Source organism: Triticum aestivum, chromosome 5D, assembly GCF_018294505.1.
Source record: "Triticum aestivum cultivar Chinese Spring chromosome 5D, IWGSC CS RefSeq v2.1, whole genome shotgun sequence".
In the NCBI taxonomy this organism is placed as follows: domain Eukaryota; kingdom Viridiplantae; phylum Streptophyta; class Magnoliopsida; order Poales; family Poaceae; genus Triticum; species Triticum aestivum.
The window spans coordinates 532168886-532240974 of NC_057808.1; the positions used below are offsets into that span (position 1 = coordinate 532168886).

The window sequence follows — 72089 nt, forward strand, 5'->3', positions numbered from 1 at the left end:
GGAAATTAGTTTAAGAATATGAAAAGAAATATTTGTGGATTTTACAAAACAATCATGGAATATGAAAGAAAACTTAATGAATTTGAAATAAAGTCAGCGCATCTGAAAATAAATTCACTAATTCTACAGTCATTCAGGGCTAAAAAATCACTAATTTGAAAACTTGATTTTAAAAACGTTCACAAAATTGATTTTTTTCTGAATTAAAGAAATCTCATGATTTTTTAAAACTCGTGATTTTTAAGAAGTTCACAATTTGAAAACAATGTAAAAAGCAAAAATAAAAAAGAAAAAAAAGAAAAAAGATAAGGAATAGGAGAAAGAAAATCCGTCCAAACAAACACTTGAAACCAAAGAAAACATGTCAAACAAACAAAAGAAAAAACGGCCGAAAGCTACTAGAAGCTTCCCAAAAGCAGAAAGAAAAGAAACAAAACCGGGCACCTGCTTCCCCTTGATATTCTCGCTTGTGTAATGCTTTATATGGGCAGGCCCATATACAGTCTAGCGAATTGGAGGGTTTGCTCTATGTACCAGTAAGAGCACGTACAATGGTTGATAAGACAATCTTATCTTAAGATTTGCATATAATTTAGAGATGACAATAAAAATATGTCTACGATAGTTTATCTCTTAGCTTTATTTATAATAGTTAGTTATTCCCAAAAACACGGTGAGGCATACAGTGCTAAGAGATCACCTCTTAAATAAGAGAAATTAAGTCTTTTTCTTACGAATTCTCTCCTTCACTTCAGCATTTATCCTATGTGACAATCCGAAGATATTACCATTGTACATGCCCTAAGCCTTTAACTTGCGCTGTAAGCGCCAAATAGGAATTGGGAGCTCCTATGTGACGCATTTTGGGTCACGATTCACACAGGGAGCTTCTAGCTGGGCTGGCTCAATACTGCGCAACTGTAAGTATTGAGAAACAAAAGGCTGTAGCGATTGGGAGCTCGCGATTAATTGTGGTGATTTTTTATTGTACTGCATTCTTTTCTAAAAAATCAAATATTTTTTGAAACACGGACAATTTTTGAAAATGTGAAACATTTTTTGAAAAATGGAACATTTTTAAATATTCTGATTTTTTTTAAAAAGCGTGATCAATTTTTGATAACAAGAACATGTTTCTAAATAATAAATTTTTGGATTATTTTTTGAAAATAGTGAAAAACTTTTAAACCTGTTCATTTTATAAAAGTGTTTACAAAAATTGAGAATTTAGAACATTTTTTTGTCATTTTTGATCAAAATTTGAATATTTGATCTTTTTTGAAAAACTAAACAAGTTTAACTATTTAAAGTATTTTTGAATGCAATTATATTTTTTGAAATTCCAAACTTTTTTACAAAAATGAAAGATTTAAAATTCTGAATAAAATTTGAAGATTTGAACAATTTTTTCAAACTGTGGATTCATGAGAAAAAAGAAACAATAAGAAACAAATTAAAAAAGAAACAAATATGCCCTAGAGGCAATAATAAAATGGTTATTATTATATTTCCTTGTTCATGATAATTGTCTATTGTTCATGCTATAATTGTATTAACCGGAAACCGTAATACATGTGTGAATACATAGAGCACAGCATGTCCCTAGTGAGCCTCTAATTGACTAACTCGTTGATAAATAGATGGTTGTGATTTCCTGACCATGGACATTGGATGTCACTGATAACGGGATCACATCATTAGAAGAATGATGTGATGGACAAGACCCAATCCTAAGCATAGCACAAGATCATGTAGTTCGTTTGCTAGAGCTTTTCTAGAGGGAGGGGGGGATGGGAGGGCAGCCGCACCTCAGCCCCTGGCGCAGCCCTCCCCCTACACCTCCTCCTCCTCCGTTGAGCTTGGTGAAGCTCTGCCGGAGAACCACGAGCTCCACCACCACCACGCCGTCGTGCTGTCGGAGTTCTCCCTCAACTTCTCCTCCCCCTTGCTGGATGAAGAAGGTGGAGACGTCCCCGGGCTGTACGTGTGTTGAACGCGGAGGCGTCGTCCGTTCGGCGCTAGACCGGATCTTCCGTGATTTAAATCGCCGCGAGTATGACTCCATCAACCGTGTTCCTTGCAACGCTTCCGCTTAGCGATCTTTAAGGGTATGAAGATGCACTCCCTCTCTCTCGTTGCTAGCATCTCCTAAATTGATCTTGGTGACACGTAGGAAAATTTTAAATTATTACTACGTTTCCCAAGAAAAACAAGTAAAAGAAATAAACCTCGTTCAGGTTTTTTTTAGAAGGTTCCCAAATGCGTACAAATGAGATGGCCGGCGCAATTGCTCAATAGATCGAGAATGCCTGTGCTATGTGTCGACAATTTGTCACAGCGTGCGACAAATAGAAAAACACAAGTTGGCCTCCTAAATATTATATTACTGAAAGTGGTTGATGTGGCAGGAGTTTATAAGAAAAATCGAATAAAAAACTTTAGCAAGTTTGCCCACCTGAGTTGTGATTTTTTGGAACGAATCCATGTTAAAAGCTTCATTCATTTTACAATGAAGGGGTAAAGCACGAGGGAAAAAAATGTGTACACGAGATAATACGTAATAAATACGTGACACTTTCTTTTGACGAAAAGGCAGCCAGTGCTGCTTTCCATTGATCAATAGAGGGGAAACAACTTACAGTGGCGAAAAAGAAGATAAACGAAAGAAAAAGGCTACAACGACGAACAGCAGGAGCAGGACATGTGAACACCGCAGGAGTTGAGCCAGGCAGGCTGCGTGGGACGGTTGAGGAGCGAGCCGGCTCCGATGCGGCCGACCGAGTCCACGATTCATTCATGGAGGGACAACGTCGCGGAAGGATCGAGCGACAGAGGCAAGGCGGCTTTGTTCAGAATCCCCGACCACACTTGCTTCGCAAAAGTACAACGAACCAATCTGATTGAGTAGCATCTTCAGTGACAGTAGTAGTTTTTTTTAGAGCCAGTGATAGTAGATAAGTTGAAAAGTTGGGTTGTGAGGCCAACCTCTCTTTGCCAAGTTATGTCAGACACTTGCCCTGCACTGCGATCCATGAGTAGATTTTGCGGTGCATCGGACGACCAAGTCAGGTGCCTGAAGTTTAAAGCGTTGTGACTTGAGAGCCTTGGAAGTTCTAACTGAGCCGCGTAAGCGGAGGCGCTACAGTACTTGACACTTTAAGAGACAACGAATGTCTCACAAGAGTACAAAATAATTGTTTTTACATTATGTAGTAGTACTGCACGTTCCTGCACTGTAATTATGCCTGTCACTTTGGAGTAACATGTTTGTTTGATGGGAATTTGTAATTTCCAAACGTTCTGTTTTTGTCATTAAATCCGAACGATCTCCCTGGCGCTCGATCCCAGTCGCGATAGCAACCACCTCGCCTACCCTCAGTTTCTTCAAAGAGCTGAAACAAACAATTTATTTAACCTGTCTACTCTACTACGTTTGCACAAAAACAAGTTAGTTCAGTTTTTGATTTTTTTTCGCACTTAATTAGATTGTTATCCATCGAAGCTAGTGATCGGCGAACCAGCAACCTAGCTCGTCCATTCACCCATTTGGTTTACAAAATGTATTTGGCAACGTTTCATTTTTTTTGGAAAGCCGTTGAACGTCTTGCTTGATACCCGCGGTAACTCATGTGTAAATTGCATGATAATATACGCACAACAGACATGATAACTGTTTGGTCTGAAAGAAAAAAGTTATTGAAAAAACATCCTTTGATAACTCATGTGTAATTGACATGATAATATATGCACAATGAAGCTGATAACTTACACATGATAACTGTTTGGTCTGAAAGAAATAAGTTATTGAAAAAACATCCTTTGATAACTCATGTGTAATTGACATGATAATATATGCACAATGAAGCTGATAACTTACACATGATAACTGTTTGGTCTGAAAGAAATAAGTTATTGAAAAAACATCCTTTGATAACTCATGTGTAATTGACATGATAATATATGCACAATGAAGCTGATAACTTACACATGATAACTGTTTGGTCTGAAAGAAATAAGTTATTGAAAAAACATCCTTTGATAACTCATGTGTAATTGACATGATAATATGTGCACAATGAAGCTGATAACTTACTTAGCCTAGGCGTGATAATTTTTTAACCCGAGAAAAGAAGTTGAAAAACATACCCTTGATACTTTCTGTGCAAATAACACGGTCTTATACACACAACAAAGTTGACAACTCGCTACAAACCCCACGATAACTTTTGACCCCGGGATAAAAGTTTACTGAAAAACATACCATGATAACTTCTGTGTTAATAGCATGGTAATATACATACAACAGAGATGATAACTTACTCAATCCAGCCGTGGTAACTTTTTGACCAGGGAAAAAAAGTTGTTGAAAAATATCCCCGAGTAACTCATGTGTAAACAACATGATAATACACGCACAGGAGAGCTGATAACTCATATACAAACATCACGGTAATTTTTTGACCAAGTAGATGAAAATGGTTGAAAAACATGCCTCGATAACTTTTATGCAACATGGTAATATACACACAACGAAGCTGATAACTCACTATAAACAACACAATCACTTTTGACCTCGGGATAAAAGTTTGTTGAAAAAACTTACCCCGGTAACTTCTGTGTAAATAACATGGTAACTTATGTATGACAGATGTGATAACTTACGTAGACCAGATGTGGTAACTTTTGGTCTGAAAAAAAGTCATTAGAACATATCAACATGGGAGCTAGTTTCGAAGATCTCATCAAGCCGTTTTTTTTGTGAAGACGGTTTTTCAATCGGAGCTACGGTTTGAGCTACAAAACATTTTTAAGTTTGAAAAAAGAAAGAATCTAGGATGACATCAGCTTTTTGTCCTTTAGTGTTTATATGCATGTAATTAGAGAGAGGAGTGCACATGAAAGGAAAATTAGTCATTCTAATGCATGCATGTATATAATTAGAGTGAATTAAGGATCGTTCTTGCCTATTGCTAAAATCCGAACGTTTGGTAGTTATAAAAGTCCTTGTTTGATTGGTTTTTATCCTAGGTCTGTAGATAACCACTGGAGACTTGGTCGACACTTGAAGCCTAGTGTTGCTTTTTCTATTTCGCGCCACCGGATGCTTAGCTGGCAGAGATTACATTAGTTCGTCCATGGTTGAGCCAACGCGTTGGTTTCGCTGTTTTCTTCCTCCGACGTCTCACTCTCAACTGCTCTGACGACATTGACAACCACGATATGAGTAAGCTAATTAGCCAGTGCTATCGTAGGCCTTGATGACTGCAGCTAAACCGGCCACCAATAATGTAGAGACCATATGTGATGAATAATTACTTTATGCCTCCGATTATCATGGTTGGGTGGATAATTTGTACTCCCCTGTTCCCAAATATAAGTCTTTTTAGATATATTTCAATAAAGGACTACATATGGAACAAAATGAATGAATCGACACTCTAAAATATGTCTATATACATCCGTATGTAGTTTTTATTGAAATCTCTAAAAATACCTATATTTATAGACGGAAGGGGTGGTCGTTTATTGATCTTTGTTTTATTAATATATCCATTGACCAATTTAGATAAACGAAAATTTGTGGAGTGATGTGCATTATATGAAGTAGATACCTAATTGCGTAGTATTTTTGGTGACATGAAACAAGACCAAAAAAAAGCTTAAACGGATTTGCCTCCTTAAGGATGAAAATATTGCTTGACTTGTTGTCACATGTACCACGTGTGGTGAGAGGAATATGGCGTTCAACTGTATGTCATTGTGCTTCACACATGTTTTTTTACTTAATACTTGAGGGTGTTTATGATGGTTTCCATCATAGAGTATTATCCATTAGATTTGGCATGTGTCGATTCCAGTGGATTTATGGACATACTGTCTATAAAACTTGATCCCAACCATGTAATAATATGCGTGATTGTTTGATTGATCAATTACACATGCATTTTTAGAAACATGGTAAAAATTACACATGCACATGCTTATATTTATATGTCACTCTTTCATGAGAGATGCTACTAGTGGACGTAAGAACCACAGTTCACTATCTCCATAAAAAACTCTCAAAAACCTTTTTATATGAACTTTTATGTTTTAGTTATTATTTATTCCAAAACACACAAAATACTTCATACCACATTATCTTTTGATTACTTGTTGCAACTAGCAAAGCTATTGAGATTGACTATCTGATTAGAGGTGTTGAAACACAAGTAAACTTTTAATTGTATTGTAGTGCTACTCGAGTGAGCTTTAGGGTGTTATCTCTACGAATTGACACATTGGTTTCTCAACCGAGGGAAGAAATTTCTACCATTAGAAAATCTTCCACTTGGGTGGCCAACATCTAGCTACCAATCTATAAGTATTGGAGCAAGCAATGATGTTGCACCGTTGAACTATCGGGTTAATGAGAAACAACATGACAAAGGTATTCTATCTTGCAGATGACATATATCTGTCATGGTCCACATTTGAAAACAATATCAAACCATCAAGGTAACATGAGACAACACTTAGGCAAAGTCAAGAAGTAGCGAGGAAGGAAGAATGTTAAGCGGACATTTGGAGTGTTGCAAGATTGCTTTGCAACTGTTCGTCAACCTACAAGTTTTTGGGATGAAAAGATGTTGTGGGACATCATGACAACATGTGTAATCATGCAAAACATGATAGTTTATGATAAATGAGGTTAAGGCAGAAGGCTTTGAGTATGAGAATGTGGGAACGACTATGATGGATGAGCACAATCCTGGTTGTGTGCAATTATTTCTTGAAGTGCATAGAGAGATTGAAAGCACACACATCATGAGCAGCTTCAAGTTGGTCCCACTGAGCATCCATGACATATCCATGCGCAATAGTTTGTCCATGTTTATCATGATTTCTTCGGATCATTTTGTGCATTTGGAAGCATATGTTGTTCTTGAATTTAAATTAAATTTAAGAAAATAATGAGTTTCAAATATTGTTGAACTATGTGTGGCAGATAAAGACTCCAATTTTATATGATATAAAAATATATCTAGCATAGGTCGTATATGCACAGTGGAAGGAATTGCGAGCAAAAGAAAATATGGGGAATAGATATTAGGGAAAATCTTCCCATTTATCTACCGATTGTAAGTGTTGCGTAGGACTAGCACCCAACCGTGTGAAAGTGCATCTAAGAACATACCCCTAGTGGCTTTGATGATTTTTAATAAACCCATTGAGAGGACTAGTGTTTCAATGAGTTAATTTCAGGTGTAACATGCTAACTAAATGTATATCATGCTTGGCTATAAATAGAACGATATTGGTGAACTTTTCAAGTTGATTTCTATCTCAAGATTATAGCATGTATTTTGTAGGCTTTTGGTGAACTCAAGATTCACACTGAGTTTAGCACAACCATACTATGAAGAGGGGCAGAAGAAAATTATGTTGGTTTGAACTCTAAGAACAGGCCATAGACCAAAGTTTTCAAAATCCACTACCCGGTCATTCCTTTATATGCATTTTTAAAGTCCCAGTACATCTAAATATTTTATCTTCCAGTACTACCGAGTCAAATACAGTTAATCATGTCTGGAGAACAAACCCAAATTCAATAGTTTGGAACCACCGTCTAATTTGTTCTGGAACTGTCGAGCCAATCCCAGTTGACATGTTCTCTGTTTGCACTGGCACCTGCAAGCATAACATTAAATTATCAACACTTCAAGCTAAAACTTATAAATATGGTTAGAACATATCAAGTAGTAGCATTAGAGGAAAATGTACATGACAACACACCAAAACAAATTCTAGTAACAGTGGAATCAAGTTCAATAGTCTAATGGGACGAATTTGATTGTGAATTGAAATAAATAGTGAAAAGTTCCAACTATTTTAGAAGTACATTAATTACTATTGGAAACACAAAATTGTTTAGTTGGAAGCAAATATTATCACACACACGGGTCATATTACATTGACAAAATATTATTTGCATATGAAGCAAAAATTATTAACATTAGAAGCAAATTTGCGTTCAATAGGTTTTTCACAAAAAATAAGAGACATTGTGAATGGGTGAAGCACTTACCGACTTAAAGGAAACAACTATGAAAGTTGACGGGAACATGGTATATGAGCAGATGAAGCACGACAATTCCTGTCAACTAGTAAAATTAGAAAATGTGTATGTGGCACAAGCTTCTATCAGAACCAAACAAATTCTAGTTGTACTCGAAGGGAATGGAATAGTCGATGGAAGCAATTTTACTGTGGTTTAGAATAAATAAAGTGTCAAAGTTCAGTTATTCTAGAACCAAATTTTAGTTTGTCTGATTTTATTGCGGTTTAGAATAAATTAAGTGTCAAAGTTCAGTTATTATAGAACCAAATTTTAGTTTGTCTGGTTTTAAGCAAACATTATTGGGCATGTGGGACATATTACATCACTAGAAATCTCATTTGCATTAGAAGAATTAACACTTTGATAACATTGAAGCAATTTTTTACTTGATATATTTTCACAAAGTAAGAGAATATAAAACATAGGAGTGTAGAATAAATGGAGCTACAATTATGCGCTCACGAGATTTTGCGATGCAATTATTGTAGGAAGCAAACTGGAATCACAAGAACTTGTTAGATGTAAAGAAGATACTCCCGCCATCCAGAAACGTAGGGCCTAATGTGCATTTCAACATTTATTTTGACCATCACCAAGACCAGTAATATATCACCGAGTTCGTATTTGAAATGTGTTTCTAACAGTATATTTTTTAAGTATACATATCATATATTATTGATCTTATCAAAGATTATCTAAATGCCGGAATACTTATTAGGTCTTATACATCTGGACAGAAGGAGTAGTACCATACAAGCCTACATTCTAAGTTCTAATTAACTCTCGGACCTAACGATGCTACGCTGGTCCGACAAGACTAGGCATGCGGTCCGCGAGATGAAAATTAAGCCTAGCACGCTTACTAAAGTAGCAAAGTTTAGTGTGTTTTCGGCTTCGCGGACGTTCACGGACTCGTGGACACCGTCCGCATCCCTAGACAAGAAGCTAGGGATCGTAGTTGGTTCCCACTTCCCCGTAGATTATAGGCAGTCTGCAGGGTTCAAAAAAGTAGCATCCCTATAGGGCGTAGAGCATCTTTTTTGTTGTTTTGAACTGAACAAAGCATCTACGTAAGTAAAGAAACTCGACCCGATGAAAGCCTTTTGTAATTGTCTCATGGTAATGATATTCTGGTGTAGCTTGCTTCCGTTGGCTAGCACAACTATTGGTACTTGGCACCCACCAACCTGCACTACTTTATTCTTAGTGATAGGCACTTGTTGACGGTAGACTTGGCGCAACCTCCAATCCGCGTGATAAGACCCTATCGATCGTCCACACCAGGAGCTCGTCTACCTCACACCCACTTCCTCTGCAGCCATCAGCCCATTGAAGAGTTGAGAGAGGTGAGCAGCCATGGCGCATGTCGGGGGCGTCATCGCTTCTGCCATCCTCGCTGTTGTGAGCAAGCAGATCATGTCCGCCATCAAAGGCCAGATCAAGCTGCAGTGGAACTTCGTAAGCGACCTACAGAAGATGAGATCGTCGCTGCAGACGGTGGAGGCCCTGCTCGAAGACGCTGAGAGGCGGTCCATCACGGATCAGGCGGTGCGTCTGTGGCTGGGGCGGCTCAAGGACACTATGTATGAGATCTCTGACATGATCGATGATTTCGAAGTCAACACTGAACCTGCTTCACAAAAGGTATGTGCCGACTGAATCAAATGAAATTTGTCCAGTGAGCAGTTGAACTCTAACTATTCTAGGTAAATTCTGTCGAAAAATATAGACCTTAGGGTAAAAATGGAATGAACTCTTAAGTTGATCTAGGAATATATGAAATATATTATGCTCATAATTCCTGTAAGTGTATTCATCACAATATTTTCTATTAGCAACCCAGATGCGCAAAATTCTACAAAGTATAATATATCTATTTTGCGATATATACAAGGCAAAATATATCCCAAACAATAGGGATAAAATTATTGGCATATGCAGCACTGACAGGGAAAAAGGCATTTGCGGTGTTCTTGTTAGCTTTGAGGTTGAAGTATTCGTTCACATGAGCAGTCATACATATGTGCTCCCCAAAAATCATATTAGACTTCCTCTGGTGTAGGATACTACGATCTCGACCCGAAGGTGGCGATTTCACGGACCTATTCTCCCAAACGACGATGCATTCAACTAGGATGGGATAGCCTTGATAGGAGGGGAGTTTCTGGATCATTATGGCCTATGCTCAATATGGTTGGTTCTTACCTGAGTTAAGCTAGGGATTTATACTGCGTGTATCGTAATACATCTAGTGTTCAATACTTGGTCTAGGACAAGTAGTGTTGTACTGTTCAATGTTATTTGCTACTATTAAAATAATTGTTGTTTTAGTGCAAACAACATGTGAGTTGGAGGTATAGTCAGCAACGTGGCCCAAACAAAGATTAGTGGGAGTGTCGCTAACCGACCAATCATGACAAATATTAATAGCGAGGGTGTGTGTGATGACCTATAGCGAAGACCGTTGTACACCAACAAGATTTGGCACTTCAATGTTTTTGGAATGGGTTTAGTCATCTCGACGAAGCGCAGCCTAGTCATATGTTAGGAAGGTGTCGAGAGGGGCTTGGTCACAAACCCGAGTCATTCTCGACTCCTCAACACCCTCTACAAACTTTCCATTCTCAATGTCGGCCCAAGTCGTACGAGGCTCCTCAAACTCGACCTTAAATCTCCCCAATCTTTCTATACTAGCTCAAGTGCCCGCCCCTCCTCCCCATTTTATTCAAGGGGAGATCTAGTGCCTGCCCCTCCTTCCCATTTCATTCAAGTGAGAGTGACTGTTTACCCATGGATGTGGTACATGAGAAGCGTACATTGGTCAAATTTGGTCCACTAGTCCACCTTTGGTGGACTAATCAAAGGTGGAGGGTCCATAGTCCATGGTGAGTTATTCCCTCTCATCCGTCCGCTATGATAGACCTTTGCTAGTTAGGGTTCCTTTGCTTCTTCCCTTCACCCTTGAATTTGTCTTTTATTTATTTCATCTCTTTGATTTATTGACCATGACAACATGCTTGGATTTACAAAAAAAAGGTTAGATCTAGAAACTAGTTATTCCTACAACTATAATGTTGCCATCTCACTTCATACCATCTAATCATTTACAAAAAGACAAATTCTCCTTTTGCAGATCAACACAACTTTTAGAATGAACTATCTCGAGAAAAGAATGCAATAAAAAACCTTTTTTGCACATGTTCATGTTGGTGCATGTGTTTATGTCAATTTTTATACAAAAGGAACATTTTTGTGTCCTCAATAAGAAAATAAACTCTGGTCTCTTAAAAAAGAAAGATTTCGAATGAAGTAATTTACATTGTTGGCCATCATGTACATGACAACATATATTTATATTATAAAGAGTGAAAATAGTTTCATTTTTTCAGGTGTTTGATTTCCAAATATCAATATATATTATCTTGTTCCTAGGTCTGTCAAATTGTGTTTCACTACTTTGAGTGTCAAAATGTACTAAAATCAAATTTATTGCCTTTGCAGTGTTGCCCTCCAATCAATGTTTCCAAGTTGAAAATGGCCAATAAGATGAAGAATATGAGAGAGCAGTTGAAGGGGATCGCAGAAGACCGTATTCCTTTCATTTTCATGCAAGAAAATGCCCCTAGTGTGCCGGAAATCCATGATAACCGGGAAACAATAGCGGCTGTGACGAAAACACAAGTCGCAGGAGGGATAATGATAAACAGGAAATCATGGCTCGTTTATCTGGGAGCATCACAAAAGAAATCACCATCCTTCCCATATATGGTATTGGAGGCATTAGGAAGACAACCATGGCACAATTGGTTTTCAAGGATTCACACTTCAAAGAGTACTCTCGGGTGTGGGTCTATGTATCCCAGAAATTTGATTTGAACAAATGGAAATTCTATAATATCACAACTATCCAATTGCAATAGTCAGCATACTGACCCACAGATGGTAGAAAATAATGTTCAAAGGCTATTTTCTGGTAAAAAGATTCTAATCATCTTAGATGACCTGTGGGAGATGGAAGCAGAAAAGTTAGAAAGGTTGAAGACTATGCTAGAACTGGGTGAAGGGAGCAATGTGGTGGCGGTAGTAACCACACGAGAAGAATATATTGCACAGAAAATTCAGACATTGGAGCCATACAAGTTAACTCCCTTGGGAGATGACATTTGCTGGACCATCATAAAAGATAAAACTTCCTTTGATGCTAGAACTAACAACGCGCAATTAGAGCTGATCGGGAAGGACATTGCAAAGAAGTGTGGAGGTATGGCTTTAGCAGCCCAATCTATTGGGTATATGTTGTACTCTATGAAGTCAGTTGATCAATGGGTGTCGGTGAACAACAGTGAGTTCTGGCACGTGCTTGCCTCAGAAGAATCTTCATCTCATCAGGTGCATGCATCATTGCTGCTAAGCTATCGTAGTATGGGTTCATACTTGAAGCTATGCTTTGGCTATTGTGCAGTCTTTCCAAAAGGTCACAAGATATCTAAAGAAGAACTAGTTCACCAATGGATTGCTCTTGGACTTGTTAAGCCATCAAAGACATTTTCTGATATACAGACCAGTGAAAGTTATATTAACCACCTTTTAGGCATGTCCTTCCTTGGACATCCAAAGTCACAAGTGGTGAGTTTCTACTGCATATACCTTTGTGGTAATGTTCTATTGTTTCCTTCAACTTGTGGCAATGTAGTTCATATGATACATATTCTCGTGAGAATGCTGACTAGACCACCATTATAATGTGTTTTATAACATTGGAGCTCTCCTAGTTACTCTAAACACCTCTCTCCTCATTAACTACATGCTACATAATCAAACTTCTCTTGAAATGCGCTATGTTACTAGCTAAGTTACTCCCACTAGGACCAGCCATAGAAAAAATAGATCGCAACTACTACCTCTGTCTGGGTTTATCAGTCTTCATCATATTTTGGGTCAATGTTTGACCACATATTTGACAAGAAAAATATTAATGCATGTCAAAAAATTATTCGATTCATATTTAAATATAATTTTCAATGATATTATTTTTACTATATATAACTTAATTTTTACTAGTTAAAATCATGATCAAAATACGAGGGGACTAAAAACCATGATGGCGGTAGTAGCTTGCTAAGAGAATCTCTAGCTAAACCTCTATCTTATGACCTCTCAAATGCTCTTTGAAACCTTAACTCCTTAAAAATAATGAGTTAAGAAAATGGTCGGACCTAAGCGAGCCCCTATATTTAACTTCCTAAAAAAATTGGACTAGTCTTTTTATATTTTGTCACATTCATTTTGAACAATTGCACGATATTTTATCAATCATTTGAATAATTCAAATTGACCATACATGACAATTCAACTACAAACATACATATAGTTCATCCAATCGAACAATTCAAACTAAAACATGCATATACTTAATCCAAAAGCCACCAAATCAATCAAGTTTATCCAAAAAACCACCACATAGCATGTCTAATATCGTGGACCAAGCCTACCAAATTCATACTATACGAACTCAAGCACTCCCATGCTCACCATCACCATCACCACAGCCACGATCATCACCCCCACCACTATGGCTGACCTCCGTTTGGGCCGAGATCTCTCGGCGAGGAGTTCCCAATACTTGCCATGGCATCCATCGAGCTCGGGTCCATGAACATGATACTACGCTCTTCGACATTCTTCTCTTTTGCAAGCCTCTCCCCCCTGAATGTAATCCTACGCTCCTCCGCTGCCACCTTTGCTCCCCACTTCTCGTCGTCTGTGAACTTGAGCTCGTTCCATCTCGCAACCTGCTCTTCATTGCATTTAGCCGCCAAGGCTTTCTTATCTCACTCATAACACAAAGCTCCTCTTAGTAGGCGCTGACACGTCAATGCTTCTTCCTCTCTTTCATCATCTTTTTCCCATCCGTCCTTTTGTGAGGGTTTTCATCCTCCTCGTCATTGGGTTCAACGGGCATGCTAATTCATGCCCTTTTCGGTGTGGTTTCAAAGTTATTCTGGACCCATTTCTCAATGCCAACTAGTTCCTTGTAGCAATGGTGCAATATGAATGACTCACTGCTGCCCTTCTTGTTGCGTTGCTTTATAGCTCTTAGATGCGAGGCTCATAGTCCGGGATTTGCACTCTACCCGATGGTGCATGGTCGACTTGATCAACACAACCGGATAATCGGTTGCATTGGTCTTGTATCACAGTCCACCGGTGGGTGAGAGAGCCTTGAGTGCGGTAGGAATGATAGTCACATTGTTGTAATAGTAGTCTTCAATCATACTGAAACTTATCCTTTGTTTGATCCATACCAACCGAGGCATCAAGCAATACATTCATCCAAGCAAGCCACAAAGAAATGCCCTCTTGGGAGTCGTACTTTGTTGTTCTTGTCTTCTGGATGCTTGCTTGTGTCTCCTTAGGATCATCGACCTCCTCCACTTCGGGATCATCCTCCTCACTCTCTTTTTACTGATCATTGCTTGCACCATCAATGGACAACTCTAAATCGTCGAGGTCGAGTGTGTGTGCGTGCGCGCGTGCGTGTGTGCTTCATCCAATTGAGACATGAAACTTGCAACATCATACTCGTCCACATTACAATTACCAACAAAAAACACGTCACAAGATCATCGCCGCATTGTATTGCCAATATCCATAGCGAAAGAGGAAATTTCAAATATTTTACCTCTCGGGCATTTTTTCGGACACTCAACAGCCATGGACCTCATCTGCGGTTGCGGTGGACGTAGGTGCCCAAGGAGGAGGTGATGTGGTTGCTGAAGATGGAGGAGAAGGCCTATGTGGCACCGGACATGGAGAAGGTGTCGATGTGGACACCTTCTTCCTCTTCTTCGTCACCGCCTTGGTGAGGGCCTTGGCGGCCGTCGTCGGCTTCCTCGCCCACTTGCCATCAACTGGATCAAGCGGAGGGCAACCTATTGTCTTCGCGGGCAGCGAGGCGGTCCGCACACGCTCTTCGTCTCGAGCCGTTTCTTTGGCACGGATGGCGGTGCATCTGTCGACTCTGGCGGTGTAGCGCCGTCGGGAGTGGTCGATAGAGTTGTGGAGGCACCCGACGTTTCTTTCCCGTCGGAATCGGGGCCTTTGGTGGCTGTAGCGATGACATTGTGTTGCAGAGGCGCCACCAACGGAAGTTGGGAGGAGGAAAGCTTTGGTTAAGAATGGTAGGCGGCCGGTCAAAATTTAGAGAGTTGGGCAAGTTGTAGGGCTTAAATCTGCAAAAATTAAGGAAGTTAACCATTTGAGAGGTCTTTAGGTGCCTCTTAACTTGTCAAAACATAATATTTTGAGGAGTTAGCCCTTTTTGAGGATTAGATAGAGATGCTCTAAGGGGGGCGCAGCTGTTCTGATCCCGAGCTCACATGAGCTCGGGTGAACAGTAAAATAAAATAAAAATCTGATTTTTTTTGTGGTGAAACTTTGGCAAATGTTTTCATAGCTTGCAAAATTTCATCACCAGATGACATTCGAGGAAAATGTGGCAAAAAATAGATGCTCCAAAATGTTATTTTTAAACGCATTTTGGAGCATCGATTTTGTTCCTTTTGCCACATTTTACATGAATGTCATCTGGTGATGAACTTTGGCACCATATGATAACATTTGTCAAAGTTTCACACAAAAAGAATTGGATTTTTTTGATTTTGCTGTTCACCAGAGCTCATGTGAGCTCGGGATTAGAACATCACTTTCGCTCTAAGGGGCCCAATATACCCAGACAGAGGGAGTAAATAAATCTCTATCTTCCACATCTATGAGCTGGTCCAGACGACCCCAAGATTATTCGATTTGTTGAGAAAATAAGTTTTGGAGAGGCCACTTCTCAATGCTCCACCATGAACAGTGCTCCACCGTGGAGAGGCCACTTCTCAGTGCTCCACCGTGGACAAGTTCATTAACAACGACCCCAAGCTTGTTAAATTAAGTGCTATAATGAAGGTCATTTAGGATAAATTATATGTTTAGGCCCTTCTCAGTGCTCCACCGTGGACAGGTGCTAAGCATGCCACATAAGCAAAAAAATGACATGGCACAACAATTAAAGAGGAGGGAGAGCAATTTGGTGACCCCAGGAAGAACCAATGCCAGGCATGTGAACCTAGGCAAACCATTTAAATGAAAGAAGTTGACTAATGCATGAAAAAGTTTAGGTGCTAAATCTTAAATATAGTGAACTTAGCAACAAGAAGTTAAGCACCTATGCATTGGGGAGTTGAGTTGCTAAACTATTCAATGCACTTAGCACCTCATGTAAGTACCTTTGCATTAAAAGAGGTCTTAGAAGCTTACTTGTCAGCTAGGACCTGGGGGCTCCCTAGTTTACAAGTTTACTTGTTAGATCGGGGCCCCGAGATTATTCAGTTTGTTGAGAAATCTAAAAAGCACCGCGAACTGCCTTAGGTGTGGATGTACTCCTTCCATTCTCGGCGGCTATCTGTGGACATGCTATTTTCATTACCATCTACTCCCTCCGTCCCATAATGTAAGCCCTTTTTTTTGACACTACACTAGTGTAAAAAAAGTCTTACATTATATGGGACGGAGGGAGTATTTAGTTGTTAATGAACTCTATTTAGTGCGTAAAAACCTGAAGGTGTTTCGAATTATGAAGTGTAATACGATCTAAATTATTGATGCAGACTATGGACGTCCTAACTGAATTCTTCATCATGCATGACCTGGTGTATGATCTTGCAAGATCAGTCGTGGCTGATGAAATTGACATAGAGAGTCCTACCTGCCGATATGCTTGGCTGACAGATGGGAGAAAGCTATTTAATTCATCAGAGACTCCACTCTCGAAGATAAGGGCACTGCATTTTCATGATCCTGGCGACTTTCAGCTTCATGGTGATTTTTCACCAGCTAAATGCCTCCGTGTCTTAGATTTAAGAAGATGGTGTACACGAGAGTTGCCCGATTCTATTGGTCAACTGAGACAGTTGAGGTATCTCGATGCTTCATGGTATTTCAGGTCGCTGGAGTCTATAAGGATTCCCAAAGCTCTGGGTGCCCTTACCAAACTCCAATACTTGAATTTATCAGATCGCGGAACACCCATAGGGTTGCCAGAGGTCATCAGCAAACTCACGGAACTCCGGTACTTAAATATATCGTCCTGCAGGGGTTATTATTCATTGGACAACCCGTCAGCGAATCAAAGTTTCATAGACTGTATCGGTACTCTTCCCAATCTGGAGCACTTGGACTTGTCTCGCAATGACTATGGTTTTAGTGTACCTGAAAGTTTTAGCAGCCTCAAAAAACTAAACCTTGAAAAATGCACGCGCATTTCTAGCCTTCCAGAAAATGTGGGGAAACTGGATATTCAGAACCTTTTTGGCTTGTTGAAACTGGGAAGACAAGGGTTTTATGTGCGTGCCGATGACAGTGAATCCAGCAGCAGTCTTGTCTGGCTTAAGCATACAAATCCTGATGAGTTGAGTATCGTCGGTCTTGAAAATGTGAAGTCCGTAGAAGAGGCACGCATTATAAGGTTGATGGAGAAACACAATATTGAAAAACTGACATTGAACTGGAGGGAAGGTGTTAGTTCTGTGGGACACATGGTGTTGCTAACAGAGCTAGTGCCACCACCCAGTGTAAAGGATTTGATGATAGTAGGTTACAAGGGTGTCATCTTTCCACACTGGTTAATGCCTATGAGCAGATATCTTCCTAATCTTGTGAGTTTGGTGTTGTGGAATCTGCCATGCAGAAGCCTACCAAGATTCGCCCAACTACCCAACCTACGGAGTATTGTTCTCGGCAACATGTATAACCTGAAAGAATTTGACACATCATGCCCTATGGGTGAGGACGGTGCGAATGAGTTCACGTTGCCTAAACTGGAGTATTTGAAACTGGACAACTGCCCCAAGTTGATGATTAAGCGATGTCCGCCTAGAGCTGTGTTCATGTTTATATCAAGAGGTAAAAATGTGCTATCGTCATGCGGAAATTGTGCCGCAAGCACAGTTGCTTCCTCCTCTTCCCCTCCTGTGAGTAAACTGAAAGTTGAATACTCGGAGTTGCCTTTGCGGCAGTGGAGATTGCTTCACCACCTTCCTGGCCTTAGTGACGTAAGTATCACCCATTGCGATGATCTGACTATCTCACCACAGATCAGCCAAGCCTTCGTCTCCCTTGAATCACTCTCCCTAGAATCCATTAGCCTGAAATGTTTGCCAGAATGGGTCGGTGAACTCCCATCTCTTCGGCAGTTGAGCTTAATATACATGAACTGCCTACAGGAATTGGACAAGAACCTGAAGCAACTTACACAGTTGCAATCGCTGAGTCTGGATATGTGCAATGCATTGACATCACTACCGCAATGGTTAGGAGAACTCACCTTGCTCAAGACGCTTAAGATCAGAACTTGTGAGAGCATCACCTCTTTACCGGAGAGCATACTCACCAACCTCCAAGAACTACGTATTCAGTGCTGCCCTCAACTAGATGAATGGTGTAAGTTGAAGGAGAATCAGATGAAACTAGCTCACATCAAGGAAATGGTATACCCTACATTGCTCTTATGTTTTATTTGTCTTTCCTTGTACTCCCTCCGTTCCATATTACTTGTCCCTAATTTAGTACAAAGTTGTACTAAATCAGCGACAAGTAATATGGAACGGAGGGAGTACAAAATTTATCCTCTTTCACACGTATACTGCCTCCGTTCTTGACAAGTAACTTTATACATATCCTCTGATGTTTATGAGGCAGTATACATGTCTTGTTTCTTGTTTGATCCTACCTTTTTATTCAAAGAATAATAAACAACAGAGTTAACTCGGAGGTCAATAAGATTTGCTCCCACAGAAAATGTGGTTTTTGACAAGAAAAACAATATCTACTTGGTTGCAGTTTTTCTACTGAAGCTATGGACAAGTACGAGGTGGTCCAGATGGCATGGTCATGGTTCAGGGTGCTGGCCCATGTGCTCTTCGTACGCCCATGGGTGGACCTAGGATCAAACGCTTTGATGATCTTTATTTACATATTCCGTAGTGTGGGTGGCTAAATAACCCTGTAATAATTTCATTCCCTCGAAAAATAACCTGTAATAATTTCATGTATGTGTGCAAATGCTCAGAATAAAAGAACTTTCTGTTTTTTAGAAAAAAAATATGTATAAAGTTATATTAAATCAGCAACAACTAATATGAAATGGAGGGAGGGGAGATTTGATGATAACCCCTCACGAACTAGGTCTCCAGAGAAGGGAAAATGGAGAGGGAATTGGGGATCGGAGGTAGACAGACAGAAGGTTAGGTTCAGGGAAGAAGATAGTTCATAAGACTTTTTCATCCCTTCTCTCCTCACTTGCCACGCCTTAAGAGGACGAGGCCACACACACACGCTCACCGCTCACTGAGTCATTACATGGGTCTGGCCCTAGTCGGGACGCAGCCCGGTACACCGGTGGGCCGTGGCATTCCCCCTGCCTTAGATTCGGCATGTCCCCATGCCGGTGCACGAGGAAAACGACGACGCAAGCTTCTATTAGAACGAAACAAGTTCTACTTGTACTGGAAGGGAATTCAATAGTCGATGGAAATAATTTTACTATGTTTTAGAATAAATTAAGTGTCAAAGTTCAATTATTCTAGAACCAAATCTTAGTTTGTCTGGTTTTACTGCGGTTTAGAATAAATAAAGTGCCAAAGTTCAGTTTTCTAGAACCAATTTTTAGTTTGTCTGGTTTTACTGCGAGTTAGAATAAATATAGTGGGAAAAATACAAAAGAGAACCTAGGTACCAGGGCACCCTATATGCAAAAAATAGTAATTCAAAAAAAGATTCGTCAGAGAATGACTTCTGTTGCATCGTGGGTCGAAGATTCGGCAAAAACCTGATGAATACAAGTACTATGCACGCTATATTGTCGGTCATAAACTTGTCTTTTTTGCCCTGAAGTCAATAGAAATCATTTCTTGTCCAAACTTTTAATACGAGTACAATACCTGATCATGTTTGATTTCAAAAAGATTTAGAATTTTTTGAACTTTTTATGAATTACTATTTTTTTTGCGCATATAGGGTGCACGGGTACCCGAAAGCACCAAGTTCTCATCCAAATGTGCCAACGTTCAGTTATTCTAGACCCAAATTTTAGTTTGTCTGGTTGTAAGCAAAACATTATCGTGCATGTGAGACACATTACACCACCACAAATCTCATTTGCATTAGAAGAATTAACACTTTGATAACATTGAAGCAAATTTTTACTTAATATATTTCCAGAAAGAATAAGAGAACATAAAACATAAGGGTTTAGAGTAAACAAAACTGCAATTTTGTGCTCATGTGATTTTGTGGTGCAATTATTGTAGGAAGCAAACTTGAATCGCGCAAGAGAACTGGTTTGTTGGAAAGAAGATACTCCCTCCATCCAGAAACATATGGCCTAATGCGCGTTTCAAGATTTATTTTGACCATCACTAAGACCAATATTATATGGTGTGTGTTTCACAAAGTATAGCGCCAAGTTCGTACTTGAAATGTGTTTCTAACAAAATATTTTCGTAGTATACATACCATATATTATTGTTCTTATCAAAGATTACCGTAAATCTCAAAATACGTATACTAGGTCTTATATATCCGGATAGAGGGAGAAGTACCATACAGACCTATGTTCTAAGCCCTAATCAAGCTTCCTAATTATCTCTCTAATCTAACGATGCTACGCTGGTCCGACAGGATGCTAGGAATAGTAGTTGGTTCCATTAGGCTAGTCATAGTGGGGAGTAACTTAGACTAATGTCATGCATATGACACCAGTCTTTGTTACTACCTTCGTAGTGCAAAATATCATATAAGTAGTATCATAGAAGATAGCATTTATTACATTATAGACTCATTTTGCTTTGGGTTGCGTTATGTTACAGTAACATATTATGTTACTCCAAACACCTCTCTCCTCTTTAACTATATGCCACATAAGCAAACTTGTCTTAGAATACGCTATGTTAGAGCATCTCCAGCCGTCCCCCCCCCCCCCCCCCCCCCCCCGCCCCCAAGGGCTAGAAAAAGCGCCGCTTGGGGGCGAACCGACGATATTTTCACCGTGGGGACGACCGGATTCCCAGCCGCCGCCCCCAGGTCGCCCCCAAACACCCTTTTTGTAAATATTTTTAAAAAGACATTCGGCCAAAATTCGGCAAACACGACATAGATTCGGCAAACACGACATAGAATAGGCGTTTCATAGTTTCTTTACATATAGAAAACATAATGGGCGTCGGCGGCGAGAAAGGGGGCTGCGGGCGGGTGCTTCCACCGGCGAGGGAGGGGGCGGCTTTTATAGTGGCCGGGGAGAGGGGGCAACGTGTGTACGCATGACGGGAGGGGGCGCGTCGCTGCACTGCGCTGCCCATGAGGAATCAATGGAAGGCTGACCGGCGGCAGCCTTGGCATTAATTCCCCGCGGGAAACCGAGTCGATGAGGACGACGAGGCGCGAGGGTCGTTGACTCAGCGGGCCCGCCGTTCTTTCACGCCAAAAAAGATTGCCCCGGCGCCCCCGGGCGCCACCTAGCGCGTGGGGTTCGGCCTGAGTCCGCCGGCGCCAGTTTCGAGCCTAACCGGCGAAAAATGGGCTCCTGGGGGCGCGACTGGGTCGTTTTTTCAGCGCTGACGCTAAAAAATGGTCTTAGGGGGGCTGTTGGGGGCGCGGCTGGAGATGCTCTTACTTGCTAAGTTACTCCCACTGTGACCAGCCTTAGATTATAGGCCGTTTGCAACATTCAAAGAAGTACTATCTGTTAGAGTTGTGTCAAATATTGTGTACAAGGTAGGTTACAGTTGGACTAGGAGTTGTATTGTGTTTATATAGGATGTGGAGTCATGTCCTAGTAGGACACTTGTATCCTAGGCCTCTCTTATATAGCGAGAATAGACACACGATTGTAACCTATGCCAACATAATAGCACAGAAACACAGGAGAAGCCGGCGGCATGTGCCGTCGTCCAGGGCGACCTGGTGCGGTATTGTGACGGTGTTACGGGGAGAAGCGCCCGTAGTCAAGCCCCGGGGATGTAGCCATATCGGTGAACCTTGTTAACAAATCTCGGTATCGTGCTTGTTGGATTACTTGGTCCTCGGTAGATCGACGGAGCGTCTGGAATTTATTTTGACCAGTGGTATCAGAGCTAGGTTGTCCGAAGGTCATTGGTGGTTGTTTCAGAGGAAGTACCAAGTTTGAGATGCAGCCATGGCTACGGCGTGGTTCTCGATGAGATCGGGAAAAGCAATCGGTGAAACAGCGGGGCGTAAAGCAAGCAAAGCTGGCGGCAATTTGTTTTGAGCCTTGACGAGACGCAAGCGGAATCAGAGGCGTCAGGCGAGTCGTGCGGCGGTCGATCGATGGATTGATCGGGCGAGCGTACTCGAGGCATGCGCTGAAATCGCTGGCGGGGTAGGGCCGAGCAAGCCCCAAGTGTGGGCTACAGCCCGTGCGAGGCCAAGGCAAGGCTGAGGCCTGACGAGGGCCCAGGTGGATCATGGTTGGCTGAAACCCGCAGGTGCAGCGCGTTGCATGCAGAGGCCGAAAAGCTAGTGAGATTTGTTTAAGAAAAAAAAGGATCGACACAAGGGCTAGCCAGGCCGTGATATGCTATCAAGAAAGAAAAAAATAAGTCCTAAAGCTACATACGTGTGATGAATCAGGAGTTTGAGCTAGCTTAGCTTTGTTGATCTGTGGCATGTTCACATGGGAAGGCTATGGAGGACTTTGATTTGGTTTCTTTGTCGGTACACGTGTGTGTATGGATGGCGAAGGTCACGGTGACAGCTTGAGTCTGGAATGTGTCTGCAGCCGGACAAATTCGGCTGGGTCGGACTGGTTAGTCTGACGGATCGACGCAAGTCGGTTGGTAGAGAAGACGGTGTGGAATCGGCGACAGCGACGTAGGAGCGTCATGCTGATGGTGACCGACTTCTGGGCGTGGAAACACGTGGCGCAGGCCCTGAGGGCTTGTGTGGCTTTGACAAGACTATGACGCAGGTTTGATTCAAGATGGTGCACATGAGAGCTTGAGTTGACGAGGCGTGAGGGTGGACTGATCATCTACCATGGAGTCATGTTGAAGGTGGAGCTGGATTGAGGGGCTACGGTGTAAGGATCCAGAGAATCGAAGCCTATTCAGCGGAAAAAGCGAGGGACACATAATTCGGACTGGAGTCCAGTGGTCTGATGGAAGCGTGAAGCTCGTCATCGGTCGGCGATGACTGATGGTACTCTGCAGTGGGGGTTGAGTGGTGCGGGTTTGCGACCCTTGAGACTCGACCGGGACAGCAGAGGCTCGACGCGGTAATAGCGGCGAGGCGTGCGGTATGCACGGGGCATGGAGACGGGCCAGGGCTCTGGTGGTCATACATGTGGTGAGACAACTGCGAATTTGACTCGAGATGACTACAAGCAACGGTAAATTCCTTCAAGTTTCAGACAGGCGGTCAAGAAAGGAGTGTTGATGTTGAGTTCAGGTAACTCTTATGTGTGACACCCAACATGTGAGTTGTTCACTTTCACGCAGGTTAGTGATCAGTGTGTGATGGCGTTGGACGGATACTCTGAAAATTGGGAGCACAAACTAGAGTAAGGGGAACTTAATTTCGCTCGAGCATTGATGGTGGTCAAGAAAAGAAGGGACTACAAGTTGCAGGTGGAGTCACATGAAGTCTTTGGAGTAGCAGCAGTACTCATGGGATAAGCTCAAGTCCAATGTACATGGAAGTTTATCGCAATGACGAATTCAAGGTGGTGGAGAATATTCGCCAAGGTGGAGTTTGTTAGAGTTGTGTCGAATATTGTGTAACAAGGTAGGTTACAGTTGGACTATGAGTTGTATTGTGTTTACATAGGATGTGGAGTCGTGTCCTAATAGGACACTTGTAACCTAGGCCTCTCTTATATAGCGAGGGTAGACACACGATGTGACCTATGCCAACATAATAGTACAGGAACGCAGGGGAAGCCAGCGGCATGTGCCGGCGTCCAGGACGACCTGATGCGGTATTGTGACGGTGTCACGGGGAGAAGCGCTTGTAGTCAAGCCCCAGGGATGTAGCCATATCGGTGAACCTCGTTAACAAATCTCGGTGTCGTGCTCGTTGGATTGCTTGGTCCTCGGTAGATCGACGGAACCCCTCGAATTTATTCTGACACTATCCCTATAGGGTGTAGAGCATCATTTCTGTTGTTTTGAACTGATGAACAGAGCATCCTTATAAGTAAATAAATACCACCAGACGAAGATGCTTTAAGGGCCTTTTGTAATTGTCTCATGGTAATGATATACTACTGGTTTAGGTTGCTTCCGTTGGCTAGCACAGCTGTTGGTACTTGGTACCCACCAACTTGTAGTAATTTATTCTTAGTGATAGGTTGTGGTTGACGCCTTTAGACTTGGCGAAACCAGGACTCCTACAGGCGTGATAAGACCTTATCGATCGTCCACACCAGGAGCTCGTCTACCTCGCACCAACTTTCTCTTTTTTGGTTTCCGATTTTTCTATTTTTTCTGTTTTCCAGTGTGCTTTTCCTATTCTTCTTATTATTTCTTATTTCTATTTACTTTTTACTTTTAAAATTTATTTTTTTCTTCCATTTTACAAACACGTTTTCAAATTCATTAGCATTTTATCAAATCGTGACCATTTCTTGAAATTGTGAAAATTTTATATACTTGCGAATACATTTTTATGTAATCGTTAATTTTTGAAATTCCTAAATATTTTTTAAAACCATACAATTTAAAATTCGTGAGCATTTTTTTTGTAATCATGAAGGTTTTTTGAATTCGCTAACATTTTTATGAAATCATGAACTTTTCTTAAATTCCCGAACATCTTTTACAAATTCACAAATACTTTTCTTCTCCGTCGCCGCCGGACTCACCGCCCTCATCTCACCCACTCTCCTTCTCCGTCGCCGCTAGATCGTTTTTTTTTTTGCAAAACCGCCACCTTTGGGGAATAATAGATTTTAGTAAATTGTCCCCTGGCGCTCCTCTCATTCCAAATAGCCCAAGTGACAAGCATAGGAGGGTGGCTCTGGCCTTCCGACGCGTGATGTCGGGTAAGACATACTAGTCCGTGAACTCTTGACAGTGCGCTCAGTCGCCCATTAGTCCATCTCCAGATCCCCTAAAATGAGCCAGTCCTTAACCATCCTCCAAACATGGTGGGTAAATCGGCATTTTTTGTACTAAACAGAGTATTTTTTTAACTAAACAAAACGTCTTCATAAGTAAAGAAACTCCTCCCGATGAAGATGCTTTAAGGGCCTTTTTCATGGTAATGATATTCTGGCGTAGGTTGCTTCTGTTGGTAGCACAACTGTTGGTACCCACCAACTTGTACGAGTACTTTATTCTTACTGTCAATGATAGGCACTTGTTGACGGTAGACTTGGCACAACCACCCCAATCTCCAACAGGCGTGATAAGACCTGATCGATCTTCCACACCAGGAGCTCGTCTACCTCTTCACCCACTTCCTCTGCAGCCATCAGCCCATCCAAGATTCGAGAGAGGTGAGCAGCCATGGCGCATCATGTCGGGGGCGTCATCGCCTCTGCCATCCTCGGTGTTGTGAGCAAGCAGATCATGTCCGCCATCAAAGGCCAGATCAAGCTGCAGTGGAACTTCGTAAGCGACCTACAGAAGATGAGATCGTCGCTGCAGACGGTGGAGGCCCTGCTCGAAGATGCTGAGAGGCGGTCCATCACGGATCAGGCGGTGCGTCTGTGGCTGGGGCGGCTCAAGGACACCATGTATGAGATCTCTGACATGATCGATGATTTCGAAGTCAACACCGAACCTGCTGCACAAAAGGTATGTGCACCCAGCTGACTGAACCAAGACGAAATTTGTCCAATGCTTGCGCTCTAATTGTTCTGGGTAGCGTTTGTTAGATTAGCCAAGAAAATGTAATTAAGTTTAGGAATTTATTTTTGAGAGTCAATGAATGTACGTATGAAGGACGTCATGCTCACAGTTCCTGTAAATGTATTCAACACAATTAATTTCTATTAACGAAATACTTATGTTGTGTTGTGGTGCTTGATTTCTAAAGAAGAATATGTATTATCTTATTTCCAGGACTGTCAAATTATATTTCATTACTTTGAACATCAAAATGTACTAAAATAAAATTTGTTGCCTTTGTAGTGTTGCCCTCAAATCAGCGTTTCCAGGTTGAAATGGCCAATAAGATGAAGAATATGAGAGAGCAGCTGAAGGGGATCACAGAAGACCGCATTCCTTTCACTTTCATGCAAGAAAATGTCCCTCGCCTGCAGGATAACCGGGAAACAACAGCGGCTGTGACAGAAGCACAAGTCATAGGGAGGGATAAGGAAAAACAGGAGGTGATGGTTCGTTTATCTGGGAGCATCACAGAAAAGATGACCATTCTTCCGATATATGGTATTGGAGGCATTGGGAAGACAACCATGGCACGATTGGTTTTCAATGATCCATAGTTCAAAGAGTACTCTCGGGTCTGGGTATATGTGTCCCAGACGTTTGATTTGAAAGAAAATTGGGAATTCTATAATATCACAACTATCCGTTAGTGATAGTCAGCCTACTGAACTTGAGATGATAGGAAATAGCCTTAAAAGGCTCCTTTTTGGTAAGAAGGTCCTAATCATCTTTGATGACCTGTGGGAAAGGGAACAAACTGAGTTGGAAAAATTGAAGAATATGCTAAAGCCGGGTGAAGGGAGCAAAGTGGTGGCGGTAGTAACCACACGAGAAGAAAATATTGCACAGAAAATTCAGGCGGTGGAGCCGTACAAGCTAGCTCCCTTGACAGATGACATTTGTTGGGCTATCATAAAAGATAAGACTTCCTTTGATGCTAGAACTGACAGAGCACAGTTAGAGATGATCGGGAAGGACATTGCAAAGAAGTGTGGAGGCATGGCTTTAGCAGCCCAATCTATTGGGTATATGCTGGACTATATGAAGTCATCTGATGAATGGGTGTCGCTGAACAACAGTGAGTTCTGGGACGTGCTTGCCTCAAAAGAATTTTCACCTCATCAGGTGCATGCATCCTTGCTGCTAAGCTATCGCAGTATGGGTTCATATTTGAAGCTATGCTTTGTCTATTGTGCAATCTTTCCAAAAGGTCACTGGATAGCTAAAGAAGCTCTAGTTCACCAATGGGTTGCTCTTGGACTTGTTGAGCCACCAATGGCATCATCCTACAATCAACATAGCAGTGATAGATATATTAATCAGCTTTTAGGCATGTGCTTCCTTGAACATCCAAAGTCGTCATGGGTGAGTTACTGATCTGATCTGGTGTTGATCTGGTGTGCACCTACACGTACCCTCTATTATTTTTAGATACTTCCAGTACACCAAAAATCCTGAAAAAATTATAACCATTGTGCCTACACGCTAGCTCATTCGCAACTTTCCCGATGATGGATTTCTCTTCTACTCCCTCCATTGTCCTTATATTTTTAGACAGCGCTCATCAGTGTACAAGGCTTTTCGATTACCTTATCTGTCTACTAGTTGTTAATATAAATATATCCAATACGTAATAGCATGAAGGTGTTCTTCTCAAGTCTGAAACTATGTATACTATGCAGAGTATGCAAGTTGAAACTGAATTCTTGGTCATGCATGACCTAGTACATGATCTCGCAAGATCTGTTCTGGCCGATGAAATTGGTATAGAGGATCAAACCTGCCGATATGCGTGGCTGACAGATCACAGAAAGCTATTCAAGTCATCAATGACCCCACTCGCCAAGATAAGGGCACTGCATTTTCATGATCGTAGCAACTATCAGCTTGATCGTGATGCATTTTCACCAGCTAAATGCCTCCGTGTTTTAGATTTAAGCAGATATTGTACGCAAGAGTTGCCTGATTCTATTGGTCAGCTGAAACAGTTGAGGTATCTCGATGCTTCTTCATGGAGCCGGAAGCGCGAACGGTGGGAGTCTACAAGGATACCAAAAGCTCTGGGTGCCCTTAACAAACTGCAGTATTTGAATTTATCACGACGTGGCAGGCTCGTAGGACTGCCAAAGGTCATGAGCAATCTCATGGAACTCCGGTATCTAAATATATCACACTGCCACGGTTATTATTTATCAGACAGCCCATCGGCAAATCAAAGTTTCATTGACTGTATCGGTACCCTTCCCAATCTGGAGCAGCTGGACCTGTCTTGGAATGACTATTGTTTTTGTGTACCTGAAAGTTTTAGCAGCCTCAACAAACTGAACCTCCGCGGCTGCATGCACATTGCTAGCCTTCCAGAAAATGTGGCCAAATTGGATATCCTCAGGCTTTTTGGATTGTTGCAATACGGGGGGTTTCCTGTGCGTGCAGATGATAGTGAATCTAGCAGCAGCAATCTTGTCTTTCTTAAGCATGCAAATCCTCAAGTGTTGAGTATCAAAGATCTTGTAAATGTGAAGTCTGTAGAAGAGGCATGCTGTATAAGGTTGATGGAAAAACAGAGCATCGAAGAATTGACATTGCGGTGGGGCGAAGGCGCGAGTTCTGTGGAACACATGGCGCTGCTAAAAGAGCTAGTGCCACCAACAAGTGTACAGAATTTGAATATATTTGGCTACAAGGGTGTCATATTTCCATACTGGGTTATGCATATAAGCAAATATCTTCCTAATCTTGTGAGCTTGAGGTTGTGGAGTCTGTCGTGCAGCGGCCTACCAACACTCGTCCAACTACCCAACCTACGCAAGATTTTTCTTGGCTACATGTATAACCTGGAAGAATTTACCACAGGGTGCTCCATGAGTGGGGATGGTGCAAATGAGCTCACGTTGCCTAAACTTGAGCATCTGGAAATGTACAGGTGCCCCAAGTTGAGGATCAAACCGTGTCCTCCTAGAGCTGTGCACTGGTTTATATCAAGTAGTGATAACGCGCTATCGTCATGGGAAGAGTGTGCCTCGACCTCGAGCACACCTGCTTCCTCCTCTTCTCCTCCCGTGAATAAACTGAAAGTTGAGAAGTCCGAGTTGCCTTTGCACCAGTGGAGATTGCTTCACCACCTTCCTGGCCTTAATGATGTAACCATCTCCGATTGCGATGATCTGACTATCTCACCACAGATCGGCCAAGCCTTCAAGTCCCTGGAATCACTCTCCCTCGAATGCATTGAAATGAAAATTCTGCCAGAATGGTTGGGTGAGCTCACATCTCTTCGACAACTCAACTTAATATGCATGAACTTCCTACAAGAATTGGACAAGAACATGAAGCAACTTACACAGTTGCAATCGCTGAGTCTGAAGAACTGCAATGCGTTGACAACACTGCCGCAATGGTTAGGAGGACTCACCTTGCTCAAGACACTTGAGATTCATTTTTGCAAGAGCATCATCTCTTTACCGGAGAGTTTAATCATCAACCTCCAAGAACTTCATATTTCGGACTGCCCTCACTTATATGGTTGGTGTAAGTCAGAGGTGAACCAGATGAAACTGTCTCGCGTCAAGGAAAAGGTACATGTCTTTCATTGCTCTTATGTTTTACTGACTTTTTGTATATGATTTATCCTCTTTCATATGTATATTGCCTCGCAAATCTTGTTAGTTGTATACTGGCAGCTTCTAATTCAGAGGATAATAAATACAACAAAGTTAACTCGGGGTAAACCAGATTAGCTTGTTACAGTACTACTAGAAACAATGTTATATGGTTTAACAATGTTACCTTCCAGAAAATCCTCGTACCCATGTGTTTTTTAACAAGAAACACAACGTCTACTTCATTGCAGATTATTACTAGTGCCTTGTAAATCTATGGACGAGTACGAGGTGATCCAGATGGCATGTTCACGATTCAGAATGGTGGCCGATGGGCTCTTCTGATGCCATGGTGGAGGCCTTCACCTAGTATTAAACGCTTTGATGGTCTTCATTTGCATATTTGTTGCCTTTTAGTTCCCATGATGAACTTTTCATTATTCCGGGCTCCGATGGTTTTGAGTACTTCACTTTATTTCTCCTTCTGTATTGGGTGGCTAAATAACTTTGTAATGATTTCTTGAATGTGGTGCATCTTGATTCTTGATGGTTGAAACTTCAAAGGCTCATAATGAAAGAATTTTCTATTCTGAAAAGAAAATTGCCACATAGTGGTGCTAAGGATAATTTAGTATAAGAACTTCACAGTTGTTATTTTAGGCTTGCAACCTAATAAACATTCACGGTCTCTACAGTTTAGAGCTAGACAATCAAGAGGTAACCACGAGTCCAAAGACTTCGTCATCAATTTTGTGCAAACTGTTTAGTATAAAGTCCGGCCGCCTCTCATAGTTCGGACTTTTGGTTGTGTTGCCTAGTGCATGAAGCTTAACACAAACCGCTCACCTGCAATCGTCCTTGCTCAAGTCTCTACCAGCCAAAAGAATGACACAGTCACACGGGTATACTTGCATTCCGTTGTGTGTATGGCTGGTATTACCAAAAACACATTACCGGTACATGCAGACTCGGCGATTTATGAGTGACTTCAGCAACACAAAACGCTTGAAGCTTACAGTATTCTACTACGTACTTCGAGCACATTGACACTGGTCACCTTTCGACGTTGCTGCCCCATGACTCACCTTTTCTGGTCTTAAAAGATGAGCACGGCGGACGGTGCTTCTGTATACCGTCTCATGCGGCCACGAATCAGAACCGGAGATTTCCTTGGATGGAGAGTATGACGATAGCTGTATGTATGAGGTCTCTGACATCCCTGGTACGTTTAAGTGAGTATATTAGTTCAGTGTGGTATCGATTCCTCGCTGAGGACGCTTCGTGCTCTTATTTCCCCATGGAACATTGATAAGGAGAGTTCAAATTCAATATGGCGATGCGAGAAACTCAGTGTTCACTGACTTCTCTCTTTCTTTGATTGTGCAATCATGACACTGATCATCCCTACCATGTGCCCAAATATAAGACATGTTTGTAGACTAATTTGATACGGAGGGAATTTTATTTTTCCTCTTTTGTTTTCCATTAGATGTACACTACATCGTGCTACTTTCTTAAAAAAAAACACTCACGAATGTGACTACGGGGTTGCACTACAGCAAGGCAAGGTACCGTACATATTTTTGAAATGAGGCAAAAGACTTGCCATTTTCATTGATTAAGAAGATAGCGAGAATTGCCCGGTTAATTGGGGAAAACCGGGCTAAAACCAATACAACCAAACCCAGATAACATGGGTACCACCAGCCAACCTGACCACATGCCAACAGATGGCCACACACGTGAACAACCGACAGCTCCGACTTTCATGATGAGCTTCGCAAGGGAAATATGCAGGACTTGCGCCGATCGCGCCCTCCGCGAACGACCACCGAGTGTCTATCATTGTCACCACCTGGACTCGCTCCACCACACCCCCGACTTCAAATCAACTCAGCAACCAACGGAAGAGCACCTTGGACATGTCGGGAAGATCCACTACTGTTGAGGATATAACCATTAGAGTCACCCGCCCAGGAGGGGCCGGGTTACGTTATAATGATCATCATGCCAAGCCCAGTACCAAGCTTGCGGAAGGCGGATCAGTAATGGGCTTAAGACCCGGAGGCGGCTTAAGGCCCGTAGTGATGAACCGCCATTACGACAAGACTTGTAGTGTAAGGCAAGAATAGCTAAGAGTCCGAGCCGGACACTGTTATAAGCCGGCCGGAACTCTGAGAGCCGCCGGGGCGTCAAACTCTCTATATAAAGGGACGACCCGGCGGCGGTTCAGGACGAGAGACAACAGATCGATAGCCAGGCATAGCGATTAAGCTCCCTGGTCATCGAAACCTTAAGTAATACCACTTCAACTAGACGTAGGCTTTTACCTTCACCGTAAGGGGCCGAACCAGTATAATTCTCGTGTCCCTTGTCCCGTTTAACCCCTTTTAGCATCCTAGCTGCGATGGCTCCACGACTAAGTCCTTGCACGAGGACATCTGTCGTGACAATTCTACGACAGTTGGCGCCCACGGTGGGGCCAGCGCACGGTGGATTTGAGTTCTTGAAGGGCAGCTTCGAAGGGCTCAGGGGATACGCTGTGGGCCGGATGACCAAGAGTCGTCGCGGCAAGCTCTACATTGACGATGCAAACTGGGGCCCCGACGCCGGCTCAATCGAGTACGGGTACCGGGTCCCCTTCGGCGGAATCCATGTCTTCATTGGCAAGATTGGTGAGCCGGGCCCTGAGCCGGACCTCTGCGCCGATCTCATCGAGACGGCTCAGCGTGCACGACCCGCCCGGACTCTGCCTGCCTTGAAGCGTGCTTTCGTGGGATGCGTCCATGGAGGACTCTCTGAAGGATCTGGATCTGGCGATGAGACGGCCGCTCGCTCTAATGGCGAGTCATCCACAGAGGAGACCGTCTCGTTATACCAACTTCAAGATGGCAGGCTCAGGGGTTGTTCCGATGGTGACAGTATTCCGGACCCCTTTGAGCCGCCGAGCCGGGTTGGAATCTTTATGGCCGGCGCACAACCTGTTCAAAACCCCGCCGCTGGGGCAGGAGGCCCTGTGCACTCGCCGGCTCAGGTGCTGATGGATCTCACAGACAAGATGACGGCCCTGTTAACCGCTACGGTCGCCCCAGCAGATCAAGCTCGGCATGATGCGGAGGTGGCACAGTTAAAGCTGGATCTAGCAAAAGCCAAGGAGGATCTGGCGGCGGAAGGGATCAGGATGGCTGCAGAGAGGGCGGCTCTCGACGCCCAGACTCAGCTGATTCAGGCGCAGTCTTTCCGGCTCACGATGAATCAGAACGCGTCCAATGAGATCATGAGAAGGAGGCATCAAAAGGCTCAATCTCGACTCCCTCCGGTTTACGATCCTCGAAACCTCTTCAACACACCTGGTGCAGGGCCCAGTAACCCGCCAGAGATCACGGCGCCCGGGGCTGGAACGCCAATTCAGCCCCAAGTGATGGGGCCTCCCCGGGTGAACACTACCCCGCCTCAATACGTGCCGATACCACCGGGTCATTATGCCAACCCGTTGGAAAACATGGTCGCCGCGGCGGTGCGACTGGCGGCTCTCCCAATCGAGGGCGACTCTCCAACGGCGGTCGAAACCCGCCGGGTCAGAGAACTCCTTCAGACGGCTCTGGCGCAACAGGAGGCATATTCTTATAGCCGGGACAGGATTCATTCAACCCCTCGTCCAGGCCGGAGCCCGAGTTATAGCAGGCACATGGTCTCAGCGACCGGCTCAAGCAATGTCCCACGCCGTGACTTGCCTCCTGGCCACGGCCCGGTTCATAATGGAGCTTTCAACGCGGTGGACCAAGACAGAGCACGGCAAGAGGCGGAGCAGGCGCCTCAGTTGACGGCTTACCAGCCCCTCCCGGTTTATCTGGCGGCTTCTATCGAAGCGGGTATACCTACGAGGACCGGAGGTGTCCCCTGTCTGGTGCCGGCTCTCCGTAATGAACGTCTGCCCAAGGATTTCAAAGGACCTAGGAAGGTACCTAATTACACGGCTGATTTACAGCCCGGGGCATGGGTCGAGAGCTACGAGATGGCTATGGAGTTGCTGGAGGTCAGCGAAGCGGCAATGGCCAAATACTTCACCATGATGTTGGATGGAACTGCCCGCACTTGGTTGAAAGGACTGCCGCCTAATTCTATCGGGTCGTGGGGGGGGGGGGCTAAAAGCCCGGTTCATCCAAAACTTCAAAGATACATGTAGGCAATCTATGTCAATTGTGGATTTGACTAACTGCAAGCAGCAGGAGGGTGAGTCTACAACCCATTGGGTTCGCCGGGTCAAAGAGATAATACATTCATCTGATAAGATGGATGCCGGCTCTGCAGTCTTAATGTTGGAGCAGAATTGTCGCTTTGCGCCCCTGAAGATGAAGCTCGGGCGGCTCAAGCGCGATTGCAGTGATATGGGTACGCTGATGGCGGCTCTGGTCAAGTACGCCGACTCTGATAGTACCAAGGATCCCGCGTCGGATGATGAAAGGACAGGGAAGGGAAAACGGAATGGCAATGGCAAGGGCCCCCAGCATAACCCAGCGAACCAGGGAGGTAACAAGCGTAAGGCTGATGGCAGTATGGAGTTTGTAGCCAACGCCAATTCACAGGGTAACAACCACCGACGTAAGGGGAGACCACCTCCCCGGGCCGGCGGGTCAGGCCCGACGCTTGAGCAGTTGTTGAATGAGCCCTGTCCAAGGCATGGCTCTAGGGAAAAGCCGGCCACTCATCTATGGAAGGACTGCGCAATCATGAAGGCCTTTAAAAATTCCAATGCTTTTAATGGCAACAATGGCCCGGGCGGCGGCTCAGGCGCCGGCGGCTTTCACGGCCCGGGCGGCGGTTCAAATTCCAATTCTCAGAATGTTCAAGGGGGCTTTAATCAGCAGTCCGGCCAGGGTCATCATCAGCAGCAGCAGGGGGGATACCAGACCAACCCAAAGCAGCTCAATGGCGGGCAGTATCATGTGTTTACTACCAGTCTGTGCAAGCGAGAGCAGAAGCTCCATAAAAGGGCCGTGAATGCTGTTGAGCCGGCGGTTCCACGCTATTTAAGATGGTCTGAGCAACCTATTGTGTGGAGTAGGGAAGATCATCCTCCCTGGGTTGATAATCCGGGTCACCTGGCCTTGGTGGTGGCTCCTCAGGTTGGGGGATATAAATTCACTAAAGTGCTCATGGACGGAGGCAGCAGCATCAACATCCTCTATTATGAGACCTTCCGTCGTATAGGTTTAACTGATAAAAACCTCAGCCAGTCCAATACTGTTTTCCATGGCGTGGTGCCCGGCAAGTCAGCATATCCAGTCGGTAAGATCGAGCTGGAAGTGGCCTTTGGAGATGAGTACAACTACAGGGCGGAAAAACTAACCTTTGAGGTGGTTAAGATAAGAAGTCCGTATCATGCTTTATTTGGGCGGCCGGCTTACGCCAAGTTCATGGCACGGCCGTGTTACATGTATTTGCAGCTCAAGATGCCGGGCCACAATGGGACCATTACGGTTCATGGCAGCCGAAGGATAGCCTTGGAGTGTGAGGAAGGTGACGCGGCTTACGCTGAATCTGTTTGTGCAACAGAGGAGTTGAAGTTTTACAAGGACAATGTTGACCCAGCAGATATGACGTCTTTGAAAAAGCCAACCACGGAGCATGAGCCGGTAATGAAATTTAAATCAGCTGATGAGACTAAACTTGTTGATTTTGTTCCAGGTGACTCATCTCAACAATTCAGCATCAGTGCCAATCTGCATCCGAAATAGGAAGGCGCGCTCATCGAGTTCATCCGTGAGAACAGGAACATTTTTGTTGGAAATATGCCCTAGAGGCAATAATAAAATGGTTATTATTATATTTCCTTGTTCATAATAATTGTCTATTGTTCATGCTATAATTGTATTAACTGGAAACCGTAATACATGTGTGAATACATAGACCACAACATGTCCCTAGTAAGCCTCTAGTTGACTAGCTCGTTGATCAATAGATGGTTATGGTTTCCTGACCATGGACATTGGATGTCATTGATAACGGGATCACATCATTAGGAGAATGATGTGATGGACAAGACCCAATCCTAAGCATAGCACAAGATCGTGTAGTTCGTTTGCTAGAGCTTTTCTAATGTCAAGTATCATTTCCTTAGACCATGAGATTGTGCAACTCCCGGATACCGTAGGAATGCTTTGGGTGTACCAAACGTCACAACGTAACTGGGTGGCTATAAAGGTGCACTACAGGTATCTCTGAAAGTGTCTGTTGGGTTGGCACGAATCGAGACTGGGATTTGTCACTCCGTATGACGGAGAGGTATCTCTGGGCCCACTCGGTAATGCATCATCATAATGAGCTCAATGTGACTAAGGAGTTAGCCACGGGATCATGCGTTACGGTACGAGTAAAGTGACTTGCCGGTAACGAGATTGAACAAGGTATTGGGATACCGACGATCGAATCTCGGGCAAGTAACGTACCGATTGACAAAGGGAATTGTATACGGGATTGATTGAATCCTCGACATCGTGGTTCATCCGATGAGATCATCGTGGAACATGTGGGAGCCAACATGGGTATCCAGATCCCGCTGTTGGTTATTGACCGGAGAGTCGTCTCGGTCATGTCTACATGTCTCCCGAACCCGTAGGGTCTACACACTTAAGGTTCGTGACGCTAGAGTTGTAGAGATATTAGTATGCGGTTAACCGAAAGTTGTTCGGGAGTCCCGGATGAGATCCTGGACGTCATGAGGAGTTCCGGAATGGTCCGGAGGTAAAGATTTATATATGGGAAGTCCTATTTTGGCCACCGAAAAATGTTCGGGATTTTTCGGTATTGTACCGGGAAGGTTCTAGAAGGTTCCGAAGTGGGGCCCACCTGCATGAGGGGACCCACATGAACGTGGGTAGTGGGGGCAAGGCCCCACACCCCTGGTCAAGGCGCACCAAGATCCCACCTTAGAAGGAATAAGATCATATCCCGAAGGGATAAGATCAAGATCCCTAAAAAAGGGGGATAACAATCGGTGGGGAAGAGAAATGATGGGATTTCTTTTCCCCACCTTTGCCAGCGCCCCAATGGACTTGGAGGGCAAGAAACCAGCCCCCTCCACCCCTATATATAGTGGGGAGGCGCATGGGAGCAGCACCCCAAGCCCTGGCGCCTCCCTCCCTCCCGTGACACCTCTTCCTCCCCGCTTGCGCTTGGCGAAGCCCTGCCGGGATCCCGCTACTTCCACCACCACGCCGTCGTGCTGCTGGATCTCCATCAACTTCTCCTCCCCCCTTGCTGGATCAAGAAGGAGGAGACGTCCCCGCTCCGTACGTGTGTTGAACGCGGATGTGCCGTCCGTTCGGCGCTAGGATCATCGGTGATTTGGATCACGACGAGTACGACTCCATCAACCCCGTTCTCTTGAACGCTTCCGCTTAGCGATCTTCAAGGGTATGAAGATGCACTCAATCTCTCTCATTGCTAGAATCTCCTAGATTGATCTTGGTGACACATAGGAAAATTTTGAATTATTGCTACGTTCCCCAATAGTGGCATCATGAGCCAGGTCTATGCGTAGATTCTATGCACGAGTAGAACACAAAGTAGTTGTGGGCGATGATTTGTTCAATTTGCTTGTCGTTACTAGTCTTATCTTGATTCGGTGGCATTGTGGGATGAAGCGGCCCGGACCGACCTTACACGTACTCTTACGTGAGACAGGTTCCACCGACTGACATGCACTTGATGCATAAGGTGGCTAGCGGGTGTGTGTCTCTCCCACTTTAGTTGGATCAGATTCGATGAAAAGGGTCCTTATGAAGGGTAAATAGCAATTGGCATATCACCGTTGTGGCTTTTGCGTAGGTAAGAAACGTTCTTGCTAGAAACCCATAGCAGCCACGTAAAACATGCAACAACAATTAGAAGACGTCTAACTTGTTTTTGCAGGGTATGCTATGTGATGTGATATGGCCAAAAGGATGTGATGAATTATATATGTGATGTATGAGATTGATCATGTTCTTGTAATAGGAATCACGACTTGCATGTCGATGAGTATGACAACCGGCAGGAGCCATAGGAGTTGTCTTAATTTCTTGTATGACCTGCGTGTCAATGAAAACGCCATGTAATTACTTTACTTTATTGCTAACCATTAGCCATAGTAGTAGAAGTAATAGTTGGCGAGAAAACTTCATGAAGACACGATGATGGAGATCATGGTGTCATGCCGGTGACGAAGGTGATCATGTCGCGCCTCGAAGATGGAGATCAAAGGCGCAAGATGATATTGGCCATATCATGTCACTTTATGATTTGCATGTGATGTTTGTCATGTTTACATCTTATTTGCTTAGAACGACGGTAGCATAAATAAGATGATCCCTCACTAAAATTTCAAGAGATGTGTTCCCCCTAACTGTGCACCGTTGCGAAGGTTCATTGTTTCGAAGCACCACGTGATGGTCGGGTGTGATAGATTCTAACGTTCGCATACAACGGGTGTTGACGAGCCTAGCATGTACAGACATGGCCTCGGAACACAAGCAAAACACTTAGGTTGACTTGACGAGCCTAGCATGTACAGACATGGCCTCGGAACACAAGAGACCGAAAGGTCGAACATGAGTCGTATAGTAGATACGATCAACATGGAGATGTTCACTGATGATGACTAGTCCGTCTCACGTGATGATCGGACACGGCCTAGTCGATTCGGATCATGTATCACTTAGATGACTAGAGGGATGTCTATCTAAGTGGGAGTTCATTAAATAATCAGATGAACTTAATTATCATGAACATAGTCGAAAGGTCTTTGCAAATAATGTCGTAGCTTACGCTTTAGTTCTACTAAGATATGTTCCTAGAGAAAATTTAGTTGAAAGTTGATAGTAGCAATTATGCGGACTGGGTCCGTAAACTGAGGATTGTCCTCATTGCTGCACAGAAGGCTTATGTCCTTAATGCACCGCTCGGTGTGCTGAACCTCGAGCGTCGTCTGTAGATGTTACGAAACATCTGACATACACGTTTTGATGACTACGTGATAGTTCAGTGTGTGATGCTAACGGTTTAAAATTGTGGCACCAAAGACGGTTTTGAAACATCGCAGAACATATGAGATGTTCTAAAGACTGAAATTGGGATTTCAGACTAATGCCCACGTCAAGAGGTATGAGACCTCTGACAAGTTTCTTAAGCCTGCAAACTAAGGGAGAAAAGCTCAATCGTTGAGCATGTGCTCAGATTGTCTGAGTACTACAATCACTTGAATCGAGTGGGAGTTAATCTTCCAGATGAGATAGTGATGGTTCTCCATAGTCAGAGCCACCAAGCTATTAGAGCTTCGTGATGAACTATAACATATCAGGGATAGACATGATGATCCTTGAGCAACTCGCGATGTTTGACACCGCAAAAGTAGAAATCAAGAAGGAGCATCAATTGTTGATGGTTAGTAAAACCACTAGTTTCTAGAAGGGCAAGGGAAAGAAGGGATACTTCATGAAACGGCAAATCAGTTGCCGCTCTAGTGAAGAAACCCAAGGTTGAACCCAAACCCGAGACTAAGTGCTTCTGTAATGAGGGGAACGGTCACTGAAGCAGAACTACCCTAGATACTTGGTAGATGAGAAGGCAGGCAAGGTCGACAGAAGTATATTGGATATACATTATATTAATGTGTACTTTACTAGTACTCCTAGTAGCACCAGGGTATTAGATACCGGTTCGGTTGCTAAGTGTTGGTAACTCGAAATAAAAGGCTACGGAGACTAGCTAAAGGTGAGATGACGATATGTGTTGGAAGTATTTCCAAGGTTGATCTGATCAAACATCGCACGCTCCCTCTACCATTGAGATTGGTGTTAAACCTAAATAATCGTTATTTGGTGTTTGCGTTGAGCATAGACATGATTGGATTATGTTTATCGCAATACGGTAATTCATTTAAGGAGAATAATGGTTACTCTGTTTATTTGAGTAATACCTTCAATGGTCTTGCACCTAAAATGAATGGTTCATGGAATCTCGATCGTAGTGATACACATGTTCATGCCAGAAGATATAAAATAGTACCACATACTTGTGGCACTGCCATTTGAGTCATATTGGTATAAAACGCATGAAGAAGCTCCATGTAGATGGATCTTTGGACTCACTCGTTTTTGAAAAGATTGAGACATGCGAACCATGTCTATTGGTAGATATGCATGAAGAAACTCCATACAGATGGATCGTTTGGACTCACTTAAGACATGCAAATCATACCACATGGGCAAGATGACTGAAAGGCCTCGTTTCAGTAAGATGGAACAAGAAAGCAACTTGTTGGAAGTAATACATTTTGATGTGTGCAGTCCAATGAGTGCTGAGGCATGCAGTGGATATCGTTATGTTCTTGCTTCACAGATGATTTGAGTAGATGCTGAGTATGTTTACTTGATGAAACACAAGTCTGAATTATTGAAAGGTTCAAGTAATTTCAGAGTGAAGTTGAAGATCGTCGTGACAAGAGGATAAAATGTCTGTGATATGATCATAGAGATGAATATCTGAGTTACGAGTTTGGCACACAATTAAGAAATTGTGGAAATTGTTTCACGACTAATACCGCCTGGAACACCATAGTGTGATGGTGTGTCCGAACATCATAACTGCACCCTATTAGATATGGTGCATACCATGATGTCTCTTTTCGAATTACCACTATCGTTTATGGGTTAGGCATTAGAGACAACCGCATTTACTTTAAATAGGGAACCACGCAATTCCGTTGAGACGACACCATATGAACTATGGTTTAGAGAAACCTAAGCTGTCGTTTCTTAAAAGTTTGGGGCTGCGACGCTTATGTGAAAAAGTTTCAGGCTGATAAGCTCGAACCCAAAGCGGATAAATGCATCTTCATAGAATACCCAAAACAGTTGGGTATACCTCCTGTTTCATATCTGGAAGCAAAAGTGATTGTTTCTAGAAACGGGTCCTTTCTCGAGGAAAAGTTTCTCTCGAAAGAATTGAGTGGGAGGATGGTGGAGACTTGATGAGGTCATTGAACCGTCACTTCAACTAATGTGTAGCAGGGCACCGGAAGTTGTTCCTGTGGCACCTACACCAATTGAAGTGGAAGCTTCTGATAGTGATCATGAAACTTCAGATCAAGTCACTACCAAACCTCATAGGACGACAAGGATGCGTACTACTTCAGAGTGGTACGTAATCCTGTCTTGGAAGTCATGTTGCTAGACAACAATGAACCTACGAGCTATGGAGAAGCGATGGTGGGCCCGGATTCCGACGAATGGCTCGAGGCCATAAAATCCGAGAGGATCCATGTATGAAAACAAAGTATAGACTTTGAAAGAACTACTTGATGGTCGTAAGGCTGTTGGGTACAGATGGATTTTAAAGGGAAGACAGACAATGATGGTAAGTGTCACCATTAAGAAAGCTCCACTTGTCGTTAAGATGTTCCCCGGCAAGTTCAAGGAGTTGACTGCGATGAGACTTTCTCACTCGTAGCGATGCTAAGAGTCTGTTGGAATTATATTAGCAGTTACTGCATTATTTATGAAATGCAGATAGGATGTCAAAACATTGTTTCCTCGACGATTTTCTTGAGGAAAGGTTGTATGTGATACAACCAGAAGGTTTTGTCAATCCTGAAAGATGCTAACAAGTATGCAAAGCTCCAGCAATCCTTCTAAGGACTGGAGTAAGCATCTCGGAGTTGGAATGTACGCTTTGATGAGATGATCAAAGATTTTGGGTTTATACAAAGTTTATGAGAAACTTGTATTTCCGAAGAAGTGAGTGGGAGCACTATAGAATTTTTGATGAGTATATGTTGTTAACATATTGTTGATCAGAAATGATGTAGAATTTCTGGAAAGCATCCAGGGTTATTTGAAAAGTGTTTTTCAATGGAAAACCTGGATTAAGCTACTTGAACATTGAGCATCAAGATCTATAAGGATAGATCAAAAACGCTTAATAGTACTTTCAAATGAATACATACCGTGGCAGGATTTTGAAGGAGTTCAAAATAGATCAGCAAAGAAGGAGTTCTTGGCTATGTTACAAGGTGTGAGTATTGAGTAAGACTCAAGACCTGACCACGGCAGAAGAGAGAGAAAGGACGAAGGCCGTCCCCTATGCTTTAGACGTAGGCTCTACAGTATGCTATGTGGTGTACCGCACCTGAAGTGTACCTTGCCATGAGTCAGTCAAGGGGTACAAGAGTGATCCAGGAATGGATCACATGACAGCGGTCGAACTTATCCTTAGTATCTAGTGGACTAAGGAATTTTCTCGATTATGGAGGTGGTAAAAGAGTTCGTCGTAAGGGGTTACGTCGATGCAAACTTTGACACTAATCCGGATGACTCTGAGTAGTAAACCGGATTCGTATAGTAGAGCAGTTATTTGGAATAGTTCCAAGTGGCGCGTGGTAGCTACATCTACAAGATGACATAGAGATTTGTAAAGCACACACGGATCTGAATGTTGCAGACCCGTTGACTAAAACCTCCCTCGTAAGCATAACATGATCAAACCCTAGAACTCATTGAGTGTTAATCACATGGTGATGTGGACTAGATTATTGACTCTAGTAAACTCTTGGGTATTAGTCACATGGCGATGTGAACTTTGAGTGTTAATCACATGGTGATGTGAACTAGATTATTGACTCTAGTGCAAGTGGGAGACTGTTGGAAATATGCCCTGGAGGCAATAATAAAATGGTTATTATTATATTTCCTTGTTCATGATAATTGTCTATTGTTCATGCTATAATTGTATTAACTGGAAACTGTAATACATGTGTGAATACATAGACCACAACATGTCCCTAGTAAGCCTCTAGTTGACTAGCTCGTTGATCAATAGATGGTTATGGTTTCCTGACCATGGACATTGGATGTCATTGATAACGGGATCACATCATTAGGAGAATGATGTGATGGACAAGACCCAATCCTAAGCATAGCACAAGATCGTGTAGTTCGTTTGCTAGAGCTTTTCTAATGTCAAGTATCATTTCCTTAGACCATGAGATTGTGCAACTCCCGGATACTGTAGGAATGCTTTGGGTGTACCAAACGTCATAACGTAACTGGGTGGCTATAAAGGTGCACTACAGGTATCTCCGAAAGTGTCTGTTGGGCTGGCACGAATCGAGACTGGGATTTGTCACTCCGTATGACGGAGAGGTATCTCTGGGCCCACTCGGTAATGCATCATCATAATGAGCTCAATGTGACTAAGGAGTTAGCCACGGGATCATGCGTTACGGTACGAGTAAAGTGACTTGCCGGTAACGAGATTGAACAAGGTATTGGGATATCGACGATCGAATCTCGGGCAAGTAACGTACCGATTGACAAAGGGAATTGTATACGGGATTGATTGAATCCTCGACATCGTGGTTCATCAGATGAGATCATCATGGAACATGTGGGAGCCAACATGGGTATCCAGATCCCGCTGTTGGTTATTGACCGGAGAGTCGTCTCGGTCATGTCTACATGTCTCCCGAACCCGTAGGGTCTACACACTTAAGGTTCGGTGACGCTAGAGTTGTAGAGATATTAGTATGCGGTTAACCGAAAGTTGTTCGGAGTCCCGGATGAGATCCCGGACGTCATGAGGAGTTCCGGAATGGTCCGGAGGTAAAGATTTATATATGGGAAGTCCTATTTTGGCCACCGAAAAATGTTCGGGATTTTTCGGTATTGTACCGGGAAGGTTCTAGAAGGTTCCGAAGTGGGGCCCACCTGCATGGGGGGACCCACATGAACGTGGGTAGTGGGGGCAAGGCCCCACACCCCTGGTCAAGGCGCACCAAGATCCCACCTTAGAAGGAATAAGATCATATCCCGAAGGGATAAGATCAAGATCCCTAAAAAAGGGGGATAACAATCGGTGGGGAAGGGAAATGATGGGATTTCTTTTCCCCACCTTTGCCAACGCCCCAATGGACTTGGAGGGCAAGAAACCAGCCCCCTCCACCCCTATATATAGTGGGGAGGCGCATGGGAGCAGCACCCCAAGCCCTGGCGCCTCCCTCCCTCCCGTGACACCTCTTCCTCCCCGCTTGCGCTTGGCGAAGCCCTGCCGGGATCCCGCTACTTCCACCACCACGCCGTCGTGCTGCTGGATCTCCATCAACTTCTCCTCCCCCCTTGCTGGATCAAGAAGGAGGAGACGTCCCCGCTCCGTACGTGTGTTGAACGCGGAGGTGCCGTCCGTTCGGCGCTAGGATCATCGGTGATTTGGATCACGACGAGTACGACTCCATCAACCCCGTTCTCTTGAACGCTTCCGCTTAGCGATCTTCAAGGGTATGAAGATGCACTCCCTCTCTCTCGTTGCTAGAATCTCCTAGATTGATCTTGGTGACACGTAGGAAAATTTTGAATTATTGCTACGTTCCCCAACAATTTTTGCATGGAAACCTTCTGACATGCCGGGTGTACCTAGAGAACTCCCTGAGCACACTCTCAATATTGATCCGAAATTTAAGCCGGTCAGGCAATTCCTCCGGCGGTTTAATGAGGAGAGGCGGAAAGCCATTGCTGAGGAGGTAGCCCGGCTCTTGGCGGCCGGGTTTATTGTTGAAGTTTTTCATCCAGAATGGTTAGCTAACCCGGTGCTCGTGCCAAGAAGAACGGCACCTGGCGGATGTGTGTGGACTACACGGATTTAAACAAAGCTTGTCCGGCTGATCCTTTTGCTCTCCCCCGTATTGATCAAATTATTGATGCTACGGCGGGTTGTGAGTGCTTAAGCTTTTTGGATGCTTATTCTGGATACCATCAGATTAAAATGGCAGTTAAGGACCAGGAGAAGACGACGTTCATCACTCCCTTTGGAGCCTTCTGTTATGTGTCTATGCCTTTTGGGCTCAAGAGTGCACAGGCGACTTACCAGCGTTGCGTGCAGAATTGTCTTCATAACCAGATTGGGCGCAATGTCCATGCCTATGTGGATGATATCGTGGTTAAATCCAGGGAGAAGGAGACCTTGATAGATGATCTGAGAGAGACCTTTGATAATCTCTGGGTCTACAAGATGATGCTTAACCCGGCCAAGTGTGCTTTTGGCGTTCCTGCAGGCAAGCTCTTGGGTTTTCTGGTTTCTCACAGAGGCATTGAAGTTAACCCGGAAAAGATCAAGGCAATCACCTCTCTGGCTAAGCCGGCGTGCATAAACGATGCCCAGCGTCTGGCGGGTCGCATCGCTGCTTTGAGCCGGTTTATAAGCCGATTGGGCGGAAAGGCCATGCCACTGTACCAGATGATGAAGAAAACATATGACTTTATCTGGAATGATGCTGCTAATACTGCTTTTGAGGATTTGAAAAGACAGCTAGCTGAGCCACCAGTCCTTGCTGCTCCCGTTGACAAGGAGCCCTTATTGCTGTATGTGGCCACTAACACACGAGCCGTCAGTGTGGCTGTGGTGGTGGAGCGTAAGGAAGCGGGTAAGGAGTATCCGGTTCAGCGGCCGGTTTACTACGTCAGCGAAGTACTCATTGAGTCCAAACAGCGGTATCCACATTGGCAGAAGCTTGTTTATGGTGTATTCATGGCAAGCCGGAAGCTTAAGCATTATTTCGAGGGTCACCCTATCAGTGTGGTTAGTTCTGCTCCCCTAGGGGATATCATCCAAAACAGAGAAGCCACAGGAAGAGTTGCTAAGTGGGCTATAGAACTTGGACCTTATGGTCTAAAATACGTGCCGCACACTGCTATCAAATCTCAAGCATTGGTGGATTTCATCAACGATTGGACAGAGCTGCAGGTGCCTGAAGAGAAACCGGATAATACATACTGGACTATTCACTTCGACGGGTCCAGGCAATTGGAGGGCTCGGGGGCTGGAGTTGTATTAGCTTCCCCTCGAGGTGACAAGTTTTGCTATGTGCTACGGTTGATGTTTCCCTGTACTAACAATGCAGCTGAGTACGAGGCCTTGCTCCATGGTCTTCGGATGGCTAAGGAGATGAGCTTAAGCCGGGTGAGGTGCTTTGGCGATTCAGATTTAGTGGCCCAACAAGTGTCAGGCAAGTGGGATTCCAAGGACCCCCTCATGGCGGCTTATCGCCGCGAAGTTGATGCCATTGCTGGACATTTTCAGGGTTACCAAGTAGAGCACATCGATCGCAGGAAGAACGAGGCGGCTGATGCATTAAGCCGGCTGGGCTCTCAGCGAAAGTCGGTGCCGCCTAATACTTTCTTGGACATTCTGCATAACCCTTCTGTTAAGTTGCCTACAGAGGAAGAGTTGGCTGTTCCTGACCCGGAAGTGCAGTTGGTGTCGACTCTCCACATTATCCCAGATTGGACAGTACCATACTTGGCTTACATGACCCGGGGAGAATTGCCTGAAGATGAAACTTTGGCCAGACAAATAACCCGGCGGTCTAAGTCAATGATAATTATCAATGGCGAGCTGCATCGCCGCAGTGTCACTGGAACTTTCCAGCGTTGTGTTTTCCCTGGGGAAGGTCAATAAATTTTACGTGAGATCCACGAGGGGGATTGTGGCCATCACGCCGGCTCAAAATCCCTTGTGGCCAAGGCTTTTCGTCATGGTTTTTATTGGCTGATGGCTCATGCTGATGCAGAGGACTTGGTCAATAAATGTGACGGTTGCCAGAGGTTCTCGCGACGGGCTCATGTGCCGGCTCAAGAATTGAGGATGATTCCAATCACTTGGCCATTTGCGGTCTGGGGGCTTGATATGGTTGGGCCTTTTAAAAGATCCAAGGATAAGAAGACCCACCTCTTGGTGGCGGTCGACAAGTTCACAAAGTGGGTTGAAGCAGAGCCAGTTAGTAAGTGTGACGCAGCCACAGCGGTTCAGTTCATGAAGAGGGTGATATTTCGCTTTGGTTTTCCACACAGTATTATAACTGACAATGGTACCAATCTATCTAAAGGTGCCATGGAGGAGTTTTGTCAACGAGAGCATATTCGGCTTGATGTTTCATTAGTGGCTCACCCTCAATCCAATGGTCAAGCTGAGAGAGCCAATCAGGAAATCTTGAAGGGCATCAAGCCCCGGCTTTTGGTCCCTTTGCAACAGACGCCGGGTTGTTGGGTGGAGGAGTTACCCTCCGTGTTATGGAGCATCAATACTACTCCTAACAGGTCTACGGGTTACACGCCTTTCTTCATGGTTTATGGAGCGGAGGCGGTCCTCCCTAGCGACATCCATCATGACTCGCCTCGAGTGGCGGCTTATGTTGAGGCGGATAATGAGCAGGCGCGTCAAGATGCTCTTGACTTGTTGGACGAACAGCGTGATGTGGCAGCAGCTCGCTCGGCGATTTACTAACAAGACTTGCGTCGCTATCACAGCCGCCGGGTTAAGTCCAGGGTCTTCCAGGAAGGTGATCTGGTGCTCCGGCTTATCCAAGATCAAACGGATGCACACAAGTTATCCCCGCCTTGGGAAGGGCCCTTTGTGGTCAGCAAGAACTTGCGCAACGGGTCATACTACCTTATCGATGTTCGGGAGCACAAAGATTCACGTAAGTCGGAGGAAGAAACCCGTCGGCCGTGGAACATAGCTCAGCTTCGGCCTTATTACACTTGAGCCACCGGCTCTCATAATGTACATATTTCTATAGCCATGTATATATTATGATAAATAATAAAGCAGGACCTCTGTCCTTTCCTCCTCCAAAGGTAAATGTGTTATTGTTATTTCCATTACAACATTACATGATCACTTGGAGGTTGATCCGGCTTATGATCATATTCGAATCTAGCCATTAACAATATGATCACTTGGGGGCTTCCTGTTCAAACATAGGTCATATTCGAACCAAAGAGAACATAGCTGTCGATACCCGTTTGATTGGCAAATTACCGAGCTCATTGGGGAGTTTTTCTTGATCATATTTGAATCATAGCTCAACCCCCTTTGGGAACCGACGTGGATCGTATTCGAATCAGCGTCGTTAAACAATTCTCAAGGTCATTTGGGGGCTTCCTGTTCAAACATAGGTCATATTCGAACCAAAGAGAACATAGCTGTCGGTACCCTCTTGATCGGCAACGCCAAAGCCACTGGGGGCTATATGATCGCATTCGAATCTTAGCTTAACCCCTTTGGGACGGTTCTCTGGTCGTATTCGAACCAGAAGCCCCTAAGTTTTGATCTTTTAGTTTGCAACAAGTTCTTTTGATCATATCAACAGTGTGCAAGGGCGGTTCTTACTCCGCCGGCTTAACTTTGATTAACAATTTTGATAGCACACAATAAGCGTTATCGATGCTGGTGAACCGGAGTTGAGTTCTCAACCTCATTATTTGGGTTACATAAACCGGAAGTGTACTTGAAGGCTTGCAGGCATGCTATTATGGTTACCTCGAGGATATAATAGAGAGCCGGTCTTTTATGGCTTTGGTTCATATTCTGGGTTATATGTAAAATATATGACTCTCAGTGCGGTAAGCCGCCTAGAGACTTGTGATTTGTTTTCTATGCAGGACAATTAAAGACAGCTCTTTAAGTTTAAGGAAAGCAAATGATCAAACATAACCCGGAGGAATATAAAAGAGCAGCTTCAACAAAGTTAAACGCCGCACACGTGCACTATGGCACGACAAAATTAAGTGTTTGTCCTACTCTATTACAGGACTCCCCGAGCCCAAAAGGTGAGCCGCCTAAGAATTTAAAGTGCTCGTTGGGTTGAAGTTTCCGGCTCATCCCTCTCCGCTCCTCCGGCTGTTTCCATGACCTGGAAGGTTGATGATTTCCAGTCAATGCCGCTCAAAGCTTCAAATTGAGCCTCATCATCAATTAACCCGGCCGGGTCAACTTCTGGGGCGAAGGTATGCTTACGAGTCGGAGGGATCAGGCTGACTGCTTCATAGCGTGGAGTTGGGATCCTCTGATTCTCCGCGTCATAGCCCGGCTGATACTTGGTAAGGTCTGTGTCATTCCCAATCAAGGTGGCCACCGGGCGCACGCTCTTCACACAGGCGGCGAAGTCTTTCTGGTCAAAGGGGGTGCCGTCTTCCTTCAGGCTGGGGTATCCAAGAGCGATGTCGGCCGGGTCTAGCTCCGGTAGAAACGCCTTGGCCCAGCTCAGAGCAGCTATAGCTCCGGCTCTTGCAGAAGCCCGTCTCAGCTCTTGGAAGCGTTGAGGAAGTACGGCAAGCCGCCTGAGTACGTCTGCCAGGTGAGTGGGAACCTCATTGGACAGAGCCACAACGGCTAAAGCACGCTGTGACCCGGTGTAGAGTTGCTCCACCAAGGTGTAAACAACCTTCAGCTTGGTCAGCATGTTCTGATTGAGATTGGAGCTTCTGGGACCTGTATAATAAAGTTAGGTGAGCTGATGGCAATGGTGGGGCTTATGAGACATGAATGATGTAAACTTATTAAAAGCTTACATAGTAACTTACCGAAGATTGCGGAGACCATCTGTGATACATGGCGTTTTAAGCCGGAGAGTTCGGCGGTTCTTTTAGTAAGAGCAGCCTCCGCTTGTTCGGCCCGGCTGAGCAAGGCAGTCTTCTCATCGGCCCAGGCCTTTCTTTCTGTTTCAAATTTTTTCTTCAGTTTTTCTTGGGCAGAGACACTGAACTCAAATTTGGCATTGGCCTTCTGGGTCTCATTTTCCTGAGTCTTCAGGCGGTTCTTCAGATCAGAGATTTCCGATTCAAGTTTCTTGCAGGCAGCCTGTACAAATTCCGGATTACAGTTTGAGTGATTATCATGCAACATTAAAGTCCCAAGCACTTTGCAAGCAAAGACACTTGGCACTTGGGGGCTAATGTAGGCTGAGAAGCTCTATTTACAGTGCCGGTTCATGAAAATAAGTCCCAAGCACTTTGCACGCAAAGGTACTTGGCACTTGGGGGCTAATGTGTCAAGTTACTCAACTACTTGGTTAAAGTAAGGAAAGAATCAGGTGAACTATGATGTTTAAGCTGGCCCTTGAGTGGTACCAAGTAAGCCGGTTTTCTTGCAGTAGTTATTAAGCCGGCGTTAAGTCTACAACATATTTTATCATAAGTCATAGACTTGGGGGCTGACATGGTAAGGATAAATATGGAATAAGCAAGAGAGTTATACCTCAGATTTTTGCTGGATTTGCTTCACCATGTCAATTTCCAGGTCCCGGCTGTTGTGCACTTGATTAACATAGCCGGAGACAATATCTCCAATGCTCAAGTTAGCATAGTCAGTGATATCCAGCCTGGCCCTGCGGCGCTCCAGCAGTTCTTCCTTGGCAGAGCATCTAGCCAGCACAGTGGGTCTTCCCGGCTCGACAAACTCTGTCCGGGTGATTACAACGTCCGGGTCATCGGCCGGTTGAGCTGGGCTGGGGATCTCCGGGTTATCAGAACCCTCCATGGCTTGTTCTTCAGTTGGAGCGGTGGTTTCAGGAGCTGAGGCAGACGGCGGCTCATGAGCAGAAGCCTCCGGTTCAGTCAAGACCGGCTCTTCGACCGGTTTACTTTTCTTTGCCCTCTTGCTGGGCTTTGCTTGTGCACTGAAAGTCAAAAGGTTAGTGCAAAAACATGAGTAAGATAAGCACAAAATAAGCTGATCATCATTACCCGGGTGCGGTCTTGAAAGCCGGCAAGTTAGATTGCATGGAGTCCCCGGAGGAAGGTGAAGTTTCCTGATAGTTTGAATCAGAAGAATTGAGTGGTTGACGAGTGACGCCCGCCAAAGGATGAAAAGGATATAAGTTGGAGATAACCTCGGTCCGGTGCTTCCTTGATGCTTCAGGTAAGCCGGAGGAGAGGTCTGCATCCTTGTTGGTCCGGGTTTGCCTCCGGCTCTCATGAATCTGTCGCTTCAAAAGAAATTGAGGATCTTGATAAGCTAAAGGATGTGAAAATCTTACTTTCCGGGTTACTCTTCGGACTTTCAGCCTTGGCAAGGGCTCCGAGTCGGAGGAAAGTATAGTTACCTCTTCAATCACCGGGTTACTCGCTCCGGTATCCTCCTGCTGATAACCAGTGTCAATAAGGTGGTTAAAACAAACAAAAAACAAAAGAAGAGCCTAAAGAATCAAGGGCTACCTCTGACTCGGAGGTGTCATCCAGCTGAAGCAGGTCTGAGGCGCTAGGCTTACTCCCCTTCTTGCGGGGAGCGGCTCTCCTGGCGGCTTTTTTAACCTTCCTGGCTTTTTTAGCAGCCTCATGGTCATACCTGACCTTCCAGAACTTATCATTAGCCTGAAAAATACAACAAAGGTTTCTTGAAGTTAAGACGAAAATTGTTAAAATGGAAAGTAAGGTGCTCAGATCAGTAGCTTACCGCCGGAGCCGGGTTAGCTTTGCAGAAGGGACTTAAGCCTGTCGTCCCGCAATCTGCTAAGCTCTCGTTCAGAAGGGACTTGGTCATGTCATCAACGACGTCTTCAGGTAAGTCGTTGGGGCTGTGCCGAAGAGGATCATCCTTCCGGCCCGTGTAATCACACATTAAGCCGGGGCGGCGACTTAGAGGAATCACCCGCCAAGCAATCCAGACCCGGACCAGATCAACGCCGTTAAGGCCGTTTCCCAGAAGAGCTTTGATTTTGTTGATGGTGGGGATAAGTGGTTGACGCTCAGCTTGAGATAATTTGTCTGGCAGGGGGTGATTTGACTCCAGACGCAGGGCACGAAAGCCGGGCAGAGGGTTCTCATCAGCCGGAGAAGTATCTTGGCAGTAGAACCATGTCTGGTTCCAGTCCTTTGGGTGGCTTGGCGGCTCAGCGTAAGGAAAGAGACAATCTCTCCGTCGTTGAATTGAGATTCCACCAAGTTCCAAGCTAGGCCCGTTGGCGCATTCGTTCTGGCGGTTCAAGTAAAATAACTCCCTAAAGAGTAGCAGGCTGGGCTCTTCTCCAAGGTACACCTCACAGAACACTTGGAAGTTACAAATGTTCGACACGGAATTGGGTCCAATGTCTTGAGGTCGCAGATCGAAAAAGTGCAGAACATCTCTGAAGAATTTTGAGCCAGGAGGTGCAAAGCCCCGGCTCATGTGATCAGCAAATATAACAACCTCTCCGTCTCTTGGTTGAGGTCTTTCTTCGGACGGGTCAGGGGCACGATAGGACATGACCTCCTTCTTAGGCAGGTAACCCGTTTTCACGAAGTCATCTAAGGTATTATCAGTAACGTTGGATCTCACCCAGTTGCACGTAATGGGCGCCTTGGGAGCCTTGGGCGGCATTGTGAAAGACGGAAGCCTATGACAAAAGAAAATTTCCGGTTCAAATTTAAGCCGGAGGAAGATTTCAGTTCAGTATTCAAGATGGCGGCTTATGGAGGGGCCTAATGATATATGGCTAATTGTGTCGGGTTATCTAAGCCGTTGTGGATATCATAAGTAATTCAAGTGGTTTATAACTCTATTATGAATGAGCCGGAAATTTCACAAAGCATGGCCTCTTTTAAGCCGGCGATATGAGCCGCCATGGCTAGCAGATGCAGTTTTTTGTCTAAGTGTTGCACAAACAAGTTTCACATATTGCAGGGATTATTTTGGATCAAACGATCGTCTAGAAATGAAAAATTTCTAGACCTAAAAACTGATACAGAGAAGTTCATAAGCTCTAAATGAGGTCTTTTTGCGGACAAAAGGGATCTACTAGCATAAAAATGGGTGAGAAACTACTACCGCAGGGAGTCTGTACCGTTTTGGATCAAAAGGAACCTCGGTGGCGGAGCTGTGAAGAAATCGCGATGAACTACGAAGAACACAGAGAACTCGCAAGCCCTAATGCGGATCTAAGGTACGGGACTGCGAGGACTTACTAGTGCTGATGAGCAGCAGAGGTGCACCGCAGGTCTCTGGTCAAAGACAGGTTGATGCAGCGGCCTTGGTCGGTGAAGACAAGGTGCGCGGCGGTGGCGGCGGAGCTCGAGCTCTGGAGCGTCAGAGGAGGAAGACGATGGAGGAGAAGAGTGACGAAGGCTTATGGGCCGGGCCTATTTATAAGGGACGGCTGGTAAATGGGCGCGAGAAACGAGGAGGCTGAAGACGTGATTATCTTGCCGCAGAAACGCCTCGATTTTCCGGATGGTCATTAAAGATAGGATCCGTTGGGATATGACAGAATAAAGAAATGAATTTAATGGAAGATGACGTCATGGCGGGTTACCAAGAATCTAGAAGATGACGTCATGGCGGGTTACCTAGAATCCAGAAGATGACGTCATGGCGGGTCATAACTTTTGCATAAGAAGAAGCCGGAAGATTTTGAAGATTGACGTGAACCGGTTCAAATCAATCTGGGGCCTAATGTTGAGGATATAACCATTAGAGTCACCCGCCCAGGAGGGGCCGGGTTACGTTATAATGATCATCACGCCAAGCCCAGTACCAAGCTTGCGGAAGGCGGATCAGTAATGGGCTTAAGACCCGGAGGCGGCTTAAGGCCCGTAGTGATGAACCGCCATTACGGCAAGACTTGTAGTGTAAGGCAAGAATAGCTAAGAGTCCGAGCCGGACACTGTTATAAGCCGGCCGGAACTCTGAGAGCCGCCGGGGTGTCAACCTCTCTATATAAAGGGACGACCCGGCGGCGGTTCAGGACGAGAGACAACAGATCGATAGCCAGGCATAGCGATTAAGCTCCCTGGTCATCGAAACCTTAAGTAATACCACTTCAACTGGACGTAGGCTTTTACCTTCACCGTAAGGGGCCGAACCAGTATAATTCTCGTGTCCCTTGTCCTGTTTAACCCCTTTTAGCTTCCTAGCTACGATGGCTCCACGACTAAGTCCTTGCACGAGGACACCTGCCGTGACAATTCTACGACAACTACCGAAGCCCGAGCAGCAACCCAAGCTCTTCTCGATGTCATCTTCGTTGCCAAACAGAAATCAGCACCCCCGAAACAGCCGCCTCAACAAACCATGCAGCAAAGATGCCACCATCCATGCAGCGAAGATGCCGCCATCCGCTGGTCTCCAGGTTGTGGCCAGCTCCGAGACGATGCCCCCAAGGAGGAAGAAGATGTGAAAGCGCCTTGACCGCTCGATCCCTCGGATCTGAGGTTTCCCTCCAAAGCAATGCTGTGGGGAGAGGGGAGGAGCACTCCACAACAACGACACTTTCAAGAAAGAGCGCAATGCCCGCGGGCGTCGTCGTCGCCGGATCCGGAGAGGCTGCAGATAGGATTTCTCCCGGAGATGCTCAACCACGACCCACTCGTACATGCACAACCAACAATCACCACCCTTCCTGCTGGGGCCGACCCCGAATTGGCCATGGGATCCCACGACCCACCGGATGCAGACGCACGCCACCCCCCAGCCGAAGCTACTGGCACTAAATCCGGGCCACCGCCCCGGCACCCTCCACCATGCTGCTAGCCTTGCCGGGCTAGAAGCCGGCCAGATCTGCAGCACCAAGCCAAGAGGGGGTCGCCACACCTCGCCCCATCCTGTCGCGCAGAGCTCCCGGGCCGAAGCCCAGGCAGCCCGCAGCAACCGCTGCACCAACAAGAGGGCGCCACCGAACAGGCAGTAACCCCAACTGCTGGATCCACGCGGCAAGAGCCACCAAAATGCCGCCAACTGCCGGATCTATAGCGCCAGGAACCGCCGGAGCAACCACCAAGACGCTGTTGGGTGAGCACCACCAGGCAACACGCAAACACTGCCCACCGTTGCTGCGCCAGATCCACACCTGGTCGCGCTCGCCCGCAGCTCCGCGACGCCAAGGAAAACAGTTGCCGCTCGAGAGCGGTCCCACCGCGGTCGGCACCGCGTGGGCTTTGCCCGGCAGCGCACGCCGACAGCGGGTGAGGATAGGGGAGGTGGTGAGTGCTGGTTTCTAGGGTTGGGGTGCCACTCAAGAGTGGCACGGGAGCGAGGCTCTATCTTTTCCGTCATGCCCATGCATATTACCAACAAAATACCATCACCATTCAGCGATATTTACAGTCTCTATATTATACAAATCAAGCTTCATTTGATTTTATCAATGGGAAACAGATGGTTCGGTTAGGTTGTTGAAGGCTTGATCCCTGTGACACCTTATACAGATCGGATCAGATCAATCCCAAACATGGACATGGACTCGGGAGCACATCCTTTAATTTGACGTGGTCATGGATTCACAACAGCTCTCGGAGTCGGAGTGCCATTTGCGTGCCAGGCTTAACACCAACTATCTGGGGCTCGCTTCGATGGAGCGCACCATGGCCCGTCAGCCATCGAGGATTGCCTGGTTGGGTAAGGGTGACACTAACACAACGATTCTTCCATGGGCACGCCTCCTACCGGAAGCAGAAGAAGGTGACTGTCAATACTACACCTTGCTATTGAGAATTCATGGCGGATTGCAAGCTATTCGAGCTACAATTTGAACCGAGGAAGGGGATCGGATCCTATCCAGCTACACACACAAGCCATGCCCCAACTTCTAGCCGTTCTGTCAGCCTGGCCCTACTCACGCACACACACTGGTTTAAGTATCAGTTACAGTGATATGAGCCTATTCAGGCCTAGCAAGCCTAGCAGGCCGCTGCGGCTTGCGACGGGGACTGGCTGAAGGTTGAACCTATGTTTCCCGCGCCACATGTTCACCTGGAGGCTCTTGATCGTTGACAACCTCTCCTCCCTTAGAAACGGCTTGTCCCCAAGCCGGTGCCCGAGGAAACAACTGCTTGAGGGTTTCTTTGTCTTCCCACGTAGCCATGTCTTCGGTTGAATCACTCCACTGGATCAGAACTTGGACGACATAATCATTGCCACGACGGACTACCCGTTGCTACAACACCTGTTCAGGGATTTTGCAAGTGGGCATCAGGGGATGGCAACTAAGGACGAACCTGACAGTCTGACGCCAAAACTCGCTTCAACAGGGAGACATGAAACATTGGGTGCACGCGGCTGGTAGCAGGCAATTCCAACTGATAAGTGACCTCTCTCACCCGAGCAACAATCTTGAAGGGGCCGTAGTACTTAAAAGCCAACTTGTGATTTGCCCGAGGAGCAACAGATGATTGGAGGTAGGGTTGGAGCTTCAAGAAAAAAGACTCACCAACAGCGAAAGTGCACTCTGTGTGGTGCTTGTCGGCATGAGCTTTCATGCGTTGTTGTGAACGCAAAAGGTGTTGGCAGATGGAATTGATGACTACCTGACGCTGCGAGAGCCATTGCCGAAGATCTTCAGACTGAATTGCATCATCAGTTGTCAAACCAAAGTGGCATGGGGGGTGCCCATAGATGATTTCAAACGGGGTAGAACCAGTAGCAGAATGCCAATTGGTGTTATACCAAAACTCACACAGCGGTATCCACTAAGTCCAATGAGAAGGATGAGCACTGACAAAGCAGCGAAGGAAGCATTCCACCTGTTGGTTTACATGCTCCGTTTGTCCGTCTGATTGAGGATGGCGAGCAGAACTCATCCGCAGCAAGATCCCGGACTTGTGAAAGAGTTCCTTCTGAAAAGACTAGTGAATATACGATCGCGATCGGACACAATAGACAGTGGCATCCCATGGAACTTATAGACTGAATTCAAGAAGGCTTCAGCAAGTGTTTGAGCATTAAAAGGATGATGCAAGGGAAAAAATGGCCATACTTTGACAGCTTGTCAATGATCACGAGTAGACAATTATACCTGCCCGAAGTGGGCAATCCTTCCACAAAGTCCATGGTGACCATCTCCCATGGCATGTTGGGGACAGGTAATGGCTGGAGAAGCCCTAGATAGGGGGTACGTTCAGGCTTAACCTGCTGACAAGTCACACAATGGCGCACAAACTGTTTGATAAATCCTTGCATGCCTGCCCAACGAAAAAGCTTCCGAATTCTTCTGTAGGTAACTGGAAAACCAGAGTGGCCACCGACTAAGCTGTCATGGAAAGCACTGACAACTTTCTGGTGTAAAGAAGGTGCATTGCTGATCCATATACAATTATCCACACGAAGTAAACTAGCCTTTAATGAGAATTTCTTGTCAGCTTCAGAGTCAGTGGCAAGACGTTGCAGTAGTACAGTATAGAAAGAATCATTCGAGTAGCTGTTCAGGATTTCTTCAAGCCAAAGTGGTTGAGCTGAAGAGACAACCAAGACCTCACACAGAGTTTCAGAAGGAGCATGTGGTCTGCGTGACAACGAGTCAGTTGCGCCATTGTCAGTGCCCTTTTTGTAATAGATAGTATAGCTGAGCCCCAAGAGCTTGGTAAGTGCTTTTTGCTGCCACACTGTATGTAATCTTTGTTTAGACAAGTTAGAAAGCTACGCTGGTCTGTCCGGATAACAAATTCAGACAACTGTAAATACCGACACCAATGGTCAACAACAAGTAATATAGCTAGGTATTCCTTCTCGTAGACAGACAAAGTCTGGTTCCTGGGGCCCAAAGCCGTGCTTACATAAGCTAATGGATGTCCATCTTGCATGAGGACTGCTCCAATCCCCACATCAAAGGCGTTTGTTTCAATCACAAACTTCCTAGAGAAATCAGGGAGAGCTAGGACAGGTGCCGAAACAAGAGCTTGCTTGAGGGCCTCAAAGGATTGCTGCTCAATGTTTGTCTAGTGAAAGATCACCCCCTTTTTTGAGAAGATTAGTGAGAGGCCTGTTGATCACCCCAAAAAGTCTGATGAACTTCCTGTAATACCCATCCAGACCTAGAAATCCTCTGACTTCCTTAACAGAAATAGGGACAGGCCAACTCTGAATAGTGTCAATTTTAGATGGATCTGTAGCAACCCCTTGTCCACTGATAACATGCCCCAAGTAATCAACTTGCTGTTGTGCAAAGGTACACTTAGACAACTTAACTTGCCACTGTTGTCTCTTGAGAAGCTGCAAAACTTCTTCCAGGTGTTGCAAATGTTGAGCATATGTTATACTAAAAACCAAAATATCATCAAAGAAAACAATAACAAATTTCTTTCCCTTATGACGTTTAAGGACTGGTTTTACGTCACTATTCATAGCAAACTGAAAGGTATTTGGAGCTCCAGTGAGACCAAAAGACATGACTAGGAACTCATAGTGGCCCATGTGTGTCCGGAATGCAGTTTTATACTCTTCTCCTGGTGCCATTCTAATTTGGTGGAAGCCAGCCCTAAGATCCAGTTTAGAGAACCAATGAGACCCAGCCAATTCATCCAAAAGCTCATCTATGACTGGTATAGGGTATTTGCTCTTAGCAGTGATAGCATTCAAGTGTCTGTAGTCAACTACTGGTCTCCAAGTGGTATCTTTCTTTTGCACCATTATCATAGGTGAGGAGAAAGGACTGTTACTGTGTCTGATAATGCCATTGTCCAACATCTCTTGTACTTGCCTCTCCATTTCATTTTTCAGTGTAGGAACAATTCTATATGACCTAAGTGACACCTGTTGTTCGGGAACGCAGTATTTAAAAAAATTACCTACGATCACGCAAGATCTATCTAGGAGATGCATAGCAATGAGTGGGAGAGTGTGTCCACGTACCCTCGTAGACCGAAAACGGAAGCGTTTAGTAACGCGGTTGATGTAGTCGAATGTCTTCATGATCCAACCGATCCAAGTACCGAACGTACGGCACCTCCATGTCCAGCACACATTCAGCACGATGACGTCCCTCGAGCTCTTGATCCAGTTGAGAACGAAGGAGAGTTCCGTCAGCACGACGGCGTGGCGACGGTGATGATGAAGTTACCGGCGCAAGGCTTCGCCTAAGCACTACGATGATATGATAGAGGTGTGGAACTGTGGAGGGGGGGCACCGCACACGGTTAAGAGAAACTTGTGTGTTCTAGGGTGCCCCCTGCTTCCGTATATAAAGGAGGGGAGGGGAGGCCGGCCGGCCCTCCTAGGGCGCGCCAGGAGAGGGGAATCCTACTAGGACTCCAAGTCCTAGTAGGTTCCCACCTAAGAGGGGGAAGGGACGGGAAGGGGGGCGCCGCCCCCTTCCCCTAGTCCAATTCGGACCCAAGGGGGGGGGCCAGCCCCTCTTGGCCCTTCCTATCTTCCCACTAAGGCCCATTAGTTCCCCTGGGGGGTTCCGATAACCCTCCGGCACTCCGATAATTATCCGGTACCTCTCGGAACTCATTCAGTGTCCGAATGACATCGTCCAATGTATCAATCTTTATGTCTCGACCATTTTGAGACTCCTTGTCATGTCCGTGATCTTATCCGGGACTCTGAACAAACTTCGGTCATCAAATCATTGCACTGCAGGAAACAAAAAGAGAGGAGTTTGACATATCATACATCAAAAAATTCTGTCCTAGGAGGTTCAATAAATTTCTGCATGTACCATCAATTGGCAGTTCTGGTGGTATTATCACAATATGGAATGGCAGTCATTTCACAGGTAAACTAATATCACAAAGCTTCTTTCAGATCACTGCGGAATTCACATCCACCATGGATAACTCTAAATGGCAGCTAACCAATATCTATGGACCAAACTGTGTTGAGGGCAAGAATGAATTCACACAGTGGCTTACCAATCTGCATATGAGCTCCTCTAAGTATTGGATGTTCCTTGGAGACTTCAATTTTATTAGAGGACCTGAGAATAGGAACAAGGCTGGTGGAGATCATAATAATATGATGATTTTCAACAATATTATTATCAACCATGATCTTGTGGAAATCCCATTAAAAGGGAGAGCTTTCACTTGGATAATATGCAGGATTCACCTCTACTGGAAAAACTGGATTGGATTTTCACCAGCTCTGAATGGACATCTGATCATCCAAACACTATGGCTTTTCCACTGGCTAAAATTTCATCTGATCATGTCCTATTAAGGTGCAAATTGACAGCAAAATCCCAAAAAGCCAACTTTTCAGGTTTGAGGAATTTTGGACAGAATTTGAGGAGTTTATTGAAACTATGGAAAAACATTGGCAGAACAACACATTCTTCACAGACTCTGCAAAAAATATTGTGGCTAAATTCAAATCTATCAGAAAGGGTCTCAAAGTATGGAGCAGAAAACTTTCTCAGCTAAACAAAACAATAGAGTATTGTTGCTTCTATGTAAAACTTCTGGATGGTGTGGAAGATCAGAGATATCTTACCAGGATTGAATATAATTTCAGAAAGGCTTTGATCAAACACACTAATAAACTCCTAGAAGCAAAAAGAAAATACTGGAGAATCAGAGCCAACATCAGATGGGCTAATCTTGGAGATGAAAACACCAAAAAAATTCATGCTATTGCCACACAGGTTTCAGGAACAACTACATATCCTTCATCAAGTCATCTGATAACATTGAGGTCCATGAACATGAACAGAAAGCTGCAATTCTATGGCAATCTTTTAGAGATAGAATTGGTAAGACAGAGGATACTGTCCAGCTTTTTGATATTCAAAATTTGGCTCTACATGAGATTGATGACAGCATTACAAATCCTTTCACAATAGAGGAAATTGCCAATGTCATCAAATACATGCCAAATGACAAATCACCTGGACCTGATGGGTTTAATGGACTCTTTATGAAAAAATGTTGGCACATTATTAAGGATTGTTTCTATAGTCTGATCAATGATTTCCATGATGATAAAATCAATCTTGAGCCCATCAACAGTGCTTTCATCACCCTTATTCCTAAAAATGATCATCCAGAGACACCCAATGATTTTAGGCCTATCTCACTGGTCAGCATGCCTGCTAAAATCATTAATAAACTTCTGGCTAACAGAGCACAGCAGATCATATTAGCTGTCATCAGCAAGAATCAATATGGTTTCATTAAAGGAAGGAGTATCCAGGACTGTTTGGCATGGAGCTTTGAATACATTCACATGTGCCACAAATCCAAAAACCAAACTATAATTTTCAAGATTGACTTTGAAAAGGCTTTTGACAAAGTGGATGACAATGTAATCTACTTCATGATGAAACACCTTGGTTTTTGTGATAAATGGATCAGATGGACTAAAATGCTACTAAGCACTGCCATATCATCTGGTATCCTTAATGGTGTACCTGGTAAAGTAATAAAATGTAGAAGAGGTGTTAGACAAGGTGATCCTTACTCCCCTTTACTATATGTGATGGTTGCTGAACTGCTTCAAATCCTGGTGAACAAAGCATGGCAGCAAGGAGAGATTAAACTACCTGTTGAATATCCTGGGGCCAAAAGATATCCCATTATCCAATATGCTGATGATACATTAATAATCATGCCAGCTGACCCAACTCAATTGATGAAACTGAGAGAAATCCTTGAGGTATTTTCATCTTTCACTGGCCTTAAGGTAAACTATAGCAAGTCATCAATTGTCCCCATTAACATCAGTGACACCATAGCCTATGATTTGGCCAATATCATAGGATGCAAAAAAGAAAACATGCCATTTACATACTTGGGTCTCCCTATGGGATCAACTAGACCAAAAGTTTATGATCTCATGCCTATGGTGTCGAGGCTCGACAAAAGAATGTCTGGTATAGCAGGTATGATGTCATATTCAGGGAGATTGGTTCATTTGAAAGCAATTGTTGTAGCACTTCCTATCTTTGCCATGTGCTCTATCAGAGTCCCTTTCACAATTCTTGATCATTTTGAAAAATCTGGAAGAAGTTTTCTATGGTATGGAAATGAAATAAATAAACAAGGTAATTGTTTGGTTAATTGGGAGACTGTTTGCCTCCCAAAGAAATCAGGAGGATTGGGAGTTCTTGATCTCAGAAAGCAAAACATAAATTTGTTAGTTAAGTTCCTATATAATTTTCTCAATAAACAGGATATACCCTGGGTTGAAATGATATGGGATACTTACTACTCTGATGGTACTATTCCTACATACCCAACCAGAGTGGGGTCTTTCTGGTGGAGGGACTGTTGTGCTATACTAAATGATTTCAAAGAGATGACAATCTATAAACCAGCCAGGGGTAATTCTGTTTTGCTATGGAAAGATGTATGGCAGGAAGATACTCTAGTTAACACCTTCCCTCCGTTTCATTCATATGCCAAAAATGATAACATCACCATAGCCACAGCAATCAATACTACTGAGAATGATTTCTACAGCATGTTTCACCTTCCAATGTCCTCGATTGCGGTGCAATAAAGCCAAGTTCTGCATAACATTCTAAACAATGGTTTCAGCAGAGAAAATAGAGACATCTGGCAGTTCAAGTGGCAATGTAAGCACTACTCCAATAAAAGAATATATCAGCATCTTATTGGCAACCCACCTGAGGCTCCTAAACCCTTTCAATGGATTTGGAAATCATGCTGCCTGCCAAAGCAAAAGTTTTTCTTTTGGTTATTACTCCTGGATAGCTCAACACCAGAGACCTGTTGATGAGGAAAAAAATTTCATTGAAGAGAGTAGTTGTGTACTATGTGATGAGGAACCCAATGAATACCTCCAACACCTATTTTTCAGTTGTGATTTCAGCGAAATTTTTTGGATGAATTTGGGTCTAGAATGGAACACTGATCTGAATATCAATGACATGATGATAGAAGCCAAAAACAGAAATACTATCATCTTTGACAACAAGACCAAAGACATTGCATACTGCATATCATGCTTCAAGGAACACATCAACATCATCATTAAGAAGGCAAAACCAAGTCTAAAAGAGGGAATGCAAACTTGGCTGGACCCTTTGTAGTTTACCATTTACTTCTTGTAATGTATGTGTATAACCATCTGTAATTGCCCCATGAATTAATAGAAAATGAGTTACAGTGGGGGCCTTCCCCACTGTGTTTCCTCAAAAAAAATCACATAACTCATAAGACAAATCATCATCAAACGTTAAGCGTGCGGACCCTACGGGTTCGAGAACTATGTAGACATGACCGAGACACATCTCCAGTCAATAACCAATAGTGGAACCTGGATGCTCATATTGGCTCCTACATATTCTACGAAGATCTTTATCGGTCAAACCGCATAACAACATACGTTGTTTCCCTTTGTCATCGGTATATTACTTGCCCGAGATTCGATCATCGGTATCATAATACCTAGTTCAATCTCGTTACCGGCAAGTCTCTTTACTCGTTCTGTAATGCATCATCCCATGACTAACTCATTAGTCACATTGCTTGCAAGGCTTATAGTGATGTGCATTACCGAGAGGGCCCAGAGATACCTCTCCGATACACTGAGTGACAAATCCTAATCTCGATCTATGCCAACCCAACAAACACCTTCGGAGATATCTGTAGAGCATCTTTATAATCACCCAGTTACGTTGTGACGTTTGATAGCACACAAGGTGTTCCTCCGGTATTCGGGAGTTGCATAATCTCATAGTCAGAGGAACATGTATAAGTCATGATGAAAGCAATAGCAATAAAACTAAACGATCATTATGCTAAGCTAACGGATGGGTCTTGTCCATCACATCATTCTCTAATGATGTGATCCCATTCATCAAATGACAACACATGTCTATGGTCAGGAAATATAACCATCTTTGATTAACGAGCTAGTCAAGTAGAGGCATACTAGGGACACTCTGTTTTGTCTATGTATTCACACATGTACTAAGTTTCCAGTTAATACAATTCTAGCATGAATAATAAACATTTATCATGATATAAGGAAATATAAATAACAACTTTATTATTGCCTCTAGGGCATATTTCCTTCATGAGTAGCACCTGGAACAAGGGGAATAGTGTGATCATATTGTCTCCTGGGAGGTAGGCCGGAAGGAGCTTCAAATACTGAAGCAAATCTTTCCAACAGAGCTTGAACCTCAGGTGGTACTTCAGATGTTGTGCTATATGCAACAGTAGTTACTGCATACATACTCAACAGTGTACAGATAGGAGGAATGGCATTTTCTCCCATCAGTGTAACTAGAGCACCATCATGCTGGAAAGCAAGCCAATGAGCAGACCAATCCACCTACATGGGGCTGTGTGCAGCTAACCAGTCAATGCCCAAAATTCCATCATAGGAGCCTAAAGGAAAATTCCTGAAGTTACTAACAAACTTATGGCCACCACAGGACCATTTACCCTGCAAGAGCTGCTTAGAACAAGGAATCATTTTGCCATTTGCAACACTGACCATGGAAACAGGCATGTCTGACACCCCAGACAACAACTCAGCTATAGCACAATTCAAGAAAGTGTTGGTTCTACTTGAATCCACCAAAAATGTCAGAGTGCGCCCCTGTAACTGAATTTTCATCTTCATTGTCATGGTTGGAGTTTCAGAAGTGTCACCCAGTGCTGCTGCAGACAGAAACATAGCATTGGCCTCACAAACAACATAAGTCTCGGGATAGTCTACAAAGTCGGATGGAAGATGTTGCACATAATCCAACATCTCTTGCACAACATGCAGCTGGACCTCTTGTTTACAAAATATGATCCTTGCCCCATCGCTCACCACAAACAAAGCATAACCCCTTGGCTCTCCTGTAAGCACGCAGTGCACCCCATTTATCATCAGTAGCAGTTCTTCTGAAAACCTCTGTTGTTTTCTTATCATCAACCAATCTAGCAGCTATTGTATTGGTAGATGAGGACAGTGGTGGAGGTGGCAACGGTAACGCAGAAGCTCAACGGCTGGTACTAGCTATGGAAGGACTGACAGAGATCGTGCCCAACTCTTCATGCAAAAGTGCCAACTGATAAGCTGTATCCAAATCTGCTGGTTTCTGGATGCCAATAGCCAACCTGTTAGCAGGTTTCAATCCTTCATGAAACGGGTAACGTAATGCACCGTATTGGGAAAACTCTCATAAGCAGACAACTGATCAAACAGCTCAGAGAAAGTTCAACATAATCTTCCACAGTTCCAGTATGAGAGATGTGAAAAAATCTCCGCAGAACAGTCTGATGCAAGTTGCGGCCAAACCTGTTTCGGAGCAGTCTGCAAAACTCATCCCAGGTAGCATTTGGTGCCCGACGACGAATAGACTCCAGCCATCTAGCAACAGATGCTTCAAACAGGGACGTGGCCAGAGAAATCCATTGATTCTACGGTGTGCCCCAAAACCTGAAACAGTCCTCACAGCGGGTCTGCCACAGTTTCGGGTTGGATCCATCGAAACGGGGCATCTCAATCCGAGGACCAACACCATACACATCAGCAGAATTCTGCTTCGAATCCAGAGGTGCAAAGGGAACGCGCTGCAGCGCCTGTTCGAGATGCGTACCTCTGATCGGAGGTGGGACGTACGCCTGATGAGCAGGCCCCCGATTTTCAACATCAGAGCGGTGCACCTCGGGACCCGACGAATTGCTGCTCGGTGCTCGGGTGGGTGTTGCAGGCGCGCCGCGGGGATCAGCGGCTGGTGGCGTAGGCGGCGTGGGCTTGTCAAATCCTTGCCGCAGTTCATCGATGTCGACTCCAATTGAGACCTTAACCTCATCGATGCAGCCAGAGAGGAGGTCGAGCTTGGCGTCGAGCTGCGTGAGGGCCTTCGCGGTGGAGTCGTCATGCTTGCGGCTGACCTTGTCGAACTCAGCGCGCAGGAGGTCGTAGATGGCCTTCGTTTCCGGCCGGATGCAGTCCACTGCCACCGCACGCAGCCGGTCGGTTAGCCTTGTGTGCCGTTGGTGGACTGGAAGGGCCGATGGATCGAACGGCTCTGATGCCAGATTATCAACACAGCACCTTGCTATTGAGAATTAATGGCGGATTGCAAGCTATTCGAGCTAAAATTTGAACCGAGGAAGGGGATCGGATCCTATCCAGCTACACGCACAAGCCGTGCTCCGGCTTCTAGCCGTTCTGCCAGCATGGCCCTACTCACGCACACACACTGGTTTAAGTATCAGTTACAGTGATATGAGTCCATTTAGGCCCAGCAAGCCTAGCAGGCCGCTGCGGCTTGCGACGGGGCCTGGCTGAAGGTTGAACCTCTCTTTCCCGCGCCACCTGTTCAGCTGGAGTCTCTTGATCGTTGACAGTGACCCATAGCCTGGTGAGGTGTCGGACCACGTGGCAATGCTGGAATGCCTACAAATGTTGAAATTATAGGATGGCTGAATATTTGTGGTGTACTAATCTAACCCACTTCAACTCGCTTTTAGGTACGGCTGAGCTTCTCGCAGAACTCAGATTTATAGGTGTTTGAATTTGAATTTGAATTTCTGACATATGAATTTAAAATGTCGTTAATAATTCAAATTATATACGATGTAAAACTGGAATGGAGCTAACGTAGAGCGTGTGTGTGCACAACTGAAGAGAAATGTGAGCAAAAGAATGTATAGGGAGTAGATTTTATAGGTAGTCTCCAGGGACCAAAACGCACTCTCCCTACAGGGTGTCGGAGGCTCGGAGCATTTTTTTTTAATGAGCACAACATCTTCAGCAGTACAGAAACTCCGCTGATGAAGATGATTACAAGGTCTGCCTTCGGTACTTGTCTCATGGATGGATGACCGGCGAAGGAATGTAGGACGATGAGAAGACCGAGGGCAATATACATATGAACTCACGACGATTCTGGTCTATAGGTTTGCTTCCGTTGGCTTAGCACAGCCGTCAAATACTCATAGGCGTTGACGGTTGAACTGGTGGCCCAACCTGAACTCCAACAGGCGTGAGAAAAGCTGATCGATCGTCCACAGCCTTCAGCCCATTGAGGGGCTGAGAGACGTGAGCAGCCATGGCGCATGTCGGGGGCGTCATCGCCTCGGCCATCCTGGGTGTCGTGAGCAAACAGATCATGTCCGCCATCAAAGGGCAGATCAAGCTGCAGTGGAACTTCGTGAGCGACCTACAGAAGATGAGATCGTCGCTGCAGACGGTGGAGGCCCTGCTCGAAGACGCTGAGAGGCGGTCCATCACGGATCTGGCGGTGCGTCTGTGGCTGGGGCGGCTCAAGGACGCTATGTATGAGATCTCTCACATGATCGATGATTTCGAAGTCAACAGCGAACCTGCTGCACAAAAGGTATGTGACTGAACCAAGATCAAATTTGACCAGTGCTTGAGCTCTAAATGTTCTGGGCAGCTCTTGTTGGAATAGGTAACAATTTTTTTAATTAAGTTAACATAGGAATTTCTTTTTGAGAGTCAAGGAATGTATGAAATACGTCATGCTCACAGTTCCTATAAATGTATTCAACACAATTATTTCTACTAACGAAAATAATTACGTTGTGTTGGGGTGTTTGATTTCTAAATAATAATATGTATTATCTTATTCCCAGAACTGTCCATTTATATTTCATTACTTTGAACATCAAAGTGTACGATAAAATCAGATTTATTTTGCCTTTGCAGTGGTACCCTCAAACAACTGTTTCGAGGTTGAAAATGGCCAATAAGATGAAGAACATGAGAGAGCAGTTGAAGGGGATCACAGAAGACCGCATTCCTTTCACTTTCATGCAAGAAACTGCCCCTCGCGTGCAGGAAGTCTGTTACAACCGGGAAACAACAGCGGCTGTGACGGAAGCACGAGTCGTAGGGAGGGATAAGGAAAAACTGGAAATCATGGCTCGTTTGTCTGGGAGCATCACAAAAGAGATCACCATCCTTCCGATATATGGTATTGGAGGCATTGGGAAGACAACCATGGCACAATTAGTTTTCAAGGATTCGGAGTTCAAAGAGTACTCTCGGGTGTGGGTCTATGTGTCCGAGACATTTGATTTGAAGAAAATTGGGAATTCTATAATATCACAACTATCCAATAGCAATAGTCAGTATACCGACCTTCAGATGATAGAAAATAACCTTCAAACGCACCTTTCTGTTAAAAGCGTACTAATCATCTTAGATGACCTGTGGGAGAGGGAACCGCATCAGTTAGAAAGGTTGAAGACTATGCTAGAGCTGGGTGAAGGGAGCAAAGTAGTGGTGGTAGTAACCACACGAGATGAATATATTGCACAAAAAAATCAGACGGTGGGGCCATATAAGCTAGCTCCCTTGACAGATGACATTTGTTGGACTATCATAAAAGATAAAACTTCCTTTGAAGCTAGAACTGACAGAGCGCTGTTAGAGCTGGTCGGGATGGACATTGCAAAGAAGTGTGCAGGCTTGGCTTTAGCAGCCCGGTCTATTGGGTATATGTTGGACTCTATGGAATTTGATGAATGGGTGTCGGTGAACAACAGTGAGTTGTGGGACGTGCTTGCCTCAGAAGGATATTCACCTCATCATGTGCATGCATCCTTGCTACTAAGCTATCGCAGTATGAGTTCATACTTGAAGCTATGCTTTGGCTATTGTGCAATCTTCCCAAAAGGTCACTTTATAGCTAAAGAAGTTCTAGTTCACCAATGGATTGCTCTTGGACTTGTGGAGCCACTGAGGGCACTCTCTAATAAATATAGCAGTGATAAATATATTAATCAGCTTTTAGGCATGTCCTTCCTTGAACAACCAAAGTTGCCATGGGTGAGTTACTGCACACCTTTGTGGGAATGTTCAACTGTTTTCTTCAACTTATGGAAATGCAGATCATATGGTGCATATTCTCCTGAGAATTTTGCCAACACCACCATTTTGTTGGGATAATTTTTTAACATTGGAGCTCAACATACTTCTTCCGTTCTTAAATAACCGAAATTCATATATTGATACATCTTAATTAGGTAGAACTTTGACGCCTAGTGTTTTACTAAATTTACCTTTAGTAGCCGATTAAGAACTTTGAATCATATATTTGAAACATGACCTATGAAACTAAGACTGCATAATCATCTATTATTCATGTATTTCAAGACAGACTACAAACCAAATGTTCACAACCTCACATGTCAGTGAGGGCCCGACTCTGCCTTGTTGGCTCCGTAGTTTAGAGGTTTACATGTCAGGTAGGGGGCTCAAGATTATTCGTTTTGTTGAGAAAATCCAGAAAGCATCGTGAACCATCATGCGCTAGAGCAGAAAATCCATCTATTCTACTCCCTCCATTCTCCCTATATATTGGGCCGGCCATAGTGGCAGTAACTTAGCCAGTAACATAACGCACCCCAAGGTAAATTTGCTTATATGTCAAGGAGTTAATGAGAAGAGAGATGTTTGTGATAACATAACACACCCCAATACAAAATGAGTCTACATCTAAATAAATAAAGATTTACATGATACTACACATGTTACTACCAACTACGGAAGTAGTAACTGGACTAGTAACATATGCATGTTACTTCCCACTATGCCCACCTTAGACAACACTCACCGGTGTGATATCATGTGTACTTGTTTTTTCCTTTCCTTTACCATTTAGTTCTTAATGAAATCTATTAAATACGTAATAGTATGAAAGGTGTGAATTCTGAAGTCTGATAGTATGTATACTATTGATGCAGCTTGGGGACGACGGCAGTATATTCTTTATCATGCATGACCTGGTGCATGATCTTGCAAGATCAGTCATGGCTGATGAAATTGACATAGATGTTCCTACCTGCCGATATGCATGGCTGACAGATCAGAGAAAGCTATTTAATTCAGCAGTGATTCCACTCGCCAAGATAAGGGCACTACATTTTCATGATCCTGGCAACTTTCAGCTTAATGGTGATGCATTTTCACCAGCCAAATGTCTCCGTGTACTAGATTTAAGCAGGTACTGCACACAAGAGTTGCCTGATTCTATTGGTCAACTGAAACAGCTGAGGTATCTTGATGCTTCATGGAAGCTCAATTTTTCGGTATCACCACCAGAATCTATAAGGATACCAAAAGCTCTGGGTGCCCTTACCAAACTCCAATATTTGAATTTATCACGTCGCAGAGAACTCATAGGCCTGCCAAAGGTCATCAGCAAACTCATGGAGCTCCGGTATTTAAATATATCAACCTGCACGGGTTATCATTCACTGGGCATCCCTTCAGCAAATCAAACTTTCATTGATTGTATTGGTGCCCTTCCCAATCTGGAGCAGTTGGACTTGTCTTTGAACAATTATGGTTTTAGTGTACCTGAAAGTTTTAGCAGCCTCAAGAAACTGAACCTCTACGGCTGCAATCGGATTGCTAGCATTCCAGAAAATGTGGCGAAAGTGGATATTCAGAGGCTTTTTGGCTTGTTGGAACCGGTGGGAAACGAAAACATCGTGTTTAACGTGCGTGAAGGTTATAGTGAATCCAGCAGCACTCTTTTCTTTCTTAATCATACAAATCCTAATGTGTTGCACATCTTCAATCTTGAAAATGTGAAGTCAGTAGAAGAGGCACGCAGTATAAGGTTGATGGAGAAACAGAACATTGAAAGTTTGAGTTTGCTGTGGTGCAGACGTGTGGATTATCTGAAACACATGGAGTTGCTGACAGAGCTAGTGCCACCAATCAATGTAAAGCATTTGAGGATAATAGGTTACGTGGATGCCATCTTTCCATACTGGGTAATGGATATAAGCAAATATCTTCCTAATCTTGTGAGCCTGGAGATGTCGCATTCGCCATGCAGCAGCCTACCACCACTTGTCCAACTACCCAACCTACGCGAGATTATTCTCGGCAATATGAGTAACCTGCAAGAATTTAACACAACATACTCAATGGGTGAGGATGGTGCGAATGAACTCTCGTTGCCTAAACTTGAATATCTGAAAATGTACAAGTGCCCCAAGTTGAGGATTAAACCGTGTCCGCCTAGAGCTGAGTACTGGCATGTGTCGCAATGTGACAACGTGCTATCGTCGTGGGGAGAGTGTGCCTCAAGCACATCTGCTTCCTCCTCATCTTCTCCTGTGAATAAACTGGAAGTTAAATATTCCAGTCTGCCTTTGCACAAGTGGAGATTGCTTCACAACCTACCCGGCCTTAGTGATTTAACTATCGCCTATTGCAATGATCTGACTATCTCACCAGAGATCGGCCGAGCCTTCACCTCTCTCGAATCACTCTCCCTAGAATTTAATAGCCTGCAAAATTTGCCAGAATGGTTCAGTCAGCTCACATCTCTTCGGCAGCTGAACTTAAAAGGCATGCACTACCTACAGAAATTGCACCTGAACTTGAGGCAACCTACGCAGTTGCAATATCTGAATCTCGACAACTGTGATACACTGGTGTTACTACCGCAATGGTTAGGAGGACTCACCTTGCTGAAGACACTTGAGATTCGTTTTTGCAAGAGCATCATCTCTTTACCGGAGAGATTACTCATCAAGCTCCAAGAACTTCGTATTTCGAACTGCCCTCAGTTATATGAATGGTGTCAGTTAGAAGAAAACCAGATGAAACTAGCTCACATTAAGGAAAAGGTACATGCAGCCCTTCATTGCTCCTATGTTTTACTGACTATTTATGCATATAATAATTTATCCTCTTTCACATGTATATTACCTCGCAAGTCTTGCTTGTTGTCTAATGTTACCTTCTAATTCAAATGATATTCAACTCAATAATTTTAACTCGGAGGTAAACCAAATTAGCTCAGCTAGGCAAATATCTAGACGGCTCATATTATTTTGATGCACTGTAAAAGGTCTCAATATCTACTCCATTGCAGTTTATCAGCTGAAGCTAAGGACGAGTACGAGGTGATCCAGATGGAATGTTCACGATTCAGGATGCCGGCCTTGAAGCTGTTCTGACGCCATGTGTGGAGACCCTCACTTAAAATCAACGTTTGATCTTCATTTCTGTATTTTCTCGCCTTTTATTTCCCTTGACTAATTTATTTATTTGTGTCTCCGATGGTTTGAGTACTTTACAGTTTTCCCTTTTGTGTTGTGTGGCTAGATAATGTGCCTTTTAGGAGATTTATTCTTTTTGTGTTTATCTCTCTTATCTCCTAAACCCTCCTGTAATTGTAATATTTCTCGATGGTTAGCCTCGACGCTGCCATCTCCTGTACCGATCCCCTCAATCAATATATACACCGCGGGTCTCCATGTATGGAGATTTGAGACGCTTACCCATAGGTTTCTACATGGTATACAGAGCTAGTCCCTTCCATCACATCTAGCGCCATCAACCTTCACCCACCATGTCGTCTTCCACCTCTGTCATCTCCTCTGGCCTCAACAACAATACATCTGAACCTCTTACCCGCACCAACTACATCCTATGGCGCGCTCAAGCCAGATCACAGATCATGGGCGCCGGCCTATACGGTTACGTCGATCAAACCATCGAAGAACCTTCCAAAACAATCACCACCAAGACCACCGATGGCAAGGACCAAGTTGTTGCGAACCCTGCCTATGCCCCCTGGTTAATCCAGGACCAACAAATCGTAGCCTATCTTCTCAGGAATCTTTCCAAAGAGGTTCTCGTTCAAGTCGCGTTGCTTGAGCGATCACATGCGATCTGGAGCGCTCTAGGGAACATGTTCTCCGCTGTCTCCCTCTCTCGCGCCAACAACATCCGAGCCGCTCTCACCAACGCACAGAAGGGGTCTCAATCCGCCTCAGCATACTTCGGCCACATGCGCTCGCTCTCTGATGAACTCGCGGCGGCGGGCAAACCCATCGCAGAGCCAGAGCTCATGTCCTTCATCATTGCGGGCCTCGACATGGAATATCAGCTGATCGTCTCTGCGCTGGACGTCCGCACCGAGCCAATCACCGTCGACATCCTCTTCTCCATGGTGGCGAACTTCGACCA

The 72089-nt window shown here is 44.5% G+C and overlaps 1 protein-coding gene and 2 pseudogenes across 1 annotated transcript; all 3 read left to right on the forward strand.

The window, feature by feature from the left end:
• The first annotated feature begins 9457 nt into the window (after window positions 1-9457).
• On the forward strand, window positions 9458-19206 carry LOC123126019 (putative disease resistance protein RGA1; annotated as a pseudogene).
• Window positions 19207-25556: 6350 nt separating this feature from the next.
• On the forward strand, window positions 25557-30212 carry LOC123126020 (putative disease resistance protein RGA1; annotated as a pseudogene).
• A 35965-nt stretch (window positions 30213-66177) lies between these two features.
• LOC123121124 (disease resistance protein RGA2-like) lies at window positions 66178-71074 on the forward strand. Its single transcript, XM_044541054.1, has 4 exons — window positions 66178-66465; window positions 66798-67922; window positions 68840-70692; window positions 70990-71074. The coding sequence occupies exons 1-4, from the start codon at window positions 66178-66180 to the stop codon at window positions 71072-71074; spliced, it is 3351 nt and encodes a 1116-aa protein (XP_044396989.1).
• The last annotated feature ends 1015 nt before the right edge of the window (window positions 71075-72089 follow it).

What these genes read in the sequence shown, in the direction of transcription:
- LOC123121124 (XM_044541054.1), top strand. Translation starts at nt 66,178, where the DNA reads ATGGCGCATGTCGGGGGCGTCATCGCCTCGGCCATCCTGGGTGTCGTG. An exon ending in GCGAACCTGCTGCACAAAAG is followed by an intron (nt 66,466 to 66,797) that starts GTATGTGACTGA and finishes TTGCCTTTGCAG; the next exon opens with TGGTACCCTCAAACAACTGT. An exon ending in AACAACCAAAGTTGCCATGG is followed by an intron (nt 67,923 to 68,839) that starts GTGAGTTACTGC and finishes CTATTGATGCAG; the next exon opens with CTTGGGGACGACGGCAGTAT.